Here is a 70,069-nt window from a genome sequence, read left to right as displayed (position 1 = left end):
AAAATTAATATTTTTTTTATTGAATTAATTCTAATAAATTTTATTGACTACATCGAATTATTTGTGGCTATATTCGAGACGTTTGGAGGCCAATTCACGAGGCAAAGACATTGCAGAATAAAGAATTACACGGTTTGAGGTAAGTAACATTTCTAAATTTGGTCCTGAGGGTATGAAACCCCGGATTATATGCGATGTGATTGGTTTTGAGGTGACACACATGCTAGGTGACGGATATGTGGGCGTGCACCGTAGGAATTGTGATTTGGTCAAATTCCATAGAACTGTGTAGTTGAATAATCTGTTGATACCAGTGCATTCTCTATGTGTTAGAGAAAATTGGGCTCAGACTCGTATTAAAAATCATGCTTAGACATATGATGTTATTGTTAGTACCCACTAGGGTCATTTCTATGGTTGAATAATATGTTCCAATTGTAATTTCACACTCAGTCATGTTTATTCATTTCATATCATATCTCAATCTCTGTTGCTATTTATTAATACATTATATTATCATTTTGGGTTGATTATCATGATTTCTGAGAGCCCGAGAGACTGGAGAGTTTGATGGCTGAGTGAGGTCGAGGGCCTAATTGTGATGATTTTTATGGGATCGGGCTGCACGTCGCAGCATATTTCATGATTGGCTTGATATAGCGCTTGGGCTGAAAGAGCCCCTCTGGAGTCTGTACACATCCCTAGTGAGCGTAGATACCTACTGAGTGCGAGTGCGAGTGCCGAGTGATGAGTGACTGTGAGGAATGAGCGACTGTGAGGAAAGAGTGACTGTGAGGAAAGAGTGACTGTGAGGTTGGAGTGAATGGGAGGACTGAGTAACTGTTACTCTGAGAGGATGCATTGATTTCATTATTTGCTGCATTGCAACTGTCACATATCACTATTTTGGAAATTTCAGAAAAACTTTATTTTCTATTTGAGTCAAATTTGATATGAAATTTCGGTGAAATTTTAAATGTTGAACTTGAGAGTATGCCTACCCGTTTATGATTGGAAAGTACTGTATTTGGACTTAGCTGAGAAGCTCGTCACTACTTTCAGTTCCTTATTTATTATTGTTATTTATTGAGTTGGTTGTACTCATACTACACCCTGCACTTCGTGTGCAGATCCAGGTGATCCCAGACATAGTAGGTGTTGATTCTTTCAGACAGTTGATTTTTCGGAGATTCAGAGGTAGCTGTTATGTTTCACAAACCTTGTCTCTCCTTCCCTATCCTTTTGTTTATTGTATTTGGTCTCAGATTATTATAGACCGGGTTTCCCAGACTTGTAATATATAGATGCTCATGTACTCAGTGACATCGGGTTTGGGGAGTATTTTTATATCTAGTATTTGTATAATTTACTCTTAAACTTAATTATTATATTTTTAGTTTTTCAAATAAATTGTGGTTTATTGAGGTTGTTGGCTTGCCTAGTATCAAGATAGGCGCCATCACGACATGTGTGATTTTGGGGTCGTGACGAATTATTTATTTATGCATGGATTTGGCTATTATAGCGCTTGGGCTGAATGAGCCCCTCCGGAGTCTACACCCTCCCCCCTCTCCCCTCCCCCCACACACAATGAGCGCAGTATATATATATATATATATATATATATATATATATATATTGAGCGATGGATATTCCTTGGGCATGGATCTTGCCCGAAGCATTTATATTGAGGGATGGATTTTCCCTAGACATGGATCTTGTCTGAATCCTTGATATTTGGGGATGGATCTTCCCCTGTGCTGGATTAGCCTTATAGAGTACTGAGTGACTGATTGTCAGTTGATGGATATACATATATACTTGGGATGGATCTTTCCTAGGCTGGATTGGCCATATACAGTACTGAGTGATTGAGTATTATGAGAGTGTGAGTACACGAGGTTTTCATTGTGGTACATCAAATACAGCATATACTTTGGCATATAGATATAGTGATATCATATTCCTCATATCATGCAGATTTTATCTATTTTTTCTGTACTGAGTTTAACTGTTGAACTGGCAAGCATGCCTACATTTTTGTACTGTTATTTCTGTACCAGACTGTACTCTGTTGAGCTCGTCACTACTTTCAGCCCAGAGGTTAGTCTTGTTACTTATTGAGTTAGTTGTACTCATACTACACTCTACACCTCGTGTGCAGATCCAGGTACCTCCGGACACGGCGGTTGCTAGTTATTCGGAGCTTTATCTATGGAGACTATCGAGGTAGCTGCTTGGCGTCCGCAGAACTTGACTCTCTTCTTTTCAGTTGTTGTATTGTTCTACATTTTTCAGACAGTATTTTTTTTATCAGTCAGACTGGTTATCATTTAAATGCTTATGTACTCAGTGACACAGGGTTTTGGGAGTGTTTATATATATGTTTGTGAGGTTTTCTTTCGCTGAATTTAATAATCATGTTTTCAAATTTAAAAGATATGATAGTTTATTGAGAGTGTCGGCTTGCCTAGTATTGAGATAGGCGCCATCACGACATGTGAGATTTTGGGTCGTGACAGAATTACAAAATTGATATAAGAATAACTTAAAGAAAATATATAAAAGTAATAATAATGATTAATTAGAAACCATTATTTCAGCACAGTATGAATTATAAAAGAAAATTTCAAGCCAAGGATATATTAAAACTGAAATAGTATTATAAAAATATTTATCAAGCTTCATCAACTATCCTAACAAACGAGATTACTCCATTATGGAGTATTTAAATCTCACAGCAAAAAAGGAATTCTAGAATATTATCAATACTCTTAGAAAATCCAAAAACTTACAAGAAGAATATGAAATAGTTAAAGAAAGAAGTTAAGACCAAAGTTTAGAGAAAAGTGGTTCTCTTGCTACGTATCTACTCTTCCCACAAATTTGCATTCCATTTATACAAAAGTATAACAAGCATTAAATGCTTAGATGTGTCCAACACCAGAAGCTTGGATACGTCTGAAGATAGGAGCTTGGATGTGTCCAAGATAGGAGCTTGGATACGTCTGTAGACATCGAAATTTTAACGGATCAAGTCCATATGAAATTTGGGCTAAATCTGAGTCTATTAGGGTTTCTTGAAGGCTACTCTACCAAAAACCTACCTTGGAGGCTACTCTATCCTAACCCTGGGTCACTCTTATAAAAAGGGTTACATATCCCCTTAAAAGGGATATCTCGAAATGTGAGATTACCTCTTTAATCCCATAAACTCATGGGATATTCACAAAGAGATCAAGATGCGGCCGGATAGACATAATTTCACGGAGATCAAATACATTCCAACCCTCGAATCACGGAGATAATTAGGAGAGAAGAATTAAGGGAGAAACAAAATTGTACCCACAATTATTTATCAATAAGATTATGTTTCTTCATATTTATATTGTTATTGCATTTAATTTTCTGCTCTAAGAAAATTCATTGCAAGCAAATTGGCACGTTCACTGGGACCAATTCTGCCCCTCGTCTCTTCCTCCTGCAAATCAAAAAATATATATTTCAAAATCAACTGCTACGATCGCCTTCCGAAAAAGCAATGATGTTCCAAGCAAGTCAAGTACTGTCTCGTGAGAATTACCATGTAAAACGGGTGGTTAGAAACCTCACTTTGTTGGAGTCAAAATTCAAGTGCAATTATCATTGGGCTCTAATGTGTGCTTGGCCACGTCAGTTTTCCAAATTATAAAATTGAGCAGTTCTATTGCATGGAACAAAATGGATGGAAGTAGCAAAGTCCATGTACAACAAGGAATTAAGTTCCTACAATTTAGTGCTACGTGGAACGAAATTATTTGTATCATGGAGTTATTACTCAAATACCATTTTTGGAGAAAGGCAGCTTCTTCATTGAACACAAAGATAACAAAAGTCCACGTGAACAAGAAGTGATGCAATGCAAAGAAGTCTATTACCATGGTACTTCAAGTCTTCTCTCTCATTTCTACAAGTCCATGCCAACGAGCCTTGAAGTAGGGGAATTTGTAGACATCGAAATTTTAACGGATCAAGCCCATATGATATTTGGGCTAAATCCGAGTCTATTAGGTTTGCTTAAAGGCTACTCTACCAAAAACCTACCTTGGAGGCTACTCTATCCTAACTATGGATGACTCTTATAAAAAGGGTTACATATCCCCTTAAAAGGAATATCTCAAAATGTGAGATCATCTCTTTAATCCCATAAACTCATGGGATATTCACAAAGAGATTAAGATGCGGCCGGATAGACATAATTTCTTGGAGATCAAATACATTCTAACCCTCGAATCACGGAGATAATCAGAAGAGAAGAATCAATGGAGAAACAGAATTGTACCCATAACTATTTATCAATAAAATTATGTTTCTTCATATTTATTGTAATGATCCGGCCAGTCGTTTCGAGAGCTGTAGACCCGTTCCCCCATTTACTGCTCCATTTATGCTTTATAGCTATTATATGACTTATCGGATTAGTTGGTTCGGGTCCGGAGTGAATTCAATGTGAAATGAGACACTTAGTCTCTTAAATGGAAAGCTTAAGTTGGAAAAGTCGACCGGATGTTGATCTATATGTAAACGACCCCAGATTCGAATTATGATGATTCAAGTAGCTCCGTATGGTGATTTTGGACTTAGGAGCGTGTCCGAAAAATTATTTGGAGGTTCGTAGTGGGATTAGGCTTGAAATGGTGAAAGTCGAATTTTTGGAAAGTTTGACTGGGGGTTGACTTTTTGATATCGGGGTCAGATACCGATTCCGTAAGTTGCAGTAGATTCGTGGGGGTCATTTATGACTTGTGTGAAAAATTTGAGGTCAATCGGACGTGATTTAATAGGTTTCGGCGTCGTTTGTAGAATTTGGAAATTTTGAAGTTTCTTAGGCTTGAATCCGTGTGTAATTCGTGCTTTTGATGTTGTTGGAGGTGATTTGAAGATTAGTTAAGTTTGTATGGTGTTGTAAGACTTGTTGATATGTTTGGTTGAGGTCCCGAGGGCCTCAGGTTGATTTCGGGTGGTTAACGGACTTGGAATGTGATTTGAGAAGTTGCTGAAGTCCGAGAGCTGCTGGTGTGACTGCACCTGCGGAGAGAGGACCACATATGCAATGTCGCAGGTGCGGTAGGTTGAGTGCAGGTTCGGAAAGGGTGGAGACCAGCAGGGATCGCAGGTGCGATGGTTTCTCCGCACCTGCGATAGCGCAGATGCGGACCATGGGTCGCAGGAGCGGAGGCAACCGAAGTTAGTCATTTTCGCAGGTGTGCCCAGATTTTTTACACCAACGGGCACGCAGGTGCGAGCCCAGGCTCCACATGTGCGGAAGTACTTGGGCAGAACCTATATCAGCGGGGTCCGAGATTTTTGTCTTCATTTCATCATTTTGAGCTCGGATTTTAGAGATTTTGAGAGGGCTTTTCAAGTGAAATTCTTGAGGTAAGTTCCTTATCTTTATTTTTCTTCAATAATTATGTTTGTCCACTGATTTCCCACCTAGATAGTGTATTTTTGAGGTGTAAATTGGGGATTTGAGGCTAGGGATTTGGAGAGTTGGTTTTGAGGATTTGAGTGACCAATTGGTGTCGGATTTTGATGAATTTGGTATGGTTGGACCCGTGAGTGAATGAGCTTTCGGATTTTGTGACTTTTATCAGATTTCGAGACGTGGGACCGGGGGCCGAGTTTGGGCCGATTTCGGATTTTGGCTATAATTTCGTATTTTTCTTGTGGAATTAATTCCTTTAGCCTATATTGATTGTATTGAACTGCTTGTGGCTAGATTCGGGATGTTTGGAGACGAATTTGAGAGGCAAGGGCATTTTGGAGTAGAATTTAGCCCGGATTGAGGTAAGTAACACTTTCAAACTTGGTTCTGAGGGTTCGAAACCTCAAATTATGTGTTATGTGATTGGTATTGAGGTGACACACATGCCAAGTGACGGGCGTGCCCCGTGAGAATTGTGACCCGGTTGACTCCATGGCACCGTATAGAGGTTTTATCTTGTTAATATCCGTGTTTTCATCATGTGATAAAGTAATTGAACTGTCACTCATGCTAGATATCATGTCTAGGCTTTATGCCGGTACTGTTGGGACCCATAATGGTCGTTTCTTGTTGTTGTCTTACTGATTTCATTGATATTTCATACTCAGTCATGTTCATTCATTTCATATCTCATCGCAGTCTCTGTTGGTATTTATTGATGCATCATATTATTGTTTTCGGGCTAGTATCATGACATTGTAAGCCCGTGAGAGAGAGACTGGAGAGATTGATGACTGAGTGAGGCCGAGTGCCTGATTATGAGTGACATTTATGGGATCGGGCTGCACGTCGCAGTAGTTATACTGATATTTGATAGCGCTTGGGCTGAAGGAGCCCCTCCGGAGTCTGCACACACCCCCAGTGAGCACAATTGATATTACATGGAGATGAATCTTCTCCACAGGGCTGGATTGGCCTTCCTCGGTATTGGGTAACTTATAGTCAGTGATATATATGTTCTATGATGGATCTTCCCTGGGCCGTTGGGCCATATACAGTACCGAGTAGTTGAGTATTTGAGAGTGTAAATCTGGAGATGGATCTTCGCCACATGGATGGATTGGCCTTCCTCGGTACTAGGTGACTTATAGTCAGTGATGTATATGTTCCGGGATAGATCTTGCCTGGGCCGTATGGTCCATATACAGTACCGAGTGGTTGAGCATTTGAGAGTGTGAGCACAAGAGGCTGACAACATAGTGCATCACATACATCATGTGCATTGGCATGTTGAGATAGTAGAGTCATATTCTTTACACTATTCAGATTTGATGTACTTTACTGTTTTGAGTTGCCCATTTAATTTGAAAGCATGCCTACGTTTCTACACTGTTATTTTCTGTATTAAACTGTGCCGGTTGAGTTCGTCACTACTTTCAGCCCAAAGTTTAGGTTTGTTACTTACTGAGTTGGTTGTACCCACGCTACACCCTGCACCTCGTGTGCAGATCCAGGTGCTTCTGGTTACGGCGGCTATTGATTGAGGAGATAGGATCTCAGAAACTATCGAGGTAGCTGCATAGCGTTCGCAGGCCTTGACTCTCCTTCATTATATTTATCTATACTTCTATTTTTTACTCTTTAGAAATTGTAGTAGACTGTATTCTGACATAGATGCTCATGTACTCGGTGACACCCCGATTTTGGAATAGATTATATTGTGTTGCGAGTTTATTTCAGTTTTAAAAAAGGAATTTTCTTAAATATTAAATTGCTTCTCCCTATATTTTAAAGCTTTTACTGTGTTGAGATAGTTGAGTAGCGACTTGCCTAGTTCCACAATAGATTCCATCAGGACGGTTATTTTTTGGGTCGTGACAAGTTGGTATCAAAGTCTAGGTTACATAGGTCTCACGAGTCATGAGCAGATTTAGTAGAGTCTTGCGGATCGGTACGGAGGCGTCTGTACTTATTTTCGAGGGGCTGCCAAACTCTTAGGAAAAATTTCACTTTCTTGTACTATGTCGTGCGAATTTTTTGATTCCAAAAACTAAATTTCTGTTATTCTATTCTCTCACAGATGGTGAGGACACGTACTACTGGGCAGGATGGACAACCACCAGTACCCCCAGTTGGGGCCGTAAGAGGCCGAGGTCGCGGTAGAGGCCGCGGTAGGGGCAGAGGTACAACTAGGGCAGCACCTGCAGACCCACCAGTTGCTCCAGCTCTGGCACCAACTGTGCCCTTTGTGATTCCAGGCCTTCAGGAAACTTTGGCCCACATATTGATAGTTTGCACTGGCCTTGCTCAGGTTGTTTCGACTCAGGCCGCACCTGCCACTTCTTAGGCCGGGGGAAGTACTCATACCCCTGTTGCCCGTACTCTTGATCGGGTAGTGCAGGGACTTCAGATACCGAGGGCATTACCAGCCCAGCTGGCTGCAGTTGCTCAGGCCCCGGTAGTCCCCGTTATGGCAGCCGATGAGCATAGGAGGCTTGAGAGATTTGGGAGGCTTCGACCTCCATTATTTAGTAGTGTCGAGTCAGAGGATGCTCAGGTTTTTCTGGATAGGTGTGAGCGAATGCTTCGGACGGCGGGTATTCTGGAGACCAGTGGGGTCTCGTTCACTACTTTTTAGTTTTCTAGGGCTGCTTTCAGATGGTGGGAGGCTTATGAGAGGCACAGGTCGGTCGGTTCAGCACCACTTACATGGCCGTAGTTCTCCGTTCTCTTCTTGGAGAAGTTCGTGCCGCAGTCTCGCAGAGAGGAGCTGCGTAGGAAGTTTGAGCAGCTTCGTCAGGATGGCATATCTGTGACGCGGTACGAGATGAGGTTTTCTAAGTTGGCTTGTCACGCAGTTTGGCTAGTTCCCAATGATAGGGAGAGGATTCGGAGGTTTGTTGATGGCCTCACATATCAGTTACAGTTGCTTATGACTTGGGAGAGGGTATCTGGTGCTACTTTTGATGAGGTTGTCGACATTGTTCAGCAGATAGAGATGGTCCGCAGTCAGGAGCGAGGTGAGAGGGAGGCCAAGAGGCCTCATGGATCAGGTGATTTCAGTGGTGTTCCTTCAGGGTTCAGTTTTACCGCGGCTGAGGTCGACTTTACAGGCACGCTCAGACGGGTCGTCCAGTTCACCATGGTGCATTATCCAACCATGGTTCATATAGTTATCATCAGGGCCAATTATCTCTCAATGAAATACCAGCTCAGAGTTCATCTTATGCACCTTCAGTTCAGGGCTCATCGGCACCGGGTTCATCTAGCGGATATTCTAGTGCTCGGGGCTCTCTCCAGTCCCCCACCGCCATTCACAGGGAAGGGTTGTTTCAAGTGTGGAGATATAGGTCACATCAAGAGGTATTGTCCCCGCCTTACGGGAGGTCCAGTTCAGCAGAGGAGTCAGCCTACGACTTCAGCTCCCGTTATTTCACCACCCACTCAGCCAGCTCAAGGTGGAGCTCAGTTAGTTAGGGGTCACCCTAGAGGGGGAGGCCAATCAAGCGGTGGTCAGGCTCGATCCTATGTTATTCTTGCCAAACCAGATGTTGTTGCTTCTGACGCAGTGATCACAGGTATTGTCTCAGTTTTCCACAGAGATGCCTCTGTACTATTTGACCCTGGTTCCACTTATTCATATGTATCATCGTACTTTGCTCGTCATTTGGATATGCCCCGTGAGTCCTTAGTTTTATCCGTTCATGTCTCTACACTGGTGGGCAATACTATTATTATGGATCATGTATATCGGTCGTGTGTAGTGACCATTGGGAGTCTGGATACTAGAGTTGATCTCTTGTTGCTTAGCATGGTTGATTTTGACGTGATCTTGGGTATGGATTGGTTGTCTCCATGTCATTCTGTTCTAGATTATCACACTAAGACTGTGACGTTGGCGATGCTGGAGTTTCCGAGAATTGAGTAGAGAGGTTCTCCAGACTATGTTCCCAGTAGAGTGATTTCATATTTGAAGGCCCAGCGGATGGTTGGGAAGGGTTGTTTATCTTATTTAGCCTTTGTGAGGGATGTTAGTGTCGATGCTACTACAATTGATAATGTTCTGGTGGTGCGGGAATTTTCGGATATGTTTCCTGCAAACTTGCCAGGCATGCCGCCCGATAAGGATATTGACTTCCATATTGACTTGGTGCCAGGCACTCAGCCCATTTCTATTCCACCATATAGCATTGGCACCAGCTGAGTTGAAGGAATTGAAGCAGCAACTTCAGAAACTCCTTGATAAGGGGTTTATTAGGCCTAGTGTGTCACATTCTTGTGCACCGGTGTTGTTTGTGAAGAGCTTCAGGGAGCGAGGGTGTTCTACAAGATTGATTTGAGGTCCGGATATCACCAGTTGAAGATTCGGGACTCGAATATTCTAAAGACAGCATTCAGGACCCGTTATGGTCATTATGAGTTTCTTGTGATATCTTTTGGGCTGACTAGCGCCCCAACATCGTTCATGCATCTGATGAATAGTGTGTTTCAGCCTTATCTCGACTTGTTTGTTATTGTATTCATTGATGATATCCTGGTGTACTCTCGTATAAAGGAAGAGCATGCCCAGAATCTGCGGATTGTGTTGCAGCGGCTGAGGGAGAAGAAACTTTATGCCAAGTTCTCCAAGTGTGAATTTTGGCTCAGTTAAGTGGCATTCTTGGGACACATGGTGTCCAGTGATGGTATTCGGGTGGATCCGAAGAAGATAGAGCTGGTTCAGAGTTGGCCCAGACTGTCCTCGACTACGGAGATTCAGAGCTTTCTCGGCTTGGCTGGTTATTATCGTCACTTTGTGGAGGGTTTCTCGTCTATTGCATCGCCCTTGACCAAACTGACCCAAAAGGGTGCTCCTTTCAGGTGGTCGGATGAGTGTGAGGAGAGCTTTCAGAAACTCAAGACTGCCTTGACCACAACTCTAGTTCTAGTTTTGCCATCAGCTTCAGGCTCTTATACAGTTATGATGCTTCTCGGATCGGCATTGGGTGTGTGTTGATGCAGGAGGGTAGAGTGATTGCTTATGCTTCGCGCCAGTTGAAGCCTCATGAGAAGAACTACCTTGTTCATGATTTGGAGTTGGCTGCCATTGTTCATGCGTTGAAGATTTAGAGGCACTATCTCTATGGTGTGTCTTGTGAGGTACTTATTGATCATCGTAGCTTCCAACACTTGTTCAAACAAAAGGATCTAAATTTGAGACAGCAGAGATGGTTGGAGCTGCTAAAAGACTATGATATCACCATTTTGTATCATCCAAGGAAGGCTAATATGGTGGTTGATGCCTTGAGTAGAAAGGCGGTGAGTATAGGTAGTTTTGCATTCATTCCCGTTGGGGAGAGACCTCTTGCAGTTGATGTTCAGGCTTTGGCCAACCAGTTCTTAAGACTGGATATTTCGGAGCCTAGTCGGGTTCTAGCTTGTGTGGTTTCTCGGTCCTCCTTATATGATCGCATCAGAGAGCACCAGTATGATGATCCCCATTTGCTTGTCCTTAAGGACATGGTTCAGCACGGCGATGCCAAAGATGTGACTATTGGGGATGATGAGGTATTGAGGATGTAGGGTCGGATTTGTGTGCCCAATGTGGATGGGCTACGTGAGTTGATTCTTGAGGAGGCCCACAGTTCGCGGTATTCCATTCATCTGGGTGCCGCGAAGATATATCAGGACTTGAGGCAGCACTGTTGGTGGAGGAGAATGAAGAAGGATGTAGTGGGATTTGTAGCTCGGTGCCTTAACTGTCAGTAAGTATGAGCATTAGAGACCGAGTGGATTGCTTCAGAGGTTAGAGATTCCAGAGTAGAAATGGGAGCGGATCACCATGGATTTTGTAATTGGACTTCCACGGACTTCGAGGAAGTTCGATGCTATTTGGGTGATTGTGGATTGGTTGACCAAGTCCGCGCACTTCATTCCAGTTGGTACTACCTATTATTTAGAGCGGCTGGCTGAGATTTACATCTGAGGGATTGTTCGCCTTCAAGGTGTACTAGTTTCCATCATTTCAGATAGAGGCACGCAGTTTACATCGCAGTTCTGGAGAGCCGTGCAGCGAGAGTTGGGCACCAAGGTTGAGTTGAGCACAACATTTCACCCTCAGACAGACGAACAGTCCAAGCACACTATTTAGATATTGGAGGACATGCTACGCGCTTGTGTCATTGATTTTGGGGGTTCTTGGGATCAGTTTCTGCCACTCGCGGAGTTTGCTTACAACAACAGTTATCAGTCGAGCATCCAGATGGCCCCATATAAGGCTTTGTATGGGAGGCGGTGTAGATCTCCGGTGGGTTGGTTTGATCCCGGTGAGGCTAGACTTTTGGGTACATACTTGGTTCAGGATGCATTGGACAAGGTTAAATTGATTCAAGAGCGGCTTCACACGGCGCAGTCCAGACAGAAGAGTTATGCCGACAGGAAAGTCTGTGATGTGTCTTACATGGTTAGGGAGAAGGTTCTGCTAAACGTTTTACCCATGAAGGGTGTTATGAGGTTCGGGAAGAAGGAAAAGCTGAGCCCTCAGTTCATTAGGACTTTTGATGTACTTCAGAGGATTGGGGAGGTGACTTACAAGCTTGCCTTGCCACCTAGCTTGTCGAGTGTGCATCCAGTATACATGCAATTGTTTGAGAATAGGAATGGAACCGTCCTTGGTGAATCATGTGCCATGTGTGGTGAGAAATTGTATAGTCCATGTCGTTGCATTAGAGTCTAGAACTTGCCCGGCATGTGAGTTGAAGCGAAATTTTAGGTTTTGCTCTGTTTGAAAAATGATTTTAGGCTTTCTTTGATCCCTTTGAACTTAATGCCTACCACAAATAAAATTTATCCCTAGTCAACCATTTTGAGCCTATAGACTTTTAGTTGGCAACCACGTTATAAGCCTATACCCATTTGTTCTTAATTATCATTATTTTGATCCTTGTACCTAGTGAGCGCTAGAAGGAGTAAGGACTAAGTGTGAGGTGGCTTTCGAGTGGAACCAATGAAAGAAAAAAAGGTGCACTTGTTTTGTAAATTAATACACCACTAACGGAAACTTAAAAAAAATAGTAATCTTGTTCTTGCTTGTGGGTATGAATTAAAGTAGTGCTTAAAGAAAGAGGAAATGCTTTGGGGATGATATTGTTTGTGAAAATGCAGTTGAGTTGAAAAAAAAATGCTCTTAAAGTTAATTATATGATGTGTTAAAGTGTTTTGGAGGGTTAGTCACTATTCCTAAATTTATCCTACCCGTCCTTAAGAAAATATTACAACCATAAAAAGTCCTAAGTGATTTTAGACCGAGCAAGCCTATATTAGTAGAGGTCTACATAATAGGCAAGCCTATGGTACTTTGTGCATGCATGTGACTTCTTTGTGAGAGTAACGGATTTCTTTGATATATGAGAATCCTTAAAATATATTTGAGCATTTGATTCGAATGTGTGGATTCAACTTACTCTCTTATTCTTGTTATGAAGGTACATGATTTCGCAAGGGATAGGTGATATTATTAGATTTCTCTATGATGTAAGTGATCAAGCCATGAATACATTGTGATATTGAGTCGGTTTGTAAAGTTAGGATTATTACAAATATGTTGTCTTTTTGTTGAATAAAGATTTGAAGTATGGCATAAAGTAAGGGGAAGTTTGAAGGCATATGCTAAAGTTTAATTCTTGCTATCCATTGTAGTCATAGGTATGGTGTGCTTCAGGTGTGCTAAAAGAGAATAAAAGTGCGCTATGAATTGGTGGTTGACTCGAGGACGAGCAACATTTAAGTGTGGGGTGGTGATGTTAGGCCAAAATATTATACTTAACACATTACTCACCCTATATTTTGTTGGTTTAGTGAGTTATTGTGCGACAATTGTGCTAAATTATATTGTTTTATGTGTAGGAACATCGGAATAAATCATTGAATGAAAGTTGCACAAAAAGAGGACAAAAATGCAAGAAAAGTGTCAAAAGCATCAAGTACCCAAACCATGCTACAGACCAGGCTTCGCGAGGTCTATAGCCAGGTTGACAGTGCTATAGACCAGGCTTCGCAAGGTCTATAATCAGGTCGACGACGCTATAGACTGGGCTTCGCGAGGTTTATAGCCAGGTCGACCGCGCTACAGACCAGGCTTCGCGAGGTCTATAGCACGATAATTAAAAGTCGTGGGTTAAAAGACCCAAACCTGGATTTGGGCCGAGGGGTTGACATAAATACTCCCCAAACGAGTTATTCTAGGGTGGGACATAATTTTGGAGAAGAAAAAGGCTGCCAATCACTGTGGAGCAAGAATCAAACAAGTTTTCCCTTACTTTCTCTCTTTACTTTGTAGTTTAATGTCTTTGAACATTATGTTAATTGTTGTTGTATTTATGAGTAGCTAAACTCTCTTATCTAACGTTTAATGGAACCTATTGAAGGATGATTTTCTACTACATTTAATATAGATTTGCCTTTGATTTGTCTATACTTGTTCAACTATATTTTCATTATTGTTAATTGAAGAGCTCTCAATTAATTGTGCCTATTTAATGTGTATATTGCTCGAGAGAGAGTACACATTTAAGTAGTTGTTGAACAACACCACTCCTAACGTATTTGAGAGATCAATACGGAGGGTTTAAAGGCGGGATTAGAGATAACAAAGCCTTGGTGCGATCGTAGTGAGCGGTAAATTAGTGCCAGCTAGCGTAGTTCGAGAGAATACGTCTAGTAAATTGTGGTAGTTGCTCGAGAGAGAGTTACAACAATCAAAGTACACGATTGGTAGAGAATATTTAGGCAAATTCATAGAAACCATATTGGGAAAAATTCCGACAATAGGGGAAATCATAACCTTAGACTCTTCCAAATCTTGTCTACAATATTTGCTTTGTTAATTATAAGGTCTTGTTTGGACATAAAATTTGATGGAAGAATTTTCCAAAAAAAATTTACTTTTTTCGAAATCAGCGCTTGTTCATAAAATTTTCAATTTTCACTTGAAGATGCATTTTGGAAATTTTTGAAAATTTGAAAAACTGCAAAAAATTATTTTTCAAAATTTTCACTCAAATCACTCACAAAACTTCAAAAATAACCCAAACTGAAATTTATGTCCAAACACAACTCTAAGTAGGCGTTTGGACATAAGAATTGTAAAATTCGAAAAAATAGTGAAAATAAATTTCAAGTGAAAATGGTATTTGAAATTTAGAATTGTGTTTGGACATAAATTTCAGTTTGGGTTGTTTTTGAATTTTTGTGAGTGATTTGAGTGAAAATTTTGAAAAACAGTTTTTTGCAATTTTTCAAATTTTCGAAAATTTCCAAAATGCATCTTCAAGTGAAAATTGGAAATTTTATGAACAAACGCTGATTTCGAAAAAAAAGTGAATTTTTTTTGGAAAAATCTTCCACCAAATTTTATGTCCAAACGGGCATAAGTTCCATGTCTTTGAAATATGGTTTTAGTTGGCTAGCATGGAAGACAAGATAGATTTTCAGATGACGCGGCATGTCCAGTCGGTAAGAGATTATACCCACCTTGGCAACAATCTCGAATGGGCCCTCATATCGGCGAATCAGACTATGATGTACATCTCACAGTGATTTGAACTGTCATGGATTCAATTTCACCATGACCTTGTCTCCAATCCTATAATTGACTGGACGACGCTTCCAGTCCGCAAATTTCTTCATTTTGCGGGCAGCCTTGTCAAGATATGACCTGGCTAGATCGGCTTGTTCCTCCTAAAATTTGGTCATGTGATAAGCGTCAGGATTCTTCAATCCGACGTTGACGGGCAATGATTGAGGAGTGTTGGGTTGTTGCCCAGTTGCAAGCTCAAAGAGACTCTTCCCGGTTGCTTCGCTGCGTTGCAAATTGTAAGAGAATTGGGCTATATCCAGTAGCTTAGCCCAGTCTCTTTGATTAGCGCTGACATAATGGCTCAGATAGCCCTCGAGGAGGGCATTAATCCTTTCCGTCTGTCCATCGGTTTGAGGATGGAAACTTGTTGAGAAGTGCAGTTCAATTCCCAACAAGCTAAATAAATCCTTCCAGAATGCGCAGGTAAATCGAGGGTCTCGATCACTAATGATATGCTTAGGCACACCCCAATATTTTACGATGTCCCTCAAGAATATACGTGCTGCCTCTTTAGCTTTGCAACCGGCAGTGGTGGCCGAAAAGGTTGCATACTTGGTGAATCTGTTGACAACCACCATAATGGTGCCGAATCCTTCTGAATTTGGTAGACACGTAATGAAGTCCATAGTGATGTTATCCCATGGCTTCTCCGCAACTGGCAGCAGCTCAAGTAAACCCCCAGGGAGCTTAGACTCCACCTTGTCTTGTTGACAAACTAGACAAATGTGCATGTATACCTCGATGTCATCCTGCATCCGAGGCCAATAGTAAGAAGACTCAATCAGGGCTAAAGTGCGTTTTTGCCCTGGATGACCTGGCCAGGCAGTGTCATGACCTTCTTTCAGCAGAGTACGCCTGAGATTTGCCCATTTGGGCACATATAATCTTTTGCCAGTGGTGTATAGGAGACCATCTTCTTCCCAAAATCTCTGAGTTTTGCCTTGACTGGCCAAGGCAAGAAGTTGTTTTGCCACTGGGTCATGTTGCATGCCCTCTTTGATGGTCTTGATGATGCCACTGCTTGCTGAGCTAAAAATGGTTGCCAGTACTGTCATGCGACTTAAAGCATCGGCAACTACGTTAGCTTTCCCGGGTTTGTATTCCAGGGTGTAGTCGAATTCAACCAGAAAATCTTGCCAACGGGCATGCTTAGCAGATAGCTTCTTCTGGGTCTGCAAGTAGCTTGTTACAACATTGTCAGTCTTGACAACAAAATGAGCCCCCAATAAGTAGTGACGCCAAGTCCTTAGGCAGTGGACTACAACCGTCATTTCCTTCTCCTGAACAGTGTAACGCCTCTCGACGTCATTCAGCTTTCGACTCTCAAACACTATAGGATGGCCCTCTTGTATAAGTACGCCTCCTATAGCAAAGTCAGACGCATCAATCTGGACTTTAAAAACTTTGGAGAAATCAGGCAGGGCTAATACGGGTTCCTTGGTGATTGCTGCCTTGAGTTTCTCAAATGTCTCCTGGCATATTTCGCTCCATTCCCACTCTCTGTCCTTCTTCAGCAAGTCGGTGAGTGGGGATGCAATAGCCGAGTAACCGAAGATGAATCTCCGATAATAGTTGGCTAGGCCTAGGAAGGACCGAAGTTCCGGTAACTTCGTTGGAGCTTCCCAGTCCTGGATAGCTTCCACCTTGTCCCTATCCATCCGGATTTCCCCATGGCTGATTGTATGCCCGAGGAACTGTACTATGTGCTGTGCAAAGCTGCATTTTTCACGTTTTACGCACAGATCATTTTCCCTTAGTACCTTGAATACCTTGCGAAGGTGTTCTGCATGGTCTTCCATATTGTTGCTGTAAACCACAATATCATCTAAATAGATGATAACGAATTGATCCAAGAAAGGATGGAATAATTTGTTCATCAAGGTGCAGAATGTTGCGGGAGCGTTGGTCAACCCAAATGGCATTACCAACCATTCAAAAGCCTTATAGCGTGTAACACAAGTTTTTTTGGGCTCATCTCCGTCTGCAATCCGCACTTGATAGTAGCCTTTCCTCAAGTCCATCTTGGTGAATACCTTGGCCTGCCCCAAGCGGTCAAATAAATCAGCAATGAGAGGGATGAGGTATTTGTTCTTCACAGTGACCTTGTTAAGGGTCCGATAATCAATACATAAGCGCATGGTACCCTCCTTCTTCTTCTGAAATAAGACAGGTGCTCCGTAAGGTACCTTGGATGGTCGTATGTGGCTAGCCTCTAGCAACTCTTTGAGTTGCTTCCTCAATTCCTCTAATTCTGGGGGCGCCATGCGATAAGGCGACATGGCAGGTCGCTTCGCCCCTGGAACAAGCTCGATCTGATGATCAACTTCCCTTCGTGGTGGCAACTGTTTGGGAAGTTCTTCCGGCATCACGTCCTTATTATCTTCAAGGACTTGCTCAATGCAGGGAGGCAATGCTACTGCCTCAAGGGAATTCTTAATGATTCCCGTTAAGGTTGCAAGAAATGTTGGTTCCCCTTTCTTGAAACCTTTCACAAGTTGCATTGCGGACAGATGCATTCCATTTTGTGGCAATTCAGGGAAAAAGTCCACAATTATCTTCAGTTGTACGGCGCCGGGGTCGTTGCCATTTCAAGTTGGGGAGAGTGCACCGCCCCGCCGTCACACCTATTAATTTTTCACAATTCCAGCGACGGCATGGCTTGTCCGAGCCCAAATCTCGGACAACCATCAGTGGAAAAATACTTGGGGCCTCACATAAATCATGAGATGCCATCAAAAGGCACCTTTGGCAGAAAGTCAACATACCAAGGAACAAGCAGCCGAAAGTGGGAGAGCATCTTTGATATTTTGGGCCATGGTTGACAGCAAAGTCCTTCTAGGCTGCCTTTCTAACTTTGCCATGCTGGAATGCACCAGGCTGCTTATCAGCCTTGCCAGCCCTGCCAACCACCCCCTTTGTATAGCCATTTTAATTTCTATAAATAGGCTTTAGACTCATTCTTTGTAAGCATCATATATTTGATAATACAACAGAAAAGGGCACTTGCCTCCCCAAATCTTGGTCTCTTTCTTTCATAGCTTTGTTGCTTGTTTTCGTGTGATTGACATCGCTTTAGCATGATTGTGTTGTTTATTGTCTAAGGGCTGAAGCTAAGTAGCAGTCAAGCTAACTTCGCTGCCCTCACCGAACCCTCAGAAAAATAATTCCGTGACAATAGGTACAAATTTCAAATACCATTTTCACTTGAAAAAAAAATTCACCATTTTTTCGAATTTTACAATTCTTATGTCCACATGCCTACTAAATTATTACATTTTTACTTAATTTGATCTTAGTTAGTAAACTCTCAAATTATTATATAATATTTCTGAAGGTTGATTATTTGAATTCGTGCAAAATAATTAGTTGTAATTAGCACGTTATTTTCCTGTGGGATTCGACTCCGGACTTGTAAACCGTATTATATTTGCAACGACCGCTAGACCTCTTAGAAGGCATAGTTGGGCGTGATCAAGCTTCTACCGGTTACAGTACTAACATTTATGCATAGTCTTTACTCATACTTTACTACACTATAAAAGTAGACACCAAAATGTCAAATTACTTCATCATTTTTTTATTTTCTCTTCTTTGTCATAAACTTCCTTTTTCCTAGAAGAACATGCTCTTTTTATTTTTTATTTGCTCAACTACTCCAATTACAACGCTCAGGTAAAGAAATCTCAGTGAACTTAAGTTTATGGTGGGCTACATTATTTTACTTTCCAATTAAATTTTTTTCTTATTAACCAGTTATTACTATTATCTTCACCAGATATGTGATCAAAGGAAGTCTCATTGTGTCGGTCTTTAGAGAACACTCAGTACATATATCTATAGACTATAATTTATACGCCTGCAATCTTAAATCCGATGCACTTATTCTTGATTATCATATTTTATTTTGATTGTTTTGTTTATTTTTTCTTTTCTCCTTTAGATATAAATTTACGCTTTACTTTCCAGACTAATTATGAAAATGACTGGTTCCATTACTAGAGCTATATATTTTTTTTCTTTTATCTGCGATAAACATTCACAGACTGTGGGCTACTTTTGTCTAACACTTGCTTGGGATAATCGTTTCTTTCTGATAATCGATATAGCTTAGGGTTGTTTAGAGAGTTAAATTATAAATATTTTCGTAATTCAATGAGATGAAATTTCACATTTTAATATGTGACAGAATTGACATTTTATTCTAAAGTATAGAATTGCCCGCCTTAATGCCTTTACTAAGCATGTCATACCTCAATTATTCTTTCTTTTGTAGTCATTAAAAATTAAACTTAGAAGTTAAAAATTTCATGAAGTACTAAAACATCAAACTACCGATATCTGACGTGCGATTATCTTATTATGTTTTATAATACGGTTACATTTATACAATTCAATTGTATTATTATGCCAAATTATCTGAAAGGACTTATAAGAATCAGATAATGCATACCTCTATGTGCAATTATACCACTAATTATCATATTCTCTCTCTCTCTCTCTCTCTCTCTCTCTCTCTCTCTCTCTCTCTCTCTCTCTCTCTCTCTCTCTATATATATATATATATATATATATATATATATATATATACCACTAATTTTCTGATGTCAATAATTATTAAAGATTTATATGACAAATAATTATGTATTCGTTGCATGTATATATTATGAAATTGTATTACTAGCTATCCTAAAAAACACATTTGTTGATCAAATTTATGTATAACTCTATAAAATACTACTCTCTCCGTTATTTTTATTGTCCATGTTTAACGAAACACACCTCTTAAGAAGTAATTAATAAAATTATAATTTTACTATACCACCCCTATTTGAAAAATTAACTTAACTATTATAAATTTAAAATATTGAAAAATGAATTGGAAATATTTTGTAGTACTTAGTAACAAGGGAAAAATACGTATAGAAGGATAAATTATCTCTTGATTTTCCAAACTAGACAAGTAAAAATGAATATTTTCTTAGTATAATAGACAAGTAAAAAATGGACGAAGGGGTACTTTCATTCGATAGCTTCTTGATATGTATGAGTTTGACAAAAGGAGGCTTCAATTTCTAAAAGACAAAGTACAAACTTTAAGGTGTGAAGCATTTACAAAACATAGCTGACGATGCTCATATTCACATTAAAATTATGTATTGATGAAATATCAAAAAACAAGAAAATTGTCAAGCTAAATATGTTATATATTAGAAGAACTGCATAAGAAAAAGTTATATCATTTTAGTTGACTGTCTACAACTATAAAGTATAACAGTAACACAAGTCATTCAAATAGGGGGGGCAATATATTCATCAATTTTAGCTTGCGCTTTTTCCTTTCAAATTTTCAGTTACTCATTATGCACAAGTTTTAATATTATTTGTATCGTTTTAGAAATTCTATACCAACTGATATGGAGCACATGTGCAACGCACATGTCCAGAGACTAGTTACACTATAAGCTTTAGAACTGCAAATCATATTACAACGTTTACTCTCACGTGAAGTATTAACCGAGACATACCTCCCACTATAGAACAATACTATTGATAATGGGATCCGGGAGGCCCTCAAAAAAATCAATAGAACAAGAAAGAAAGAAATAAGATTATTTGAAAATATTAATTGCGAATGTAGAAGATATGTTTAGATAGTTATATGCTTTTAAATTTTTTTCTGTATATGTTTAAAAAATGTGAATGGAAGTTGAAGATTGAATGTACATTAATATATACACATATCTGTCTTACTATTATTATAAATCTAAATAAGTAAATAGATGGAAATGTTAAGTGTGACCAATTTGAACATTTAAATTAATCGATACATATAATTCAATACAATATTAGAGTATGAAAAGGCTCTGAGTTCGTGCCTCAACGCCAACTGTTTTTTTCTTATTACACTGTAGGAAAAGGAAAGAGAGTTGTGAGAATTGAAAACATAAATATTATAAGACTCTCGCTTATACGATTATACTATAAATTTTAATACTGCAAATCATATATACTAAAAAAGTATCTCAACTTATTCATGATCAAGTTATATTTTATTCTCAATTTCATTAAAGAAATACCAACTTTGCAAGCCGAAAGACTTTATTTACAAGTCCACGAACAAACGTCAAAAAAGATTTCGTGAAAAAAAAAATAGAAAAGGTTTTCATATTCTCAATATCTTTCCACTCATTTTCGTAATTTAAAAATAAAAGAATTTGGATACCCCTTTTAATACAAACTCCAAAGACACATTCAATTGAGCGGGAAAACCAAAAATTCAAAGACCGCAAGCTCTGAACAGATTAGAACACAGTTGACGAAAAGTCAAAGCTTCAGAAGGCCACTACAATGGCTTCCAAATTCTCCATGGAAGACACCATACAAAGAATAGTAAACGACCTCGAAATTACTCAAACCTCCATTTCAGAACAAGCTCTAATTGACCTACAAACCCTATTAGATCACACTCTCAAAACCAAAGACCCATTAGATATTGAAGACTTTTACGATGAATTATCTTCAAGAAAAATCTCACCCACTTCATTAATCAACTCAATTTCTTCAACAATGGACTCAGCACCTCTAAATATTTCACTTTTAGCCTCAAAAGTTTACTTATCTCTACTTCTCACCCCTAATTCCCCCGTTTTCACACTCTTCACTCCCATGGCTTTTCTCTCGCTGCTTCGTTCAATTCGTAAGGGTTTTAAGACACCCTTTTCGATTTCCTCAAATGGGTCGGGCTCGAGTAGTCAGGGGAAGAAGAAGAAAGGGAGGGCCCGAGCCGTCCCGGGTCGAAAAGGAGGAGGGAGAAATAGTGAGGATAGTGCGAATGAGAGTGAATTTGATGTTAGGGTTTTGTTCATTGTGCTTGAGAGGTTGATATTGGTGTTAGGTTTGGTGCATTTGAGTCGGTTTCCTGATTGTTTGAGGAGTTTGGTACAAACTATGGCTGAAATTGCAGTTACAGCAGTTGACATATGTGGGGTTTATTATGGGAGATTTTGTGAGATATGTAATCAGATTTTGAGTGAAGTGCTAAAAAGTGAACATGGGGATCAAAAGAATTCAGCTGTTGAGATATTAAAGTCATTGACACCGCTGATTTTATTGGTGAAATCACCAGCAAAGACTTTAGCTTTGGAATTTGTGGTTAATAGAATGATCATGGGGTTGGCGAAAGAATCGGATGGTATAAAAGAAGCAGTTCTGAATTTGCCAAGGTACATTGTGCAAAAGGCACCCGAAAAGGCTGAGGCAAGGGCTGCAGCTGTTGAAGCCATTGTGGAAATGGTTAAAGTTATGAACTTTGAGGATCAAGACAGGTTTGCTAGTTATGTAGTGAAGATGAGCCAAGGGAAACCGCAGCTGAGGTTATTAGCTGTGGACCTTATTCCAGCTTTAATGATGTCGTTAAAGGATCCATTTGGGTGGGAGTTGGATGTTGAGGTTGAGAATTCTTGGGGGTTGAGTTGTTTGGAGGTGTTGATTCAGCGTTGCTCTGATGTAACTGCTGGAACAAGGGCTCGGGCTTTGACGAATTTGGCTCAACTGGTTGGATTTTTTTCGGGGAATGATAAGGGAAGAGCAGTATTGAAGAAGTTTCTGGGGTTCGACTCAGTTGGAAAGGAAGTGCCGGAAAGTCTAATGAATGGTATTTTGAAGAAACGGTGTATGGACGAGAAGGCTGCAGTCAGAAAGGCTGCTCTTCTTGTAATATCTAAGTTGACATCCTTTTCAGACAGTGCTCCAGATGAAGATTTTCTTAAGACATTGGGCATGTCATGTTCTGATCCACTTGTTAGCATAAGGAAAGCGGCAATTTCAGCTCTTTCAGAGGTTAAGTGATTATGTGCAATTTATATTGTTACTACACTGACTTATTCCAATTAAGCAATCTAGCTAAATAGGTGATGGACAATGTTTCTATAATGGAGAGATTTGACTCAGAATCTAGTGTTAGAGAAGTTGTAACTGTTCTACTTTGGCAAGACACGTTGGTTGATAGCAAGTTATACATGTTGAAAATTTTCAGTCATTTTAATAACGATTAGTTTGGAATTCAGGCTCAGTTAATTGATTGGTGTTGATGTTGATAACAGTTAAAATACCTCCACTTAGTTTCTTGTGTTCCCTGGATCATCGGTCAGATATGTTAAGTTAATCATGTACAAACTGGGGGTCATATTAGTATGCAGCCTGTGATTAATTCTGCTTACACTTCCCTAGACATACTTAATTCTAATTTCTAACTTTCACTTCTTTAACTGGGAGTGGAGATGCCATTGATCCAGAAAAGGAAAAAATACATTACACTACCATTATCTCTACATGGTCATGGTGCAAACTGCTGAGTGATATGAACTTCTCCGCTTATTTGAGGAAAGAAATACCAGTGTCAAATTAATATATTTGTTCTGCATTTATCAGATTATTCACTACGCTCTCCATTTATTTTTGTGATAAAGCATCTATTATGTAGTTTGATCTCATTTGACGTCTTGCTTTACAGGCATTTAGGATATTCACAGAAAGAAATGTAGTTAAGGAGTGGCTACATTCCATTCCTCGTCTAATAACTGATAATGAATCTAGCATACAAGAAGAGTGCGAGACTCTGTTCCTAGAATTGGTTCTTGATCGGATTTCTAGAGTTGGATCCAGCAATTCCGTGAAGCATGCATCTGACAGTAATTCAAATGGCAAGGCAGCAACTATAGAGATGGAAAAGGAGTTGTTGTATCCTCAGGGCGTTCTAGGTATATTGAGAGAGATATGTGATGGAGAGGTGACACCCTGGGTGAAAAAGATCTGCACAAGTTTAGGAAAGAAGAAAAAACTCAAACCTAAGATTGTAATTACACTTCAAAATATCATAAGGTCGTCTGAATCTCTATGGTTGAGCAATTCCATGCCAATAGATAAGTGGACAGCTCCTCCAGGTGCTTGGTTTCTACTCTCAGAGGTGTCAGCATACCTTTCCCGAGCTACAGATTGGGAATTCCTCCATCATCATTGGCAGATCCTTGACAAGTATAAAGCCACTGGTGATCATGATAGCGATGAAGGGCTAAATACCACATCAAACACTTTTTCATGGGCTGTAGATCGTGTATATCTTTTGCAAACAATTGCTAATGTTTCGTTGGATCTGCCTCCTGAGCCTGCGGCAGATCTAGCTCATAATCTTCTTCAACGTTTAGAGGAGTTTAACATGCATCCGACAGAGGTATCTGCTATCAGTAATATCTTCCTTTATACTTTCATGTGCCCTGCCCTTCTTGCCGTTGATAAGGTATTAAATGTAATTTGCATGTGAGTTCCTTCAGCCGGCTTCAAACAGGGTTGACAAACGTCTTAATAATCTAGGTGCTTCATTTAACTTAACTGATTTCCTGCACTTTGATTTCAATTAGCTTTTTTCTTGAAAGGAAGCATTGATATGAAAGTGCTTGAATATGTTTCTGTTTCTGCTTTCCTGAACTTTCAACTTCAAAATGCCTTACCTCTAGCAATCGATATGTTGCTCAGTATTTTGGAAATTCCACTTGCTACTATGGTATACTAGCGAGGGAAATGCCTAGAAATTTTTTTATTTACAGAGGACAATAGGTGCATATGAATTTGTTTTATTACTTGGTGTAGCAACTTTGCAAAATAAGACATGTTCTTTATTACACACTGAAACTTCAGAGGAGAAGAGCCGAGCTTTTATTATTAGTAAGCCTACTTCAACTGTGAAACAGTAGGACAACAAAAGCAGTTCACAAATGAGAGAGAACTTGGATGACTGTGTGCATTATATCAACTGCCAACAATAATTTATGTAGTTCGACAGCACAATTAGCAGTTTTGGTGGATAGAAACAATCAACTTGCAAATGCAAACATGTGAACTGTTGTTGGCTTGACTGTGGCAGGTTAGTGCTCACCTGAACGCACTCAAAACTTTGTGCAAGCGGAAGGCTCTTAACCCTCAAGAGGCTGATTGCCTCGTTATGAAATGGGTAAATCAGCTATTATCCAAAGCTTCTAGAATTCTTGATGCGTACTTGTCAAAGAGTGTGGAAGAACAGGGAAATGATATCTTTCTCACACCATTTGGGGGTACGACTGGAAAGGGAAAAAGAGCAGTGGCATCACACTCTAAATCATTACAACAAACAATGACTGCAGTTCATACTATTGGATCTTTAGTTATTATTTGTCCTTCAGCTAATGTATCAACCGTTGTTCCCATTTTACACACTATTATTACTTCCAGTACCAGTAACACTAGACCTAAGAAACCAGCAGAGCCTTCCATTTCCATAAAGCAGACTGCTCCTTCCTTATATGTTCAAGCTTGGCTAACCATGGCCAAGATCTGCCTCACTGATGGAAAGCTTGCAAAGCGCTATATTCCTCTGTTTGTCCAGGTATGGCTTGTTCTGACAGTGCTCTACATTCAAGGTCTCTAAATGGCTCAAAAAAACTACTATTGCAGATTATTGACCATTTGGACGTGAGTGGAAATGAAAATATGTATAACTGTGATTGATTTTCTAGGTATTTATTGAAGGTGAATATACGATTACATTAACATGTGATCACTGTTACTAAGTTCTTTTAGCTACAAAGAGGGACAGATGTGTTCGATGAAACTGAGATCTTTGGTTCATATGGATTAAGATTCTGCCCAAAAAAAAGTTGCTTTACAATATAATTTCTGCTACTGACATTTTTCCCTATTATTGTGTTTTCCAGGAGCTTGAAAAGGGTGATTGTGCTGCCCTCCGCAACAACATAGTTGTAGTGATGGCAGATTTCTGGGTACGGTACACTGCTCTAGTTGACTGGTGAGTCCATTTGTATTCATGAGCATGTCTATATCAGTTTAGTGAATATAGCTTCCCCTGACATAATTTTTGTGTATATTTCTTAATCAAAAAGTTACCTTCCAAAGATCACCAAAAGTCTACGTGATTCATCTGAAGTTGTTAGAAGGCAGACATTTATACTTCTATCCAGACTTTGCCAGGTAAGTCCTTGTCTTCTCAAGCCATTCTTCGTTCTAAGATTTAGGCAAGCTCTTGATGTTCTTTTGCTAACTGTCGTCTGTCGTCTCTTGTACTCAGAGAGACTATGTCAAGGTGAAAGGAGTACTTTTCTTTCGGTTCCTGTTATCTCTTGTTGATGAATCAGAGAAGATAAGACAATTGGCTGATTATCTATTTGGAAATATATTAAAAGGTTGAATCTCTGTAATGTTTTGCAGTTAAAAATATATCTGCTTGCTAAACTAATTATTCCCTTTTTCTTGCAATTTCGCTGCAGGTAAAGAACCACTTTTGGCCTATAATAGTTTTGTAGAAGCCATGTTTGTGCTGAATGACTGCAACCCTCATACCGGATGTAGTAATCCTCAGAATTCACGAAATGAAACACGGATTTTTTCTATACGGTAAGCATGTTGTCTTTCATTATAATCTGGTCATTGACAAGAAACTCCTAACTTTTACTTTTGTGCCAGAGGAAATGATGAGAAGTCGAGGTCTTCAAGAATGCATATTTATGTGACATTGCTAAAACAAATGGCTCCAGCACACGTACTAGCCACATTTGCCAAAATATGTGCGGAGATCCTTGCTGCTGCATCTGATGGTTTGCTTAATATTGACGATGCAACCGGACAGTCTGTTCTGCAGGTATCAATTCCCAACCAATGACCTCAGCCCCCATAAAATGGAAAAATAAAAAGGACTTCCGGCCTTTAGATATATATAGTGCGTATCGCCTAACACCATAGTCCACAGTCTTTCCTTAATTTTGGAGTTGGACTACAATAGAATATTCTGTCTTTTGTTCACCAATAGTGAGCTTAAATCTCATGCCGTTTATGAGAGGATTATGAGGATTCCTTCACCAAATGGAGAAATAAACTTGTTTTGATACTCATTTCCAAATTTTGTTGTGATCAGGACGCTTTCCAAGTTCTTTCTAGTAAGGAGATGCGAATTTCCTCTAGCCGTGGGTCAACCTCAGAATCAGCGGACGTGGAAGAAGAAGGGGCAGATGGAGGAGCATCCTCAGCAGCAAACGGAAGAGCAATAACACAAGCAGTCAAGAAAAGCTTAATCCAGAATACGATCCCCATCTTTGTAGAGTTAAAACGTCTACTCGAGAGCAAAAATAGTCCTCTCACTGGTTCTCTCATGGAATGCCTTAGGAACCTTCTCAAGGATTACAAGAATGAGATTGATGACATGTTGGTTGCTGATAAACAACTCCAGAAAGAGCTCGTTTACGACATGCAAAGATATGAAACAATGAAGGCAAAATCAGCTGCTGCCGAAGCAGTTGCAACCATGCAAAGATCAGAACTTTATCGCTCGCCAAGTAATCCTATGGCAAATTCAAGCTTCAGAAACAAGAAATCTGATGAGGGAAATACAAAAATAGCTTCAGCCGTGGCAGATGCAGTGGCGGCTGTCGCAGCTCGGTCGGTGCTCAGGGAAGTGAATAAGGGAACATCAACTCCTCCACTTAGTGCAATGAAGACACCTAGGCTCAAGTCTAACTCAGGTGGAACATTTAGTAGAAGAGACATGCCTGCTGAAGTGATTGAGTCTTTAAGGAGAAGGCCAACTTTTGATTCTGATGAGGAAAATTGATTTCTCATTCCATTATGCATTAATGGAAATTAGTAGGATAGAATTAAGCTGACAGTTTTTTTGTCATTCTTGAAAACTTGAAGCTCAAGTCCTTTTGCAATGTATCTGTAGCTGCCTTTTCTCTTTCTTACTAAAGAGGAATAGAGCATTGTAAATATTTTTGTAGCTCAGTATGTAATGCTGAAACAATCCTTGTGAACACAGAGAAAAAAAATCATCTCCACGGCTAAAATGGGCATATGGTATTCTCTTTCTTGATGTAATATATTCAAGCACTCTTCAACTTCATAGCAAAGTTAAGAGTATTTGAAATAAGGTTAAAAATAAGAAATAAAATCTTAAGAATGGTGCGCGCCCAACCACTTAAACTAAAAATAGTTGGCAGATGTATAATATATATATATGATCTATGTATAATGTGTATAATTGTATATGATCAATGTATAATTTATGTATACCGGCTAGAAAAAGTAAACGGTGAATCCATAAATATTTGAAGCTTACATGCTATAATTCCATTGGTAATTGACAAGTGTTTTTACAAAATTTATCGGGTGAAATTCAAAGATAGCCAGATTTACAACTGGTAATTGAAAAATAATCACAGTTTCAAAAGTAATCTGAACAAAAATACTGTTAAAAGTCCGAAAATATTCCAGCATAATATGTCGGAGTTCGAATTTTTTACATATGAGCTTCCAGCATAATATGCTGGAATTTTATCATGTGTTGGAGTTCCATCATGATATGTTGTAAGTTTATATGCATGAGCTCAATAATCCCGCATATTATGATGGAATTTTCCGTGTCTTGGAGTTCCAACATAATATGCTATAATTTTATACGCAGGAGCTCCATAATCTCGCATATTATGCTGGAACTTTCCGTGTTTTAGCAAAACAATGGCTATTTTTCAACGACTTTGCAAACGCTGACTGTTTTTATTATTATTACCAGTCCGAAAAACGTGCTATTTTGACAAAATTTTCAACTAAACACTTACTTTAAAATAAACACCAGTTAGTTAAAATTGCTTAATTATAATTGTAACTTTCCATGTGTAAGTTATTCTATCCCAAAAAAGAAGTTAAAATAATATTTTATTAGATACTATATCATTTGTTGTACTTATAACTTTCACGAATACTTTATACGATAGACTTTTTTGCAAAACTGTGCATCTTCAAATACAGTCCACATACAAATATCTATCTACGTGATTTTATTTAAAAAGATAAACAAAAATAAATACTCATCATCAAATATAAGACTGACTCGTTGAGTGATGTGGCGCGTGTGAATTGGTTCAACTATAAAGACCGCAAATCTGCTCCCAACTCTTCACATAGTTATCATTTTTACCTCTTTGCGACTCTCGAAAGAAGACGAAACACCAGTTTTCTTCTCTCCGTCTGCTCGCCCGTCGGTCGGTCGTTTTTCAGACATCATTTCTGATAGAAGGTGACTTTTATTAATTTCTCAGTCGATATTCATTTGCAATTCAATTTCATACAATTCAAGCCCTAATTTTCAATATCTCATCGATTTTTTTTTTGCTTCGTTACATTTTTATATTTGAATTTGAGCAATTGTTTAGGTATTTTCGTAATTAGGAAAATTGAATTGCGATCGCGACTTTCTGTGTGTATTGTGATCCATAATAGAATAAGCAATTTTCAGTGGATTTAATTCATTTATTGACAATTCAAGCTCTAATTTTCTGTATATCTTCGATTTTTTATGCTTCATTACATGCTTGTGTGTATTTTGAGTAATTGGTTGGTATTTTGGTAATTAGGAGAATTGAATTGCAATCGTTGCTTGTCTGTGTTTTCTGATAGAATGTGTATTTTCAGCGGATTTAGTTCATCTGTAGTAAAGTTATAAACAATTCAAGCCCTAATATTTAATATCTAGTTGATTTTTTGCTTCATTACACATTCACCTGTGATAACTTTGAGTAACTATTAGTTATTTTAGTAATCAGGTGTATTGAATTGCAATCTCTGCTTCTGCGAGTATCACAATTTCTGTTTGAATGTGTATTTTTCAGTGAATATGCATATTTGCAAGACAATTCTAAACTATTCAAGCCTATATGTGTCAATATTCCATCAATATTTTGCTTTAGTACATGTTTTTTGGTGTGAATTTAGGTGTTTTAGTAATTAGATAAATTGAATTGCGCTCATTGCTTTTCTACGAGTATTGTGATTTATAGTAAAATGTTTATTTTTCGTGGACGTTCGTTCATTTGCAGTGCAATTTTAGACAACTCAAGCTCTAATTTAAGTTTTTTTTTTCTTTCAATTTTAATGATGTGATGTTGGACAGTGCCAAATTGCTTAATTTTGATTTGTTAGGTGTCTTGTTAATTAGGTAAATTGAATTGCGATTGCTTCTCTGTGAATATTGTGATGTGATTGTATACTGTCTATTTTTCAGTGGTTATTTGTTCATTTGTAATACAATTCCATGTGTTTCAAGTTATAATTGTAACATCTCGTAATATTTTCAGATTTTATGTTATTGATCAACACAATTGTGCTTCATTACTTGCTTGTCTGTTAATCTTGGAGCAATTTGTTATGTTTTTTGGTAGTCAGGTGAATTTTTCATCACTTCTCTGTGTGTCTCATGATCTCTAGTGGATTGCGTCTATTTTGTCTTGATTGATAGATATTAACCTATACTGTAAAATGCTCATTGCATGTTTATGTGAGATAATTCTGAGTTTGTTTGGTATTTTGGTAATCAGGTGAATCGAAATTGTGATTGCTTGTTTCTCTGGGTGTGTTGTGATCCGTAGAAGATTGTGTTTCTGTTTCAGAGCCGAAATTCAGTTTAAGGTTTCTTGTCGAGTTGAGTTGAAGTTGATTTGAAATAGAATGGATAGTAACAAGGACGAGGCTTTAAAATGCATTGGTATTGCCAAGGATGCAATTGCATCTGGCAATAAGCAAAGAGCGCTCAAGTTTATTAGAATTGCACGGCGCCTTAACAGTAATTTATCTGTAGAAGATCTTTTGGCTGCTTGTGAAAATCTGGAGTCGTCAAATGCTGGGTCCTCAAGTGAGGTTAGAAATGTTGAAAATGTGAATAATGTCACGAGTCGTGTCAAGTCTGATGATGTATCCGACGGGGAGAGGAACTATACAGAAGAACACGTGCAGTTGATTAGGCAAATTAAGACTAAAAAGGACTACTACGCTATTCTTGGTCTAGAGAAGGGTAGTTCAGTTGAGGAGATCAGGAAAGCATACAGAAAACTGTCATTGAAAGTTCATCCTGACAAAAATAAGGCTCCGGGCTCTGAAGAGGCGTTTAAGAAAGTCTCTAAGGCGTTTAAGTGTTTGAGTGATGATGATTCGAGGAGGCAGTATGACCAGACTGGTTTGGCTGAGGAATTTGAGTATAATCAGCAGCATAATGTTAGACGCAGGAGGAGAACTGGGCACAGCTATTATGATGATGATTTTGATCCTGACGAGATTTTCAGGGCATTTTTTGGTCGTTCTGATATGTTTAGGACATCTCATGTTTACAGGACAAGAACAAATGCTGCTCCACAGAGAGAGGATTTAGGTTCCACTGGGCCTAACTTGCTTCTCCTCCTTCAATTATTACCATTTTTGCTTATCATCTTACTTGCTTATCTTCCTTTCTCGGAGCCTGAGTATTCTTTGCAGAAGAACTACCAATATCAGTTTAGGAAGATTATAGAAGAACATGGAGTAGAATATTTTGTTAAATCGCCTGAATTTGATCAGAAATATCCTCTTGATAGTCCTGCTCGAGAAAACATTGAAGACCATGTTATCAGGGATTATAAAAATATGCTTGGTCGTTACTGTCATATAGAACTCCAAAGGCGACAATGGAACAGGAAGTACCCGACTCCTCACTGTGACAGGCTTCAAACGTTTGGAGTAGCATGAGGTTAGCTAAGTTTCATTTCATTTCTTATGTATTACTTTTTTTGATGCAAAAACCTTTGCTGCTGTACCGAGTTTTAGTGACTTCACAAAATATGTGTTAATTCTGGGAAGCTTTATGTCATCATTAGGACCTAGAGAAATTTATGTGTATGTATCTAAAAGGAAGACATGTTGGAGGGATACTCTGGGCAGCTACAATTATAGTCGTTCGTCTTTATCTTTCTATCCTGAATGCTTGAAAGATATGAAACTTAGGTTTTGATATATTACTTAGTTTTTCTAAGGCTTGCCGTCTTGCTAAAGATGCATCTTTTGCAATTCTAGCGCAAATGCTCAACAACCTTGTTTCCCATGCATCTCTGAATGATATCCGCTAGTATACATGAATATAAATAAAGGCCCTTCCCAATTTAAACTATTTCAGATTCTTTTAGTGTGAAAATTAGCCAAAAATGGTGTGATTCCCTTATTTGAGATATTGTTGCAATCTAAGTTGCTCGGACTCTTTACTTTTGGTGCCGCACCCGTGTCGACACGACGTGGGTGTGGGATCCATACGGGATCTGGTCAACCGATTTTGGGTACTTTGACCAAAATCAACGGAGAAATCTCGGGACAGATACATTGATTTTTGAAATCAAAACAAACATTAGGGTGAAATTGAAAAAAATGGAATACTTTGTATAAAAAGTTTCTACTGTCATTTTCCTTTTATCTCCTCGGATTCTCCTCCTAATAAAAATTTCTCCTTCTCAGAATACCTTATATGTTTTCCACATAATATTTCATAATTTAGACATATTTTTATAACTCTATTTTTAGATATTTGAATTACTTTTAGCCGAATCCCCGCACCCATATCCGTACTTGGATCCGTATCCCGAACCTTAAAATTTAGATCATGAAGAATCCGACTTCTAGATTTGCACCCGTATCGGACACCCCTACCCGAGCTGAACAACTTAGGTTGCAATTACTGTAATGCACATAGCTTGTTAAATTTTTTCCACTCTGAAGGTTTTCCCCAATACTTAGTAGCAACCTAGCCAGCAGTTATCTGGATGGATAGAATTGTAGTTCAACTATTTTCCTGTGTAAATTGAAAGTCAAAGCATGATAGTAATTCATGTAAACATGTCTGGTATACACAAGATCTAATGCTCGAATTTTATCGTAGACTGTTGTAATGTTGATGCTTTTTGCTCTATTGATCTTCAAGGTCTGTTGATTAGATGGATGGAGCTTTCAGGTGCTAGTTGAGCATTTTTGTATACCCTGAAGAAAGGGGCTTGGCTTGGCAGATAAGGCAAGTATTGAAGCTTCATTTCCGCAAGTTATGACCAGCCATCGTTCTCATCTTGCTATGGATGACTATTCGCTTGACAAGACAGAAAGACTTGAGGCTGCTTGACACCTTATTTAAACTTTTCATTTACCAGTATTGTTATTTTTGCGGTGGTCGGGTACTTCATCTATTAATAGCTTCCACAACCTGCTAACACAGCTGGTAGTCATAGGAAACTGAAGGAATGCAATATATAATGAAATAAGCCTGGAAAGTTTTCCGGGGCTTGGATTACCTTGCTTCTGGAGAGAAACCTTGTTATTTTGTATACTTGCTAGTCATGCATATCCAGGCTGTTAAACTGTATGATGAGTGAAATATACACGCAAAGCTTTCCTGGAGTTCTTGATTTATTTATTTGTTGTAGAAGCTAGCCAACGCCCCTCCTTGTTTGTGTTCAAAAATATGAACTTTATTACCCAATAAGAGTGTAGGAATCATTTGCATTGCCATTTATGAGGAAGATTATGACCTGGTATTAGCTCTGTAACGCACCTAATTGATAGTGTTGAAACTCATGCTGTAGTGGATGTGTTTCTAATTATTCCTAAATTCTTCAGAGAGACAAAGGTTTTGGTCACCAGACCATGGAGCATGTTGAAGGCAACTTTAACTGCTTGCCGTCTGCAGAAATTTCAAAGTTTAGCTTCTAGCTCGAGGTATGTGCTGAAAGATCATTGAATCTGTACAGTATCTTAGGTACTATGAGCCTTGGAAAAGTGCGATTATGCATATACGTGCCTGTGTATATTCGGTATAACCACCTAGCTGCAACCTTGAAATCTAGGTGGGATATTTTATTGAATTTAAATGCGCAACTCGTAAAAAGGTTGAGCTTGTCTCCTAATCCTAAATGAGAGGTTTCCAGATGTTTAGTGTTCCTAGCAGTGGTGAGGATGAAGATTTGTGTACACTTTTAAGTGCTATGAAACACTGGACGCAAGGTTTTAGATGAACTGAATCTTGTATCTCACCAAGTGAAGGGTGAAGCCTCTAAAAGGTGGGGGAAAGTGTCTGAGTTCCAGACGTCAGGTAAGAAACAGAGAATATTCTCCAGTATATCTCATAGTAGTCTTTTGCTTAGATCAAGGGTAGAATATCGAAGTTCTTTTTTTCCCCTTTTCTCTTTCGTGTTTACTTAAGTGGGAATTTGAAACTTCGAATATTTTTCTTGGAAGTTGATGAACTACTTGCGACGATTGGAATTAAGGGAGCTGTCATCTAATCGTTAGCGAGCATACGAGAAGTATAGGTTTTAGATTTTGTTTTGTCTGTTCCAAGGGTGTGACCTAATCATGGAGTAACATTTTGGACTTTTTGTGTGGCCTAGTGATAATAATGAAAGATCACCATTCAAATTCAAATGGGCATGGATACTACTGTAAAAAATTCTAGTAGGTTCCAACGGCGGATCCACAATGTTAGTTTTATATATATATATATATATATATATATATATATATATATATATATATATATATATATATATATAAAATATGAACTGTGAATTAAGTTATTATAATATGAACTTTCGATTACTGTAAAAACTCAAATTTTAAAATTTACATCTGCTACTGGTTGTTTCTTGTCAGTATGCTTCCGAAGTTACTACGAACCTTTGAAAATAGTAATAATGAAAGAAGAAGAAATATTGGGTTAATTATATTTTGATTTCTTTAATCTCAGTAACTTTCTCGGTTGATGCATCGGATCTGAAATCTGATATTTATAATGGGAGAATAGCTTTGGTTTTCACATGGCTTGTCGCCTAGATCTGATGAACAGATCGAACTTTAGAATCTTGAGACTTGTCAGTCATAGCATGGAAATAGTTGAAAATTTCACACTTGTCTCCTTAGCAACTCTAGTGTGACTCTTCACCTATTTTGACTATGCTACAGTTCCCACAACTACTTCTCCTCCAAACATTTGCGTGCACCTCGGTTACTTTATAGGATATATGTAGTTTTTACCGGTATAGATATCGGATAACTTTGTCCACAAAGGCCTGGTTATATGGGGAAAAAATATCTAATATTATTCAGCGGTAGTTTTAAGTCGATAATTTTTGTGGTAAATACCATTATAAGAATATGAGGGTCTTATGTAACTTTGAAGTTTATTTGCTTTTCACTCACCTGCAAAACATTTTTTTTTTCATAAGGACAAAAAAAGAAGAAAAAAAACTTTTGCAACAAGTGTGCAAGTAAGACAATATTATACAGAGTGGAGTCTCTATGTTATACCACAGATCTGGTATCCATAACTAGTATTTTATTAAATATTTAAAATATAGCCAATAAAGGCAATCTAGTGCACAAAGTATCTCGCAAGGTCTAAGGAAGGGTCACGTGTGATGTAGACAGCCTACCCTAATGCAAACATTATTGATTGCTTCCATCGCTTGAACCACGGAGACAACTTTATTGTTGATCCAGGCTAACTTCATTTAAAATATAACATATCAATGTTTAAAGTGATTCATTTGACTTTAGCACATGGAGTGGGACAATAATACAAGCATTTTGAAATGTAAAAAAGAAAAATCTAAATACTGTATCTTTCACCTGACTTTAAAAAAGTCGCGTCTGATTCATCTTTTTTGTTTTTTACAAATTAGTCTGGAAGTCTTGAAAAGGACTAGTTGTTGTTATTCCGCTTTCTTTGGTTGAAAAGGACATTTATTTATTGTTAATTTTAAATAATCTGTAAAAATTCTATAAAATCACCATCCCAACAAAGTAGGTAAATTAATCAATTTTTTTTTTTGTCATAGAAGTGAATAAACTCAGCATTCAAATGAATTCAATATTAATACAACCTGTCACAACTAGTTTAGAATTGAAACGTACGTAGTAGCAATTGTTGTTATAGCTAAAGGTGGATGCAAATGAATTCGATATTTTCAACACATAATGAGAAAAAATAACTAAAAATTTCAATTAAAACTAAAATTTGAAATGATAATTTCGAATATACAATGTAATCAGTGTTAAAGAACCTTAAATGTTGAACACGGATGTGATGTATTGCTTTTGTGTTCATCCTGATCCAGTGGCTTTGGCTTTGGCTCGGACGCTGAAATCCATAAAAGTACAAATAATAGATTTCAAACCCAGTAAAACACATAAGCTATGATAGAATCTCGAACTCGAAACCATGAAGTTCAAATCTTGTATCCGCCTCTGACTTGAACTCTTCAAATTTAAATTCTAAATCCACTTCTGGTCGATTACACCAGTAAAGCAAGCCTTAATTCTCATTATTTCAGTCATCTTCACTATCATCACCACCAAAAATGGAGAATTTATTGTAGAGAAGAAATAAAACAAGAAGAAGAACAAGAGCAACACCAACAGGTGAACCGCTAACTCTATGTATAGAGTTAGGTTCACCAGTTGAAAAAATACTTGAAACAAAAGAGCCACTATCAGAAGACAAGAATTGTATAATAAGAAGTAAAATTATTGGCAAAAGAAGTAAACCAACTGGACTAAGAAGTTCAGATATGAATTCAGTAATGGCTTCACCATTTTCACCAATCATTGATGGAACTATCATTATTGCCACCACAACCACCGCTAATAGGACACCGTGCGGCGGTCCGCGGCGTTGTTCTTCGATCATGTTCATGTTCATGTTCATGTTGTAATATGGATTAGATTTTGACAGAAATATGAGTGAATGTGAAGAGAGTTTGTAGATTTCTGGGGAGTGGAATGAGTTTAGCTTTTGTTTTTTTGGCTTGGCTTTGTATTCTGTCTTTTGGTAAGAGGAAATGAGTAAATGTGGGGCTTTTTGGTCTTATAATACTGAGTTACGCGTTTAGTGTGTGTGTGAATTTTTGTGTGTGGTGGTGCCCATTTTGAATTTAACTAATTATATATCAGGATTACGTGGTGTTTATACCAAATTATACTATTTTATAATTGTTAAGTCATAAATTAAGGTAAAAAATTATATTAATTATCTATGCTTTAGCAGAAGCGGACACATGATTTAAGTACAACGGGGTACCTAGTAGAAAAAGAAAAAAGGAAAAAAGCAATGTTGTTGTTGTTGGGTCTCAGCTTTCGTGTTTGAGGGGCACAATAAAAATTATATAAGGGGTCGTTGATGCATATATATATATATATACCGAGGCTAACGGGTTCCGGTAACCCCTCTACCAATTAACATAAGTTTGCCTCTATGCTTTAGTGATAACTATGTTTGTGAATACATCTATTCTGTATTCACTAGTTTGGTATAAACTGCCGGTATTAATAGGTATTTATCTCATGATAGCCACAGGCGGATGGAGGGGTTAGTTACAATTTCATCCTAACCCAATACATAGCTTGTTATAAGATTCTATATATGAATTAAAAATTTCACTAAATAAATACGAACAATTGATTTCGAATCCAGTAAATTAAATTAATCGCGGTAAAATTCCAAAACTCAAATGAATATCTTTTATGGACGTTATTTGTAGTAACTTTTTTTTATGTGATATGACATTGTAGAAATTCTTTTTCATTTTTCGTTTCTCATCTTGAGATTTCTATGAAGTTTGAGATGAGATTTCTTGACTTTTCTTGTTGGCCTTCTTTCTTTCTTTTTTTTGGGTAGGAGGGATATAAGTAGAGGGGACCTTTAATTTGGTCTTATAATATCAAGTTATACGGCTGTGTGTGAGAGAGACATACAGAGATGTGTCTGTGCATTTGTTGGGGGGGAGGGGGGAGGGGGGGGTGCATTTCCATGATTTCGATGAAGTTGAATATGATATGTTTTGACATCTCACTATGTATATACACACAAATCTAGTAGTACAAAATTTCTCAAATTACATATTTAGTTAGGATCGCGGATTCACGAAGTATTCCGCGTGTACGCAGGATTCGGGGAAGGGTCGCACCATAAGAGGGTGTGATGTAAACAACCTACTCTAATACAAGCATCGGTGGCTGATTCCACGACTCAAACTTCTGACTTATACGTTACACAGAAACAATTTTACTGTTACTCCAAAGCTCCTCTTCCGGACAATAACTAGACTATTTTCGTTGCAACTTCAATCTCATACGTCGTTGTACTGTTGTTTTATTGATATTGAAAGATCAAATATTAAAATTGTATTAGCTTTAAAATATGTCACACACTATAATATATAAGCATAAAATTATGAAATTATACATACGCATGCCGGCATGCGTAGTGCAAAATATTTAATGTTAAAGTTTATAGATTATGATATTTACTTTTGAGGCTTTAAAAATTTTCTCAAATCTAGTAGTAAAATTTTTCTCAAAGTATATAGCTAGACCGCATGGTGTACAAAATATTTCGTGTTTACGCAGGGTTCGGGAAAAGGTCGCACCCTAAGAGGGTGTGATGTAAACAGCTTACCATGATGCAAGCATCAATGATTGATTTCACGGCTCAAACTCGTGACTTGTACGTTACACATAAACAACTTTACCGTTACTACAACGCTCCTCTTCCGGATAATAACTACAATATTTTCGTTGCAACTTCAATCTCATACGTCGTTGACTGTTGTTTTATTGATATTGAAAGATCAAATATTAAATAAAATATGTCACAAACTATATATAAAAGCATAAGATTATGAAATTATACATACGCTTGCCGGCACGCGTAGTGCATAATATTTAATGTTAAAGTTTATAGATTATGGTCAGGGGCGAAGCTACAGTGTAGCAAGGGTGGTCAACTGACCACCCTTCGTCGAAAAATGTCGGAAAATTAACACTGTGTATATAGGTAAAAGTTTGGATTTACATGCATTTAATACATATTGAACACCCTTGTAACAATGAAGAGTTATAGCTCAATGGCAAAGGGTGGTCAAGAGGGCCTCATGGGCGCGGGTTTGAGCTTCACTCTCCACAATTTTTATTTTTCTTGTTCAAGTTTGAACACCCTTAATATATTTTCTAGGTTCGCCAATAATTATGTATTTACTTTTGAGGCATTAAAAAGATGAACCGCTTTTTAACGCGTTTGTTTGAATATAATATTCATATAAAAGAACCTTCACGTCAATATGCATGACTTATACCTTTCAGCCTTTGGACTATATATAGAAATATTTCCCTTAACAACTCCTTTTCTTTTCCTAAAAAAAAACTCTATTTTCTTTCTTAGAGAGGACATGTTCACATTCAAGAAATCAATATTATGTATTATTCTGTTATATAGTAGGTTAGTTATCATTTTTACACCATCAACATTTGTCAATCTATCATATTAACATATTAGTTATTATTTTTATCAAATTAAAATTACTTTTTATTTTAGAGATTTACTTGTTATTACCTTATAAGAAATCTGATGGTGTAAACTTAAAATCATACAAAATGTGATAATTAGTATCTTCGTTTTTTTGTGTGTGGATGTGTGTGTCAGTGCGTGAGAGGGGGAGGGGAAATTAAGGGATCTTTAGAGAAATAGCCAACCGCATTCACTGTTTTCCGAAGCGGGTAGATTATACACATATTATACATGGTTATACACATACTATATATGAATTATACATATATTATACATCCATCTGCTATTTTTAGTTTAAGCGGTTAAATGAATGACAATTTAGGTTAATTCTTCAATTAAGAATTTTCTTCTATTCTAATGAATGTGGGACAATGTGATCCCATCAGCCATGTAATAAGCCTGGATTTGTTTATTTCTAAGTAGTTCGTATATAAATATATAAATGTGCATTGATTAATATTCAGTAATCAACACATCTGATCTCCTAGGATTACATGATTAGATCCAAATTCTAAAATCAACATCTAGTGACCCACTCAGGAAAGCCTAAACCGTCGTTCAACTGAAAAAGAGTTAAAGTTATATACACACTTTTTTTTTTTTTACACTATTAATTCAATAAGTAATTATAGCAGCTTATTGCTCTATTTTTCAAGTTACCATAGAAGACTTGATATTGCAGAGTTATCTTATTGTTGCAGGTCAACCTTAACTTCAACACAACATAAATAGAAATCTGGCACAATTCATGAATACTGTTTCACAATCTTCATAAATAGAATAGAAACATTCAAAAAATAGCCATTTCAACCACAAAATCACACACATAATTACCACATGCCAGTCTTCAGAAGGTACAGGTGAAACAAAGACAGACATTTGAGGAGAATTCTCCACCCTCTGAAATACAACAACAACCCAGTATAATCCCACTAGTGGGGTCTAGGGAGGGTAGTTTGTACGCAGACCTTACCCCTACCCTGGGGTAGAGGCTGTTTCCGATAGATCCTCGGCTCCCTCCCTCCAAGAACTCCCCACCCTGCTCTTGGGGTGACTCGAACTCACCCTCTGAAATGTTTTACTAAATTGAAACTGGTTCAGGCATTTCATTTTAAGTACATACAATCTGTAAACTTTTGAGCAAACACTATTGCTAGGTTCAACATCAAAAGTCAACATGCCATGCAGAGACCATCTAACAAAGGAAACTGCTAAATTACATAATACAAATTGCAAAAGAGTAGCTACCGAAGATGCTAAAGCAAAATAATGATAAACAAGATATAGAGATGGAGCAAATTTCTGATTTGTTCGTAATTAGCCAGGACCGACTTTGGGAATGTCATAGTGCTCGCTCATGTTTGCCAAGTACTGATTGAAATCTTCAATTCGGTCACGATGTGATTTATTAGCAGTCTTGGCCATCTTATGCATGTCAATCCTCTCCCTTTGTTCTATGTAGCGCCTCTCTGCAGGGGTTAGATTATCATCCCAGCGACCAGCATTTTCATCACCGACAGATTTAGTGGCATCAGTAGTCTCTTCCTTGGTGGGATCGCCTATTGAGCCACTACCACCATCTACATCCAGTCAGAAACATTTAGTGAGGTGGTAGACAAGAGAAACCATATATCATCTCCCACAAGCATACAATATGAAATGTTTTTGCTCTTCTATCTTAGGCTGAAAGTGGAATATGCCTCGGTTAGTCATCCGATATTGTTTGGAAACAATGTGAATGACATATAGCCAAGAAATGAAGTTAAAACTGCTGGAATGTGTCAAAATTTGTAGTTCCTCAATGTCCTAAGAAGGCTTAATGTGGTCAATAGTTGTTAAATCACAACTTCTAGCCCTACCTATCATATCAGTATACTCTACCACGCATAAGCATATTTCCATTAGATGAGAGAAAATTGGGATTTTAGGACCATCGGTTTGAATCACAACAATAAACTGTTCGACCCATTATGGACTAGCTATCATCTATCAGTTTCACTGTACTCCAACCAAGTTGAATGCAGAGAGAGGATGGGAGGAATCAGTAAATAGGAACAGTAATACTAAAAGCGCAAGAATTTATGCACTTGGAGATATCATCACTCACCTGTTGAAAGCTCCTTTCCTGTAACCTGGGAGATTTGATCATAATCCTTCTTTTCTTTCTTTTTCTTTTTCTTTATTCCAGCGGCTTTTACATCCAATGCCTTCCCCTTTAGTTTCAACTTCCCGCCAACCACATTATCATATGCAGACATTTCTGTCAGGAGAGCCAAAAAAACATAAAGCTTTGGCCACAATAACAAAAACTGCAAGGAAGCAAACTATTGGGAATTCATAAGCTTAATATGTAGGAATTCACATGTCATATTTTGAAACTGAAAATCTGTGTCTGTGGTTCAGCAGTAAGTTAAGGTGCACAAATAGTACAAACTAACCATATATTATTCATGCATATGCCTGCTTTTATCGTTTTACTATAATCAGCATCCTGACAAGCTACAAATATTTCCCTCACTATACACCCACTTTTCCTGAATTTCAACATAAACAATGTATATGCATTTGACATGATTCACCTATTTCCCCAGCTGCCAGTCTGCCACACCCCATCAGTAAAGGAGAACTAATACTAGGTTTTTGAAACCCAACCCTTACAGGTATGTGGAACACAAATAAGAATAGCACCCTTATTAGAAAACATTGCATTGTGAATTTCTTGATATTCAAACGAAGATTAATAGAACAATCGTCCCCATGTTTGAATGCAAAATCACAAGGGCTCAAGTGTCTGGTCAATGCTCAAACATGACCACGATAGTTCCAAACTTTCAAGTTTCTCATTTCACTAGCTGACATGCCCAGACAAGAAGTTAAACCAAATATATCAACCTCATGATCACATTTGTACGGCCAAGAGGATGGTGCATTATTGAACTTTAATGTTGTTTGTGTCTAGATTCAGTGTACTTGAATCATGAAAACCTTTCAGAATGTGCTATAAGATATCTTATGATATTGTGCATTTGCTTTTCAATCTATATCAGCGTAGAGGGTGATTACCAACCATATGTCAACAGCCTAAGACTTGTATATACGGAGAACCTCTTGTACGTTGTTACTTAATCAAGAAAATTCAAGTTTTTCTAATGTTATCAAAGCCTCGTGATCTTGGTGGAGACTCAAATAGCCTCTGCGGTCGTGGTAGAAACAAGTGTCGATAAACATTAGCCGATAAAATGCTACGGATAAAACAGAATAGGATTAAGGCATAGTTGATTGATAAGTCATCCATTACAGCTTCTTCAGTTTCCAAAAATCCTTTTAACTAGGCAATTTCAGGGATGCTGAAATTACTTCCCAATTTGCAGGCAAAAACGAAGCGACTCACAAACAGATAAAAGTATAACCACATATGCCTCAATATATCAACATAAAGATTTCATGAGTTTAAAATTCACATACTTTCAATTACATACCAGTCGAAGAACCCTAATTCCTAAATCTCGCTTCACCATATATTTTAGCTCCGAAAGAATTAGACTTTTCACGATTCATAACAGGAATAAAAACTGAACTAAATATAAATCAACAAAATATATTCAGATAGAATTAAAAAATTTACAATTAAAAAACAACGATAAAGCAATTAATTAATTTGAAGGTTTTATATTATAAACCAAATATGAGAAAGAGATACAGATGAAACCATGGTGGAGGTGATGACGCCGCCGACGGAGGTCGGAGGTCGGAGGCCGGAAGACTCACCGGAGGAGAGTTAATACGGCAGCGTCAGAACTGCACCGGATCTTCCAAAAGCAGCAAGAGAGAGAGAAAGTGAAATAAAAATCGGGACTTTAGCCTTGGATGAAAAGGATGATATTTACGTTCGAGACCCAGTAGTTTATTTAATTACATGAAGACTCCTAACTTTTCTAGGATTCTTGGAATCATCAGATTTTTGTCCTAGTGTGAGCCTTAAAAGTCCCCGAAGTTAGACAATTAACATAAATTCCTTTTAAAGTAGATTCATCTTTCTTGATGACTCTTCTTATAGAGTAGAATATGTTGCTTAGGAGCTTGCTCAAGTTGCTAATATCCTTCATTACCTTGAGTTATCTAACCATTAGGATCGAGAACTTTGAAAAATATTTTATATTTTTATCAATCACCCGTACGTCGTATATCGATCGACGTATTATAATTTTTTAATATTTTTCGAACTATTATTCAATTTCTAAGCCTTAAATCAATCTTTAATTGAAGAATTTTAGAGTCGATGGAAAAAATTAAAACACCATAAAGAGTTTGAAGTGTCTATACTAAAACAATTTGGCGGTTAAAGCATCATTGTTCAAAGTGTACTGTTATAGTATTAATCCCAATGTTTATGTGGTCCTTGTTGCTATTATCTCAAAACTTGTGAGCCAAAGTAGAAATTTGAAAAGTTCTTAATTGTCTTTGTTTTATAAATTATGGGTAGTAAAAGTTCTTATAAAGTGGATTTGTTTATTTTCTTGGAAATGATATTGACATTTTCTAAGCAATTCACACACAGTTTAGTTATTTTAATATGATAAAAAATAGTTTTGTGAGAGTGTAACTTTACTGTCATAGTGGGTCTTTAATGTGCCAAAAATTTTTTTTTATAAATTTGTTTATTATAGTGTATAAAACGATTATCCATACGTGAATTAACCCCCAAAAACCCCAAAAAATAAACATGATTATGCAAAATTCTTTTATAAATGCTATTGAGCTATGTCAATTGCCAAGGGCCAAGAAAAGTATCAAACATTGACTCATATATTGATCAAAAGCACAAGAGCAATCTTGGTTGCTTTACTAGTGTACCAAAAACATTCTTTTTGTATTCTACTATCCTCTTTCAATAGAGGATCTTATTTTGGAAATAGTTCAATAAGTAAAAAAAGAAAAAGAAAAAAAAAGACAGTCTGATGCAAGAAGAAAAAAAGAAAAGAAGACTCTAAACAAGTGCCTACTCTTAGAGAGCCTCTCTTGTTATTATTAATTCATTGCTTGTATTAGCTAATTTCTTTTTCATTTTTTCTCCACTTAACCATTTTCATGGCTCAATAAATAGAGAAAACCCTATATTATATGGTCAATAAACTGCTGGAATCTCGCTTTTCGTCGCCGAAAATCCGTTGCCGGAAGTCATCAACCATCATTGGAAGTCCTTGCCGGAGGGAAACTGTTGGCTCCCACCCTAAAAGTTGCTTTGCTTTTGTAATGTCAGGTTTCCTCTTGTGGGGATCATCTTCTGTATTTGGCCTAAATTCTATCTTTGCATTTGGATCTATTGTTTCTTGCACCACCTGCAAATATATTAACCCAATACAAGCTCTAATAAGTACCATTTATTTATCTAGAAATAAAGTGATCAATGTCAAGTCCAATAAAAGATTTCAAACTTTTTCAAGTTTGCTTGTAGTATCGCTCGTACGTCTGACTTGTTTTATGGCTAGCTTCTTTATGGCAAACGCTATTAGAGCTAAGCTAGCGCTATATCTTGCTAATGTCAGTTGCCTTAGATCGAATTCCGCGCTCTTTTATTTGGTTATAGAAAGATTCAATAACCCCTTTATGTTTAGGACTAGTGTATATGTAAAATGGTCCTAGTAAACTACCCAACTCTACTCATAGATATACTTATTTCACCCAATAACAACATCAAGATGCATATTTTGGCTAAGGCACTATGCTTATCTAAAATGAAACTTAATCTGACAATATAAATAACGGTAAAAATGAATGAATGAAGTCGTGTTTACACCACATCAATAAATGCATAATATGTATTTGCACGTAAACTTATTCTATTTAATTATGGTTAATAAATATATATATATTCACATCATTAAATCACTTAACCATGGATAAGTTGATGGATGTGGTTTGGGTATAAACATAGGTAAATATCTACCTATAAAACATATATTCACATTTTTTCTAGTTCTAGGAAATCTAAGTCAATGATATACATGAACATGTAGATTTGGCTTGAAAATTGAGTTTTAAGATTCAATCTCTTGCAATTAATAAAATTAAAGATTAATTAAAGTCATTTTTCTGTAATACCTTAGCTAATTCAAGCATGGTAAATTCACCAGGGTTTCCAAGATTGAAAGGACCCACATGATCTCCTTCCATCAATCTCATCAAACCTTCTACCTGTTTATTACATCAATCAAATAGAAATTATCTGATAAGTAAATAGATGTTTTTTAAAGAAAAATCACAACTAGTTTTTGATAATTATATTGGTCGAACTTTCCAAAATATTATTGCATCGTTGTTATATTCTCCAAAAGTGCACTATCTTAGAAGGATCTGCTACGGCATTTTCGAAGAGTTCGAGCAACATAGTTGATATTGACTCACTAACAAACTGATTCCTAGAATTAGAAGCACTGCATTTTGTTGTTTTTTTTTACTTGAGTTGAATAAGTGAAGAGGAAATAAAAATTTACCAAATCAGAAACAAACTGAAAACTCCTGGTTTGCTTCCCATCTCCATAAACTGTCATTGGCTCCTTTCTCAAGGCCTACATTTTTTTATATATTCAAATGAAAGGAGTAAATATTGAATCAAATCAAATGCTAAGAATACACTATTGGGATTTTCTTTAATTTGATAATCAAACACAAACCTGTGCAACGAAATTGCTCACAACACGACCATCATCTATGCACATACGTGGTCCATATGTGTTGAAAATCCTAGCAATCCTAACCTGCCAAAATCCAAAATTTCCTTAAATTGAACACTCTTCAGCATCAAAATTAACATAGAGATTAATATTTTTTATTTGACATAGGAAAATGTTCAAAATTTGCCGTGCACTATTTGAAATTGCTCAATTTTGTCATTTATTGCACTTTTGGTCCATTCATATTCTTGTTGTTAGCAAATCGTCTCGTATTTATCCTCTATTATTAACTGAGTTTCAGCTTGAAATTGATGGACTTTATGTATCCAAATCCCGAGGAAAAGTTCAAACTTACTCCAATTTACTCTTCAACTTTTGATTATGGTTTAAAATTATGTTAACGTGGAGCTCCGTTAGGGGGTCAAGGCAAAAACTTTTTTTTTTAATAATGGCAGGGATAATATGGACCAAAAATTTAACGGAGGGCAAAATTATGCAATTTCGAACAATATAGGGACAAATTGGACCATTTTTTCTTTAAAACACACACACACACACTATATATATATATATATATATATATATATATATATATATATATATATATACACACACATTCAAGTACAAGCGTAGAAATAAACCTCAATGTTGAGTCCTCTATGGTAGTCCATTGTCAAAGTTTCAGCAGTACGTTTTCCTTCGTCATAACAACTGCGAACACCTGCTCAATGCTCCAAACCAAGTTTCAAACAGTTAAATTAAGCTAATGATTGAAAAACTATTAAGTAGTTACATGCCATTTGGATAGGTAAAGCAAAATATTAGTTTGTAACGTCACGCAAACGACGATCTGTTATCACAAGTTAAAATATATGAATAATTTAAAAACTCTTTAGATTGACAATATATATAATTTAAATCGAAGTGACTCACCAATTGGATTAACATTGCCCCAGTAAGTTTCAGCCTGAGGATGCTGCAATGGATCACCATATACTTCACTTGTGCTTGTAAGCAAAAATCGAGCTCCTATTCTTTTTGCTAATCCCAACATGTTCAATGTTCCCATCACATTTGTTTTGTGATATCTATCCAATTTAAAGTCAAGGCAAACAAAAACCTCCAAAATACAAACATATATGCTTTACATATTTACAATTATATGCAGTGAAATACATATTTATATAATTCACAGAGTTTATAAGATTTACATGTTTACATATCTAGAGTCAAGCTTGTAAATCAAAACAATATATACTATATTTTTCTCATGGAAATAATGATCTGCTATAATTAGTTACAGTTTGAATAAAAGAAAATGATCCTGTATTTTATTTATTGATCTCCTATGAAAATTGTTGTATAATTAAAAGAAGATATGTAATGGACTATAAAACCGACTTTATTGCAAATATAGACAGAAAAATTGCAACATATAACAAATTCTCAAATAAAAAAGAGTGAGTATATTACTTGAGTACCTCTAATGCTTAAAGAATTTAACTTATATGTACCGACAATGTAAAGGAATTTTACACTATTAGTATTATATTTTAGTCAAGGGTTGACCGCCAAAAACTTGACTTCTTACCATGTTGCTAATTTCATTTTTTGTGAGCGGTTACATATATTTACTATTTAGATGACAAAAATATCTTTTACTCTATTAGTATATAAAACTTAAACTCGTGCTAGAAACATAATAAACAACAGATCAGTTCAAAATGTGAAAGGATATGATGGTCTTGACTGGATTATACTTGTAAGAAACAGGAGAAGCTGGACATGCCAAATGATAAATCTGATCAACTTCTAACAATATTGGCTCAACGACGTCGTGTCGAATGAGTTCAAATCTTGGATTCTTGAAATGGTGTAACAAATTCTCTTTTCGACCTGTGAAAAAATTATCAACCACAATTACACTATCTCCTCGTGCTATTAATCTGTCCACTAAATGGCTCCCAACAAATCCAGCTCCACCTGTTACTAATATTCTCAAACTCTTGCTCTTCAATCCCAATGGAACCTTTCCACCTGCAACAAGTTTTGTTAAGTCACATATATGTTAGAAAATTGTGTTGCTCGGACTTTTCAAAATTAACGTCGAGTGCGTGTCAGATCTTCTAAAAAATAGTAGTACATTTTTGGAAGATTTTAGACGATCCAACACGAGTTTGATAGTATTTTTAGAGGGTTCGAGCAACATAGGCCGAAAGGAATAAATTCGCTTTATGTATATTCAATCAACTACGACATATCTTTATATGTATTCTATATTATTTGCTTTCATTTTATTCTAATATTAATCAATAATTTGTCTTTTTTAAGACCTTTAAAAAACTATAAATTCTCTGAATCTCGTATTTGTTCCTACCTTCAACGAGTCAGATGCAACAAGAGTTCAACTGAACCCATTATTTCTCAAATCGGATATATCAATCAAAAATTATCCAAATTTAAACAAATTAAATTTTGTACTCGTCTATACTACAATCTGTTCAGTAATAAAAACTTTAAAGATTGAATCTATCAAATTTAAATTCTGAATCGGCTATATCTATAACAACAATACACATTTCTATCTAAAATAAAAAGACTCATTTCAAACACAAAAGTTCAAAATTTAATTACTACATGAGGGAGAAAAAGTGCAAGGATTTTCTTTTCAAAGAATAGCATTCATGAATTGCCATTTAAGAATCTATGCAGTTACCTGGATTCAAATAAACTCATTATTTCCGACTCAAGTTATATATACACATGACAAAAAATTAAAACATACATTATACGAATAATAAAATCACACCAATTCTGCCCTCACTAAGTTTAGAACCTGAATTCGCCGTAACCATACCTGCATTAATGTTGTGGTCAGCTTCATCAACCAATTCATACGCTATTCTTCTTGGAATCGGATTGGACACAAATGTATTTGTATCTTGAATATCAATCTTAAACTCGGACCTCAACGGAGAAGAAGACACAGAAACCAGAGAAAAAATAACAACAGACATGCCAATTCCAATAAAAAGACATACAAGTCTTTGCTTTTCAAGCACATATTGAATTGGATATTTCAATGAAAATCTCTTCATGTTGTTTTTCTTTACGTAATTTTTCTGAAACACCACATTATCAGTTCCCATGTTGGCTTTTTGTAAATAAAATTTTCTCTTTTTTTTTTTTTTTCTCTCCCTCTTTTTAAGATCTAAGGAGAATGAAAAAAGAAATGTTGTTTGTTTACTTTGTGTGAGAAAAACAATTAAGAAAGAGAAATCGAAGATGGCGGTGAATGAAGAAAGTGGAAGCATTTGCATGAATTTTCGCCGTAATAAGATGGATGCCTGAGGAGACTAGTGGCTTTCTTCACTTTGCTTTTTAGCAAATTAAGCTATTCCACGTGTAATTATATTATCTTACCTCCAATTTTCTAAATCCCCTACACAAAGTGAGTTATTAATTATATTATCCTTCTTTTCTTATATATATATATATATATATATATATATATATATATATATATATATATATATGTGAGAATTCATATATCTGAATTGTTTGGGATTGCAACATAGTTAATGTTCTTGTTATTATAGATAGCTTCTAGTATGTTTTGTTTTTCTCTTTATTTTGTATAATAATAACCTACACTACCAAAAAAATAAAAATTAGTGGCGGAAAAATTCGTAGCTAAACAGTAAAATTCGTTGTTAATCCTACTTAGCAACAAATTATCAAAAATTTATGTTAGCGACAAAATTCGTAATCAATTCTAATTTTTTTGTGCTGCTTAAATGCGCGTAAGTGGAATAGCATAGTCAGCGAACATTCATATACCTAACCTCAATATATTTGAAATTGAGGCGTACAATTTTTCTTGTTGTGTTTTCTTTTTGCAAATATTTTCACTATACACGTGGAAGTCATACGTTTTGTATTCATCAAAATCAAATGTCATTTTGTCATTTGGAGTAAAACGAAATTCTTAACTGGCTTTGGTGCAAAATAAGTAACTAATTTTGTCATTTCATGTCATGTGGAAAGGGCCACAGTAAAAACTGAAAAAGATGGAGTAAATTTGGTCCTAAATCAATCGAGTATGTAATAAGTGTTCTTTTATGAAATTACCTGTAATGACACATTGTAAACTAATTTAGATTTATGCAAAAACAAATAAAAAAAAATTCATCCATCAACTTTACCCGACTATTAAAGATCAATTTGAGACCTAGAGACATTGTGTAACGATCCAATCGGTCGTTTTGCCTTCTAGAACCCTGTTTCCTTAAATAAAGCTCCCCGTATGTGCTTCTATTCTATGACTTGTGGGGATGATTAGTTCGGGATTTGAAAGGGTTCGGGTTAAAATCAGAACACTCAGTTCCTTAGTTCGGCTTTAAAATGCTAAGTTTGACTTGGGTCAATGTTTTGAGTAAACGACCTCGGAATCGGGATTTGATGGTTCCAATAGGTTCGTATGATGATTATGGACTTGGACGTATATTCGAATCGGATTTTGGACGACCCGGGAGCGTCTTGGTGCCTAATAGTGGAAGTTGGCTATTTGAAGGTTTAAGTTCTTCAAAATTTAGTTTGGAGTTGGTTTTGGAGTAATCGATGTCCGTTTGGAATTCTGAGCCTGGGAATAGTTCCGTATGGTGATTTAAGACTTGCACGCAAAATTTGGTGTCATTTCGAGTAGTTTAGGTATGATTGGGCGCGTTAGAGCTAAATGGAAGTACTTGAAATTCATAAGTTGATTCAATTTGGTTTTGAGGTGCGATTTCTAGTTTCACTGTTATTTTACGCGTTTCGAGAGTTTGAGCATGTCCGTATTATATTTATGGACTTGTTGGTGCATTTAGACGGGGTCCCGAGAGACTCGGGTGAGTTTTGAACCACCCGGAGCTAAGTTGGAAAAACCAGATTTTTCAGTTTTAGTTTCCTTCTTTGCGAACGCGGAAGGACTCTCGCGTTCGCGATGAAGGATTTTTGGAGCTGGGCAGTTAGTCTTCGCGTTCGCGAAGGCCTTCTCACGTTCGCATAGAAGGAACGGGGCCTGGGAGGGGTCAGCACATTTACCCTACGCGTTTGCGAAGGGTAGGCCAAATAAGCCTTCACGTTCGCAAGTCCCCTTATGCATTCGCGAAGGGCATTCTAAGGACCTGGGAAATTTTGCCTTCGCGAACGCGAGGCCCTTACCGCGTTCGTGAAGAAGGATTCTACTGTGCTGGGCAGAATGTTTTAAAAACAGGGCTCAACCATTTTTTAGTCCATTTTCTTCATTCTTGAGGGATTTTGGAGCTTCTTGATGGGGTATTCACCTAGCAACTTTGAGGTAAGTAAATTCTACCTATGTAAGTTAAATACATAGATTATGGGTAGATTTTAACATGTAAATTAATGAAAATTATGGGTTTAAATGAAAACCCTAGATTTTGATAAAAATGAGATTTTAACCACTAAAATGGTTATGGAATTGGATGAAAATTATATACTTGAGTTCTTAAGGTTATGGGTAATGATTTCCTCCGAAAGTTTTCAAAATCCGGGCACGTGGGCCCGGGGTGAATTTTAGGATTTTTTCCAAATTGGGTTGGGTAATTAATCTAATAAGTAAATTACGAATTTTTGAGCATGTATTGATTAAATTATATAACATTTGGTTAGTTTCGGATTTTTCGACACCAATTTGAGGCTTTAGCGTGAAATTGTGACCGAGAAGTGAGCTTTGAAACGAGATAAGTCTCTTGTCTAACCTTATAAGAGGGAATTTACCCCATATGTGATTTAAATTAATGATTGTTTCTAATTGTGAGGGGCTACGTACGTATATGTCCGGGTAGTTTTAGGACCCTAAGAATGAACTATTGAGATGTTTGCACCCTACTTGTTAATTAAAGTACCTAACTTATATTAGAACTTGTTAGAGGATTTTGTGGAAGATTGCTAACGAATTATGTATTATTTTGTGTATTAATCCTTAATAACGTTCAAAGCCAAACGCTTATAAAGTATCCTTCTCTTTTTGTGGAGCGGGTCGAACGCCTCAGTAGTAGATAGATGCATCTATGGTTCGTGTCGTTCGACCCTCAGCAGTGTACATATTATTCTAGATTAGGGCGTACGACCTCGGTATAAATCGTTCTTAATAATAATACTCGGTGCTTCGATATTTTGTTGTGGCTTGGAATGTTACGACTTGTAAAGATAAATGATGTATTGAAAATTATTAAATTGTGAAAGAATTATTTGCTCCTGCTTGTTAAGGAAATTTGTTATTATTTACATAATCTGCATCTATTTAAGATTTCTATCTTAATATTATTGGCCCATAGTAAGTGTCGAAGTCGACCCCTCGTCACTACTTCTTCGAGATTAGATTTGATACTTACTGGGTACACGTTGTTTACGTACTCATGCTACACTTGTTGCACTTTTTGTGCATGATCTGAGACAGGTGCATTAGGCGGTCCTACTGGCACGTATCCCAGATAACCCGAGGCCTAGTGGTGAGCTGCTACTGAGCCGTTCTGCAGCCCCTAGAGTCTCTCTTTTGTATTTGTATTCAGTCTATTTTATGTTCAGACAGTAACTAGAATTTTATATAATTTACTAGATGCTCATACACTTGTAACACCAGGTCTTGGCACACACATTAGTATACTTGTGGTATTGAACTATTATTTTGGTTATGATTGCACTCAGCAGCCTTCGCTTTATTTATTTAAAATTGTTATCTCCTAAATATTTTAATTAATGAAAATTTTGTTTTACTCGAAACTTAAAAGAAGGGTAATTTGTGTATTTTACTTTATGGCTTGCCTAGTGGTGACGTTGGGCGCCATCACGACCTACGAGTAAAATGGATCGTGACAACATAGTATCAAAGCACTAGATTCACATAGGTCTCACAAGTTATGAGCATTCTTAATAAAGTCATGCGGATCGGTACAGAAACGTCTTTACTTCTCTTCGAGAGGCTATAGGGTGTTAGGAAACTATCTTTCTTCATCTTCTATCGTGCAATTGATATGATACTAAGTATCTTTCTCTTATTCTCTCACAGATGGTGAGAATGTACTATACGGATGTTCCAAACTAGGTGAGAGTTGTTCCCATGTTGCTATAGGCCAGGGGAGGGCTCCAGCCCATGGTAGGGGACGAGACGTCCTAGGGTCGCTGCAGCTATGCCACTAGTGGATCCAGTAGAGGATCCTATCATCTAGGAGTAGGGCAAGGTGCCCGCAGTAGAGCCGATCCCGGTGGATTTCACGTCCGCACCGGGATTCCAGGAGGTCATGGGCCATATACTGTGATTCATGGATACTATGACTCATGCCGGTTTATTTTCGGCAGACCCAACCATATCTTAGGCAGAAGGGGGAGCACAGACCCCTACCACGCAGGCTCATAGGCATGCAGTTGCTGTATATCAGATCCAGGGTGCACTACCCGTAGGTGGAGCTTATCCAGTTGCAGAAGCTACACTGGAGCACATACCAGCCGCGACCGGTGATCCGTGCAAGCTATTAGATAAATAGACCAGGCTTCATATTCCTGCTTTCATAGGTAAGCGACATGAGGACCCTAGGATTTTATTGATCGGTGCAGGGACAGACTGCATAACATGAGGATATTAGAGTCCCACGGGGTAGACTTCACTACTTTTGAGCTAGAGGGCAGGGCCCGTAGGTGGTGGCAGTCACATCTTCTCGGCAGACCAGCAGGTTCTCCTCCCATGACTTGGGAACAGTTCATGCGCCTTTTCTTGGACAAATACATTCCACCCTCTCAGAGGAAAGAGTTGCGGTTTTAGTTCGAGAAGCTCCAGCAAGGTCAGGTATCAGTGACCGACTATGAGGCGAGGTTCTCTGAGTTTTCTCGCCATGCACTTATGATACTACCTACCTATGTAGAGAGAGTGCAGAGGTTTATCGCCGAATTACACTCTGGTATTCAGGCCACCATGGCTCGAGATGTAGAGATGGGGATTTCTTGGTCAATTGTGGAGATAGCTCGGAGGATCAAGGGTGACCGTCAGCAGAGTCGAGAGCAGACAACGAGGGACAAGCAATTTCGATATTCAGGAGAGTTCTGTGCTGCTCCGACTGGAGGCAGAGGTCAGTTCGTGAGGGGTCAGTCTAGCATGCCCACTTATCCAGCACCGCCACCTCCTCGGGGTGCTCAAGTGTGACCTTATTTCAGTGTTATGCCAGAGAGTTCTTACCGCCCACCATCTATCCAGGTTTCCTCCAGTGGGTATTCAGGCCATCAGGGTCAGACTTCAGGGCAGCAGTCCACCGTACTGAAGGGTTGTTTCAAGTGCGGGGATTTCAGTCATGTACGGGAATTTTGCCCCAGACTTCGGGGAAAGGCCGTGCAGCAGGGTCAACAGCCTATGATTACAGCACCGGTTATCCCACCAACCGCCCGGCTGCCCAGAGTCAGAGGGAAGATGGGTAGGGGTCGTCCTAGAGGTGGAGGCTAGTCGAGCGGAGGCCAGTCATGTAGCGCTCCAGCTAGGTTCTATGCTTTTCCGTCCAGACCAGATGTAGTGGCCTTAGATGCCGTGATCATATGTATTATTTCTGTCTGCGGTAGAGATGCCTCAATATTATTTGATTCAGGGTCTACGTATTCCTATGTTTCATCTTTATTTGCTCATTTCCTGGGTGTTTCTCGTGAGTCTATGGGTACTCCTATTTATGTGTCCACTCCTATGGGCGATTCTATTGCTTTGGATCAGATCTACCGGTCGTGCATTGTTACATTTTGTGGTTACAAAACTAGAGCAGATCTTCTGATGCTTGATATGACTAACTTTGAGATCATCCTGGGCATGGACTGGCTATCTCCATATCATGCCATCCTAGATTTCCATGCCAATATGGTTACCTTAGCAATGCTAAAGTTGCCTAGGTTAGAGTGGAAGGGTTCGTCTGCCAATGCATCTAGTGAGGTTATTCCCTTTATGAAGGCTCGACACATGGTTGAGAAGGGTTGTCTGGCTTATCTGGCATGTGTTTGGGACACTACTACATAGACTCCGGCGATTGATTCAGTGCCCGTAGTTCGGGAGTTTTTCGATGTGTTTCCTTCTGATCTTATAAGCATGTCACCGGATCGTGATATTGATTTCTGTATTGATTTGGCTACAGGTACCCAGCCTATATCTATCCCACCGTATTGTATGGCTCCGAAAGAGTTGAGGGAGTTAAAAGAGCATCTGGAGGATTTACTAGCAAAAGGGTTCATCAGGCCGAGTGTGTCGCCTTGGGGTGCACCGGTATTATTTGTAAAGATTAAGGATGGGACTATGCAGATGTGTATTGATTATCGTCAATTGAACAAATTTACCATTAAGAACAAGTACCCGTTGCCGCGTATTGATGATTTGTTTGACCAGTTGTAGGGTGCTAGAGTGTTCTCTAAGATCGACTTGAGATCGGGGGTACCATTAGTTGAAGATTCAGGATTTGGATGTTCCGAAGAGTGCTTTCCGGACTAGATATGGCCATTATGAGTTTCTGGTGATGTCTTTCGGTTTTACTAATGCCCTGACGACATTTATGGATCTGATAAACTGTGTATTCATGTCGTACATCGACTCGTTTGTCATTGTCTTCATTGATGACATTTTAATCTACTCGCGTAGCATGGAAGAGCACGAGAAGCATTTGAGGGTGGTGCTTCAGACCTTACGGGAACAAAAGCTATATTCTAAGTTCTCCAAGTGTGAGTTTTGGCTAGCCTTTATAGCATTCTTGGGGCATATTGTATCGAGTGAGGGTATTAAGGTTGATCCCAAAAAGATCGAGGCAGTTCAGAATTCCCATCGTCCCACTTCGGCGATTGAGATCAGGAGTTTCATAGGGTTAGCATGTTATTATCGTCAGTTTGTGGAGGTTTTTTCATCTATTGCAACACCTTTGACCAGATTGACCCAGAAGGGTGCTCCGTTCTGATGGTCATATGATTGTGAGGTGAGCTTTTAGAAGCTCAAGACCACATTGACTTCAGCACTGGTGTTAGTGTTGCCTTCCGGTTCAGGGATGTATACAGTGTATTGCGACGCTTCACTAGTTGGTCTGGGTTGTGTATTGACGTAGGAGGGGCGAGTTATTGCATATGCTTCACGTCAGCTGAAGCCTCATGAGAAAACTTATCCTGTACATGATTTAGAGTTGGCCGTGATTGTTCATGATGTTAAGATCTGGAGGAATTATCTTCATGGGGTGTCATGTGAGGTTTACACAGATCATCGTAGCTTGCGGCATTTGTTCAAGCAAAAGGATCTAAATTTGAGGCAGTGCATGTGGCTTGAGTTATTAAAGGATTACGATATTACCATCCTTTATCATCCGGGCAAGGCGAATGTAGTCACGGATGCCTTGAGCAGAAAAACGAAGAGTATGGATAATTTGGCATTCATTTCAGCAGAGGAGAATACACTAGCTTTGGACATTCAGTCCTTGGCTAACAGACTTGTGAGGTTGGATATTTCAGAGCCCAACCAAGTTCTTACGTATGTCATTGCTCAGTCTTTACTATTTGAGCAGATCAAGGCTCGCTAATTTGATGATCCGCACTTGTTGGTTCTCCGAGAGACGGTATTACGGGGTGGTGCCAAGGAGGTTACTACAGACGATAATGGTGTTCTGCGACTCCAGGATCGCCTATGTGTCCCCAATGTTGATAGCTTGAGGAAGAAGATACTAGTGGAGGCACACAACTCTCGGTATTCTATTCACCCAGGTACTATGAAAATGTATCGTGACCTGAGACAACATTATTGGTGGTGGCGGATGAAGAAGGACATAATTGAGTATGCCGTGAGGTATCTAAATTGCCAACAGGTTAAGTACGAGCACCAGAGGCGAGGTGGCCTGCTCCAGCAGATGACTATACCTGAATGGAATTGTGAGCGCATTACTATGGACTTCGTAGTTATGTTGCCGTGGACCTTGCGAAAGTTTGATGCAGTTTGGGTCATTTTAGGCAGGTTGACCAAGTCGGCATACTTCATTCCGGTTGTGACTAACTATACTTCAGAGAGGTTGGCCCATAATTTTATTCACGAAATGGTTCGGTTGCATGGTGTACCCGTTTCCATCATATCAGATAGAGGCCCTCAGTTTACTTCACATCTCTGAAGAGCAGTACAGAGTGAATTGGGAACTCGTGTAGAGCTCAACACAACCTTTCATCCGCAGACCAACAGGCAGTCGGAGTAGACAATTCAGATTTTGGAGGATATGCTCAGGGCACGTGTGATTGACTTTGGAGGTCAGTGAGATCGTTTCTTGTCTTTGGCCGAGTTTGCTTATAACAACAGTTACCAATCCAACATCGAGATAACTCTATTTGAGGCTTTATATGGTTGGCGATGTCGTTCGCCCATCGGATGGTTTGAGCCCAGCGAGGCTAAGTTATATGGTACTAATTTGGTGAAGGATGCCTTGGAAAAGGTAAAGTTGATTCAAGAGCGACTTCGTACAACACAGTCTAGACAGAAGAGTTACGCGAATCAGAAATCGCGTGATTTATCATTTATGATGGGCGAGAAAGTTCTCTTGAAGGTTTCGCCGATAAAAGGAATCATGAGGTTTGGGAAGAATGGCAAGTTGAGCCCAAGTTTTATAAGACCATTTGAGGTGTTGAGACGAGTTGGGGAGGTTTCTTACGAGCTTACTTTGCCCCCGGTCTATCGGGAGTTCATCTAGTTTTTCATGTATCTATGCTCCGGAGGTATCATGCCGACCTGTCATATGTGTTAGAATTCAACACGGTTCAGCTAGATGAGAGACTGGGTTATGAAGAGGAACCAATTTTCATTGTTGATAGGCAGGTCCGCCAGTTGAGGTCCAAGAAGATTTCTGCGGTAAAAGTTCAGTGGAGGGTCCAACCAGTCAAGGAAGCGACTTGGGAGGCCGAGGAGGACATGCAGAGCAGATATCCACACTTATTCAACACTCTAGGTATGATTCTTAATCCGTTCGAGGACGAACGTTGTTTAAGAGGTGGAGAATGTAACGACCCAACCGATCGTTTTGCCTTCTAGAACCCCGTTCCTCTAAATATGTCTCCCTGTATATTCTTCTACTATTTTATGACTTGCAGGGATGGTTAGTTCGGGATTTGGAAGGGTTCGGGTTGAAATCAGAACACTTGGTTCCTTAGTTCGGCTTTAAAAGGTTAAGTTTGACTTCGGTCAACGTTTTGAGTAAACGACCTCGGAATTGAGATTTGACGGTTCCAATAGGTTTTATATGATTATTATGAACTTAGGCATATGTTCGAATCGGGTTTTGGACGACCCGGGAGTGTTTTGGCGCCTAATAGAGGAAGTTGGCTATTTGAAGGTTTTAAGTTCTTCAAAAATTAGTTTGGAGTAGGTTTTGGAGTAATCGAGGTCCGTTTGAAATTCTGAGCCTGAAATAGTTCTGTATGGTGATTTAAGACTTTCACGTAAAATTTGGTGTCATTCCTAATAGTTTAGGTATGATTGGGCGCGTTGGAGCTAAATGGAAGAACTTGAAGTTCATAAGTTGATTCAATTTGGTTTTGAGGTGTGATTTCTAATTTCACTGTTATTTTACGCGTTTTGAGAGTTCGAGCAGGTCCGTATTATATTTATGGACTTATTGGTGCATTTGGACCGGGTCCCGAGTGACTCGGGGTGAGTTTTGAAGCACCCAGAGCTAAGTTGGAAAAACTAGATTTTTCAGTTCTAGTTTTCCTTCTTCGCGAATGTGAAAGGACTCTAGCGTTCGCGATGAAGGATTTGGGGAGCTGGGTAGTTGTTCTTCGCGTTCGCGGGAAGGGGGTCGCATTCGGGAAACTTGGGGATCCTAGGCCTACGCATTCGCGAAGGCCTTCTCGCGTTCACATAGAAGGAACGAGGCCTAGAAGAGGTCAACACATTTACCCTACGCGTTCGCGAAGGAGCACACGCGTTTGCGAAGGGTAGGCCAAATAAGCCTTCGCGTTCGCGAAGGGAATTCTAAGGCCCTGGGAAATTTTGCTTTGCGAATGCGAGGCCCTTACCGTGTTCGCGAAGAGGGATTCTACTGTGCTGGGCGGAATATTTTAAAAACGGTGCTCAATCATTTTTAAGCCCATTTTCTTCATTCTTGGGCAATTTTGGAGATGCATGAGGGGGGTATTCGCCTAAAAACTTATAGGTAAGTAAATTCTACCTATTGTGAGTTAAATAAATAGATTATGGGTAGATTTTAACATGTAAATTAGTGAAAATTGCGGTTTTAGATGAAAAAGCTCGGTTTTGATAAAAATGAGATTTTTAACCACGAAAATGGTTATGGAATGGGATGAAAATTATACATTTGAGTTCTTAAGGTTATGGGTAACGATTTTCTCAAAACACTTCCTGAATCCGGGCACGTGGGCTCGAGGTAAATTTTAGGAATTATTTTAATTTGGGTTGGGTAATTAATCTAATAAGTAAATTACCATTTTTTGAGCATGTATTGATTAAATTATATAATATTTGGTTAGTTTCAGATTTTTCGGTACCAAATTGAGGGTTCAACGCGAAATTGTGACCGAGAAGTGAGCCGCGAGACGAGGTAAGTCCCTTGTATAACCTTGTAAGAGGGGATTTACCACATATGTGATTTAAATTAATGATTGTTTCTAATTGTGAGGGGCTACGTACGTACGAGGTGACGAGAGTTCGTACGTAGCTACTAATTATGCTTATGTCCGAGTAGTTTTAGGACCCAAAGCATGAACTATTGAGATGCTTGCACCCTACTTGTTAATTAAAGTGCCTAACTTATACTCCTATTAGAACTTGCTAGAGGATTTTGTGGAAGATCGCTAACGAAATTTGTATTATTTTGTGTATTAATCCTTAATAACGTTCAAAGCCAAACACTTATAAAGTATCCTTCTCTTTTTGTGGAGCGGGTCGAACGCCTCGGCAGTAGATAAATACATCTATGGTTCGTGCCGCTCGACCCTCGACAGTGTACATATTATTCTGGATCGGGCCGTACGATCTCAGCGTAAATCGAGCTTAATAGTAATACTCGGTGCTTCGATATTTTATTGTGGCTTGGAAGGTTATGGCTTGTAAAGATAAATGATGTATTAAAAATTATTAAATTGTTGAAGAATTATTTGCTCCTGCTTGTTAAGAAAATTTGTTATTATTTACATAACCTGCGTCTATTTAAGATTTCTATCTTAATATTATTGGCCCATATTAAGTGTCGAAGTCGACCCCTCGTTACTACTTCTTTGATATTATACTTGATACTTACTGGGTACACGTTGTTTACGTACTCATACTACACGTACTGTACTTTTTGTGCAGGATTTGAGACAGGTGCATCAGACGGTCCTACTGGCGTGTATCCCAGATATCCCGAGGCCTAGTGGTGAGCTGCTTCCTAAACCGTTCTGCCGCCCCTAGAGTCTTTCTTTTGTATTTGTATTCTGTCTATTTTATGTTCAGACAGTAACTGAAATTTTGTATAATCTACTAGATGCTCATACACTTGTGATATCAGGTCTTGGCACACATTAGTAGACTTGTGGTATTGAACTATTATTTTGATTATGATTGCACTCATCAACCTTCGCTTTGTTTATTTAAAACTGTTATCTCCTAACTCTTTTAATTAAGAAAAATTTTGTTTTACTCAAAACTTAAAAGAAGAGTAATTTGTCTAATTCACTTTAGGGCTTGCCTAACGGTGACGTTGAGCGCCATCACGACCTACAGAAAAAATAGGTCGTGACACATTGAATAATAGTTCGGAAAACATCAAACACATAATATGTGATATACGATATACAGTTGGTTGATTGATGGACGAAACATCAAATATATTCTAAATTTTCCAATTTCACTTGTCAAATGAATGCAAAATAATGAAGGAGATCCACAGCTTGAACAAGCTAAGCTCCTAGGCAATAAATTCTACTCCATTTAGAAGAGTCGGTAAGAAAGAGGGATCAATTTAAAGAAATTCATGTTGATTGCCCTAAGTAACTTCGAAAACTCACACTACAGCAAAAGTCCAGTACTTCTAGGATCAACTCATATAACACTTATATATATATATATATATATATTTTTTTTTTTCTATACTTTTTGGCTAGTGAATGCAATTAATTTCGTCGATCCGGCCAAATTTTGTATTTTGCCTTTTTTCTTAAAACATAGAAACAATCTCAGAAGTCATAATTGTGCAGTTCACGGGTGTAAAACAACAAAACTAGAAAATGAGTGGTCTTCATATAATGAAATATAGTAGTGGGTCTCGAACGTAAATATCATCTTCTTCATCCCTAAGATAAATTCACATTTTTTTGTTTTGCTTTCTCTCTCTTTCTGCCTTCGAAACTCCAGTACACTTCTCACGCTGCCGTATTCACTCCCTCCGGTGAGTCCTCCCCCTCCGCCGTCGCCGGCGGCGGCATCATATCCGCCGTCGCCGGCGGCGGCATCATATCCGCCGTGATTTACATCTGTATCTATTTCTCATATTTTTCTTATAAGATAAAACCTTCAAAATATTTAATTTTTAATGTTTTTTTAGCTTGTGAGTTTTTTTTTAAAAATTCTATCTGAATATATTTGCTTATTTATATTTAGTTTTGCTCTTATTTCTGTTATGAATCGTGCCAACTCTAATTCTATCGGAGCTAAAATATCTGGTGAACTGAGATTTAGGAATTAGGGTTTTAGGACTTGTATGTAACTAAAATACGTGAATTTAAGTTCTTGAAATCAGTTACGTTGCTATTTGAATCTTGTGGTTGTACTTTATCCATTTGTGAGTCGCTTTTTTTTTTTTGGCTTGTAAATTACTAAATTGTGAAGTAATTGGAGCTGAAATTGTCTAGTTAAAGGATTTCTGGAAGTGAAGAAGTTCTAATGTATATCAGTTAAATGTGCATTAAATCCTATTCCGGTTTTATTCATAGCATTTTATCGGGTAATGTAATGGATTTTTGGTTGTCGGCTGTATGAATCTTCTATTTTAGTTCCATTTTATCTGGTTCCGTTTCATTAGCATACTAAAAAATTTCCTTTAAGGCAAATTAAGGAATCTCTAAAGTTAGAAGTTCTGTAAAGATCGCACTTATCCTTACATGAAGAAATAATGAATGCCTTATTAAAAGGAAACGAAGGAAGAAGAAAGAATCACAAAAGAATGAAGCATCACCCCTATTATGTTTATCTGTTATTGTAGCTACATTGTATTTCTAAAGAACATAAGTACACATTATTGTAACTGCAAATACTTTATGTATAATCTTTATTTGAAATGTTTTAGTTAGAGTTTGCAAATTGTAGTAACTGGAATCTATGTGTTCCACCGCATGCCACCACAGCATATTTGTGATTTGAACTTTAAATAGCTGTATTTGTTTTTTGAATTCAACTGAATACTGTAAAGTGGAGATGATAGGAAAGTTAGAATGTGAAAGTTAGAATGTGCTGATGAATAGAGCTCTTGCTGGGGTAGTTCAGGGTGGATTTTGCTTGCTGGTAAGCGAGCTTCTACTATTTCTATGCTTGAAAATGAGAACCTTTCAGATGACAGATCACCTCTAGTTGTAAAAGAAAAAACAATTCTCTCTAGCAAAAATAAGATCCCCAAAAGGAAAAAAGACAAAGAATAACAATGATGTCTCTGATAGTTTTCTGTCCAATGAAACAACGTTTTGTGATTAAGCTACTTTATGTGTAAAACTCAATGCCTTGATTTTATACATACATTGCTTAATTGGCTGTCTGATGTAACTGTTTCGAGCATGATTTTTTCCTTTTATGTCTAATTCCAGACTTGAAAATTACTGACATCTGAAGAAGTATCAAAGAGCAGCTGAAAAATGTCTCGAAAAGGACTGATGGAGCAGGACCTGAGCAAGTTGGATGTGACAAAGCTGCATCCACTTTCACCAGAGGTTATTTCTCGTCAGGCTACAATAAATATTGGTAAACTGATGACTATTTGAACACTTGAACCCTGTTTTCACTGACATGTTTCTGTATGTAGACTCCAATTTGTTTTTTAGGGTTCTTTGAGAAACTCTTTTACACATTACTGGCATCAGCCTGAATTTAGCTTCCTCATCCAGGTACCATTGGCCATGTGGCTCATGGGAAATCAACAGTGGTAAAAGCTATATCTGGCGTGCAGGTATGCCTTTGTTTTGGAATCTGGACCTTCACTTAAGTATGTCTTCTTTTTTGTCAGTTTCTTTCTTGTTATAAAAGAAATAATACGTTGATCATTTCTTATAAAACTATAATACTAATACATTGATCGTTGTAACTGTAAATATATGTCCTTATATTACGTTTGAATTTATGGATAAACCATTTTGAGCATGTTTAAAATGTCTAGGCCCAGTTTACTACTATTTGTGTAGTTTAGTGTCAAAGAATTCTGCGTAGCCTATATTATGGCATGAATTGAACCTCATGATTATGGTAAAGTTTTCTGGAATAATTAGCTTTTGAGATCATTGATGATTTGCATGTGTTTTTGGCTCGTACTCAATTGATTGCCTTGATAAGTTGACCATCACGACAGTTTTGTCTGATTATGAGTACCTATTTTGATCTCAATGCATTTGTCATAAAGAACTCATGCTATGAAAATTTTAAAAGCTAAGCACATGACTGATTGGGGCAACCTCAGAGTCTATTGTCCTGTAGAAGGAAACTAATTTATCTGCCTTGCCATATTTATGCAGACTGTTCGTTTTAAAAATGAGCTAGAAAGAAACATCACAATTAAGCTTGGATATGCTAATGCTAAGATATATAAATGTGAAGAAGATCGCTGCCCTAGACCCATGTGCTACAAGTAAGTACTTGAAATTGAGATGGAACTGATTCTTGTGCTCATTTGGTTGCTTTTATGTGTAACGATATCCTTTTTCAGGGCATATGGAAGTGGAAAAGAAGACAGTCCAATGTGTGATGTCCCTGGTTTTGAGAACTGTAGGATGAAATTGCTGAGACATGTATCGTTCGTTGATTGTCCAGTAAGTCTCGCCTACCATTTACGGTATATATTACTGCCATTTTTTACTTGAGTATTGGGTCACTAGAGAGGGTGATAATTTTGTGTCTGATCTCATGCGGATATGATTATTCCAATGAAAATCTTAAGCTGTCATAATTTAGGTAATACACCAGAGTGAAGATATCAAAATATCTTTAAATGGACCAGTGCTGTTTTATTTTCTGAAGTTCTCCATGCTCTGTCACATCTTTAGCATTCATGCTATTTGCAGTTCCGAGTAGCTTTGTCTTGGATTTAACGAAAGACTAGGAAATTTTATTTCCCTTAGTTACTGGCTCCTAATTGCCTCCAGGGCTTTAATCTAGTGGTAAGAGCTTAGCGTGTGATGTGTGGGTTAGGGGAACATCACGGGTTCGAGCCCCGCCACAGACAAAAGCCTGATATTTAAGTGGAGAAGGGTAGAGGGGCTGGCCCATTCTCGACCGAGTTTCGAACCGTGCGCCACTGGTCCTTGAGGACTTCTCAGTTATTAAAAAATTGCCGATAAAAAAGGAGAGTTTCTGGCTCCTATTTAGTCTGTCTTCAGAACTAGAATGCCTTTTCTAGGCATGAGCGGGTTTGGTTATGTTTAGTTGGTGAATCTCATATCTGCATCTGTTACCTCCCTGAGAATCTGTAAATGTTTTCTTATGATCTCAGGTTTTTTGGATATATAAGCCTGTGAACATGCAGTAGATTTTTTGCCTCATTCGTTTATGTTGAGAGATTCTTTCTTAGGCAGATTACTTTCATGTTATTGTATTCGTAGATACTTTCAGTACTAAGTGAAACTACTTTGTCTTCGTAACTTCCATTGGCTGCATTGCAGCTCACTTTTGGAAATATCGAACCCTTACATTTTTACAAAATAGGCTCCAAAACCCAATATGTCTGTTGTCTGATCTGTAGGATTCTTTTTGATCCTATACCTTTATTAAAACTTAAAAAGATAGTACATATGTTATCTACTTATGTTCTTTTGAGTTTTGCCAGTCTCTGCACTATTCTTTTGCAATGTGTCAATCTGTAAACACTTCCCCTACGCCTAGTCTTTTCCCAATTACCTGGGTTCATTACTTCATTGTCTGATTTATGGCTGTCAATTAAGACATTTAATTTCCTGATATAGAATGCTTTTGTATTATGAAATTTTCTGCAGGGTCATGATATTCTCATGGCTACGATGCTTAATGGAGCTGCAATTATGGATGGAGCTTTACTTCTAATTGCTGCTAATGAGAGCTGTCCCCAACCTCAGACTTCTGAACATTTAGCTGCTGTTGAAATTATGCGCCTCCAACACATAATAATTCTCCAAAATAAGGTTGATCTAGTTCAGGAAAATGTTGCCATTAACCAGCATGAGGCAATTCAGAAATTTATTCAGGTTAGTGTAATTGGTTTACCTCTTTACTGTTTCTGTCCTTGATCTTAAGGCTGTATTATTTTACTTTATTTCATTACCTTGTTCAGGGAACTGTTGCTGATGGTGCCCCAGTTGTACCAATCTCTGCACAATTGAAGTACAACATTGATGTTGTTGCTGAATATATTGTGAAGAAAATTCCCATTCCTGAAAGGAATTTCATTTCACCACCAAATATGATAGTCATCCGTTCATTTGATGTTAATAAACCTGGTTTTGAAGTTGATGATATCAGAGGTGGTGTTGCTGGTGGCAGTATACTGAAGGTTTGTTCTTATATTCCATAAAGCAAACAAATACTACAGTCATACCTTCTCTTCTTTCGCGGTTCATGTTAACTGACCAAGGGCACAAATTACTAACCCAGTAGACGTACTTTTGTTTCTACCGATGCTTATGCTAACCTTCATAAAGAGATGAAAATCCGATTGGAAGATGGTCTGTCAAATGAGCAAGTAAATTTTTTCTGCAGGGTGTGCTGAAGGTAAATCAACTTATTGAGGTTCGTCCTGGTATTGTTGTCAAGGATGAGAGTGGCAGCATTAAGTGTACCCCAATATATTCAAGAATAGTGTCATTGTTTGCTGAGCAAAACGAACTACAATTTGCTGTGCCCGGAGGCCTCATTGGAGTTGGGACAACTATGGATCCGACGCTGACTCGTGCTGATCGATTGGTGGGACAGGTTCTTGGGGAGGTTGGGTCGCTTCCTGAAGTGTTTGTTGAGCTGGAGGTAAATCACTTAGATAACACTTTTTAGAACAGAAAGAGCATGACTGTTATTCTTCTTCCAAATGACATCACTTTGTAATGCAGGTAAATTTCTTTTTGCTCCGCCGTCTTCTGGGAGTGAGGACAAAGGACTCAGAAAGGCAGGGTAAAGTGTCGAAGCTGGCTAAGGGAGAAATCCTCATGCTAAACATAGGGTCTATGTCAACAGGGGCTCGTGTTGTCGCTGTCAAGAATGTCTTTGCAAAGCTGCAATTGACATCACCTGTGTGTACCAGCAAAGGTGAGAAAATTGCTCTTAGCCGAAGAATCGAGAAGCACTGGCGTCTTATTGGTTGGGGTCAAATCCAAGCTGGTATTACTCTTGATGTTCCACCTTGCCCCGTCTGAGTACAAACCCAAATTACTACTGAGTGACAGGAAAAAACTAGTGATACAACTCGATTTTGGGATTTAGATGTGGGAAGGCAGACAGTTGCTAGGAACTATTTTTGTCCGGTGTAGGAGAAAAGATTATTTAAAATTTCGGATACTCTATAATCTGCTACGTTTCATTTTCCTATTTGTGACTTCTTTTCTCTTTTTCTTTTTTCTTATTTCCCCCCTTGTTCTAGTGGTTGTACCTTGTAATTCATTAGTTATTAAGGTGGATATTCTTATGAGTTCGTCCAAAACGTTAAGCTTGCGGCACATGTTTGAACATTATTACAATTATCTTTGGGAATTTCTATTGCTATTCTTCATCCAAAAGGTTAAACTACGAGAGATGGCGTACTTTATTTATATATTTATCTTATATTTGTAGCATATCTTCCTCATGTGCGATATAATTCTTTTTTTTTTGGACGAAACATGTTGGTATTTATATATTTATCTTATATTTGTAGCATATCTTCCTCGTGCGATATAATTTTTTTTTGCTGGACGAAACATGTAGAAATATTTTGTTAACGGGTGATAGTAGGACTTGCACTTAAATTTTTTATCTGCTCTACTATAATATGAGTATTAAATTGTATGATCACCTCATTTTAAAAATTTATAGTGTCAATAATAGGACATTTATTTATTTATTTATTGTTTGCTTTCAACAACTTTTATACATCATATGCGGGGTACACGTTAGTGGCATTTTGAATAAAGAACCTTTTGGCACAAGTACGTCGTGATTACAAGAAAGGCCAAAAGTGGTAACCTTTCTCGTGCCTACATGCCACCAATGATTATTATAGAGATTTACTTATACGAATTTATAATTGATTTGATCGTGTAAATATTTTATACACTAATAAGGCATAAAATTGAACTCTTGTAAGAAATCGACAAGAAAGGAACAATATCACTCAAATAAACAAAATCGTTTGCAGCTAAGATTTAACTATAATTTCACGTTCTTTTCAAATTACCAAAACACTCTTCTTTTTTTTGGCTTTTCTTACACGTCTTCCTCTTGGAAGTTTCTTCTTACTATTATATTATTACCATATTAGGAATTAAAGTATAATGCTTCTATAGAATATTGCAACGTGGGTGGTTCTGCTTCAAGGATGACCAAGTGGACACAATCATAAAATTGCCCTACACCAATATTTCCACTTTTTGACTATTCATTTCTTATATAAAGCAACTTTTGGCTTGTGTTTCTCTAAAACTCGAAATATTTCACCAATTCTTTTATTAGTATTGACAAGTCTTGGAGTTTACTTTGAATCAAAATGGCTGGAAATATGACAGGAATACTCTCCAAAACCAGGCTTTCCTTTTGTCTCATTTCCAGGTGAGTTAGATCTTCTGGTACCTATTTATACTCTCTCGCTCAATATCTTAAGATGTATTTTTTAATCATATTGATATATAAAGAAGTGCAACTTTTGTATAGTTTTAGACATTTACATGTTAATTTTAAGATATTGAGTTCATCTAATCCAATTTAGCTTCAAACATTAGTCAAATTGACTCTCATAAATTGGGAGTATCAGATATAGAGTGTGAAGCGATTATGAGATTTCCTGTTAAATCTACATAAAGAGTTGAAACATGACACTAAATAAGGTCAAATGAATTTTCCTACTCTATATGGTAATTTTTTACACAATCAAGTCCCTGGGAAGCTAATTACATGTAAATTTCTAAGATTGTTAACACGTAAAGATGGTAAATATGACAAGTAAAAATGTACCCAAATCCAGTGGCGCATGCAGGATTCAACCTTAAGACTTTTAATATTTAACTCATTTCATTTTTATAGCCATGAATTTGTCTTTACTATTTGTTACTTCTTACACATAAATTTATGTGTGTCAAAAATACTGGGTTCAGTTGAATCTGGTACTGTTATCTTGCATCAGCCTCAACTGACAACATATAAATATATTCTAAACTGTCAGTATATATAAGTTAAATTCTATATTTATATTGGGCAAAATTTAGGATTTTAAATCTGCTTTATCTAATGCTACTTTAACAGCCTCTTGCAGAAATGTAGGCTAAGGCGTACGATCCGGCCTTTCCCTGGATCCCGCGTATATCGAGAACTTAGTGCACCGTGCTGTCCTTATATATCTAATGCTACTTTGGTATAACAGGTGAACTTAATAAAAACATATTATTCATATTTTTATTTTTTTTTGTAGGAGAGGGTATGGTGCAGCAGTATCACAAGCAGAAACAGAGTCTACAAAAAGGACTTTAAAGAGTAAAGGAAAACAAGAGGAAGAGAAGGCAACTTCAGAGTCATTATCATGGGTACCAGACTCCATTACTGGATATTACAAGCCTTCGGGTCAGACTAATGGGCCTTCGGGTCAGATTAGTGGGCCTACAGGCCCAAGACAAGAGGAGTAAACAATGAATGATACAACAATCCAAAAGAAAATTATTGCTTATCAATAATAATGAAAGAAGAAAGTGGTTGGCAATGACCCTTTTGTCTAACAGTATTGATTATGTGTTTATATCAAATCTAAATATTTATATATATATGTTTAGTATGTAAAAGATTGGAGGGGAGCCTTGGAGCGACGGTCAAGTTATCTCCGTATGACCTATAGGTCACGGGTTTGAGCCGTGGAATCAGACACCGATGCTTGCATCCTACATCACACCCCTTAAGGTGCGGCCCTTTCCTAAACCCTGCGTGAACGCATGATACTTTGTGCACTAGGCTGCCCTCTTTAGGATGTAAAGATTGATGATTGTCACTAGTCACTTTCAGATGCTTTTATTTTTGTTATGTTTTGTTTTTGGTATTTTAATTCTAATTGATGAATCGGATTTGATTTTGAGATAATTGTTTTAAGTTTGTTATTGAGAGAATTTGTCTTGAATATTTTCTTTTTTGCAACAAAACGCATCTGTATTTTCTTTAGTTTTTCTTTTTAATTCAGTTACGTGATAAATATGTTATAGGTGACTATCTTTTGTATCTAGAATATTAGAAATATACTTTTCAGTTTGATGGAAAAATCTCAAAAATAAAAACTTATTACGGAGTGGTTCCTAATAGTCCTATTAAAACCTTTCAAAGAGTTAATACAAGTTGACTAACATGAATTACTCAAGTTCATCGTTTACACAACATTGGTATTAACTAAGCACAACTACAAATATAATTATATAAGTTTAAAGAATATCCAGCCACATTCTAGATCTAATATTCCCAATAGTGCAAATTATTACTAGTTGCACAATTAGTTATGTAATACACTTGAAAAGGTGGGGTGTGCGACTTTTGCTAATTTAAGGGTCATTTGGTATAATGGATAAACAAAAATAATCCTGAGGTAAAAATTTAGTATCGCCTTATTCCTTATTTGATTACTAATCCTGGGATAGATTAAGCCAGGATTAAAAATAATACAAGAATAATTTATACCGGC

General features: G+C 37.6%; 8 protein-coding genes across 9 annotated transcripts; 5 read left to right on the top strand and 3 right to left on the bottom strand.

The window, feature by feature from the left end:
- Window positions 1-8,294: 8,294 nt before the first annotated feature.
- On the top strand, window positions 8,295-9,395 carry LOC138903432 (uncharacterized). Its single transcript, XM_070191403.1, has 2 exons — window positions 8,295-9,045; window positions 9,340-9,395. The coding sequence occupies exons 1-2, from the start codon at window positions 8,295-8,297 to the stop codon at window positions 9,393-9,395; spliced, it is 807 nt and encodes a 268-aa protein (XP_070047504.1).
- An 11,944-nt stretch (window positions 9,396-21,339) lies between these two features.
- Window positions 21,340-27,967, top strand: LOC104114121 (condensin-2 complex subunit CAP-D3). The gene is made up of 9 exons (XM_009624494.4): window positions 21,340-22,922; window positions 23,596-24,312; window positions 25,003-25,500; window positions 25,829-25,920; window positions 26,015-26,102; window positions 26,200-26,314; window positions 26,399-26,525; window positions 26,595-26,769; window positions 27,043-27,967. The coding sequence occupies exons 1-9, from the start codon at window positions 21,432-21,434 to the stop codon at window positions 27,733-27,735; spliced, it is 3,996 nt and encodes a 1,331-aa protein (XP_009622789.1). The 5' UTR covers window positions 21,340-21,431; the 3' UTR covers window positions 27,736-27,967.
- A 1,076-nt stretch (window positions 27,968-29,043) lies between these two features.
- On the top strand, window positions 29,044-33,359 carry LOC104114120 (chaperone protein dnaJ 49). The gene is made up of 3 exons (XM_009624491.4): window positions 29,044-29,196; window positions 30,494-31,674; window positions 32,893-33,359. Exon 2 carries the CDS (start codon window positions 30,624-30,626, stop codon window positions 31,671-31,673), a length of 1,050 nt encoding a protein of 349 aa, XP_009622786.1. The 5' UTR covers window positions 29,044-29,196; window positions 30,494-30,623; the 3' UTR covers window position 31,674; window positions 32,893-33,359.
- A 2,926-nt stretch (window positions 33,360-36,285) lies between these two features.
- LOC104114119 (uncharacterized) lies at window positions 36,286-36,663 on the bottom strand. Its single transcript, XM_009624490.2, has one exon. The coding sequence runs from the start codon at window positions 36,661-36,663 to the stop codon at window positions 36,286-36,288; it is 378 nt and encodes a 125-aa protein (XP_009622785.1).
- A 3,713-nt stretch (window positions 36,664-40,376) lies between these two features.
- Window positions 40,377-43,228, bottom strand: LOC104114118 (uncharacterized). The gene is made up of 3 exons (XM_009624489.4): window positions 43,069-43,228; window positions 41,408-41,560; window positions 40,377-40,880 (listed from the first exon to the last, which is right to left on the bottom strand). Exons 2-3 carry the CDS (start codon window positions 41,556-41,558, stop codon window positions 40,618-40,620), a joined length of 414 nt encoding a protein of 137 aa, XP_009622784.1. The 5' UTR covers window positions 41,559-41,560; window positions 43,069-43,228; the 3' UTR covers window positions 40,377-40,617.
- Window positions 43,229-44,088: 860 nt separating this feature from the next.
- On the bottom strand, window positions 44,089-49,232 carry LOC104114117 (UDP-glucuronic acid decarboxylase 4-like). The gene is made up of 8 exons (XM_070191970.1): window positions 48,832-49,232; window positions 47,708-48,011; window positions 46,908-47,050; window positions 46,616-46,695; window positions 45,975-46,058; window positions 45,795-45,869; window positions 45,403-45,495; window positions 44,089-44,639 (listed from the first exon to the last, which is right to left on the bottom strand). Exons 1-8 carry the CDS (start codon window positions 49,121-49,123, stop codon window positions 44,418-44,420), a joined length of 1,293 nt encoding a protein of 430 aa, XP_070048071.1. The 5' UTR covers window positions 49,124-49,232; the 3' UTR covers window positions 44,089-44,417.
- A 12,026-nt stretch (window positions 49,233-61,258) lies between these two features.
- On the top strand, window positions 61,259-66,941 carry LOC104114116 (eukaryotic translation initiation factor 2 subunit gamma-like). The gene is made up of 9 exons (XM_009624487.4): window positions 61,259-61,396; window positions 62,805-62,958; window positions 63,102-63,163; window positions 63,723-63,835; window positions 63,914-64,016; window positions 65,196-65,423; window positions 65,510-65,728; window positions 65,935-66,195; window positions 66,279-66,941. Exons 2-9 carry the CDS (start codon window positions 62,853-62,855, stop codon window positions 66,579-66,581), a joined length of 1,395 nt encoding a protein of 464 aa, XP_009622782.1. The 5' UTR covers window positions 61,259-61,396; window positions 62,805-62,852; the 3' UTR covers window positions 66,582-66,941.
- A 789-nt stretch (window positions 66,942-67,730) lies between these two features.
- Window positions 67,731-69,519, top strand: LOC104114115 (uncharacterized). Of its 2 annotated transcripts, XM_009624484.4 has the most exons (3): window positions 67,819-67,968; window positions 68,659-68,736; window positions 68,825-69,519. In XM_009624484.4, the coding sequence occupies exons 1-3, from the start codon at window positions 67,907-67,909 to the stop codon at window positions 69,033-69,035; spliced, it is 351 nt and encodes a 116-aa protein (XP_009622779.1). In that variant the 5' UTR covers window positions 67,819-67,906; the 3' UTR covers window positions 69,036-69,519. The 2 variants fall into 2 exon arrangements, 1 of the variants encoding a protein (XP_009622779.1); XR_011412965.1 differs by lacking the exon at window positions 68,659-68,736 and having other exon boundaries at window positions 67,731-67,968.
- The last annotated feature ends 550 nt before the right edge of the window (window positions 69,520-70,069 follow it).

The sequence above is a fragment of the Nicotiana tomentosiformis genome, chromosome 12, assembly GCF_000390325.3.
Source record: "Nicotiana tomentosiformis chromosome 12, ASM39032v3, whole genome shotgun sequence".
NCBI classification, from domain to species: domain Eukaryota; kingdom Viridiplantae; phylum Streptophyta; class Magnoliopsida; order Solanales; family Solanaceae; genus Nicotiana; species Nicotiana tomentosiformis.
This window is presented reverse-complemented; position numbering and strand designations above follow the sequence as displayed.

Excerpts from the sequence above, each read along its gene's own strand:
- LOC104114117 (XM_070191970.1), bottom strand. The coding sequence starts at position 49,123 with ATGGGAACTGATAATGTGGTGTTTCAGAAAAATTACGTAAAGAAAAAC. Across the intron at positions 47,051-47,707 it reads CCAGTCAAGACCATCATATC|AAATGTGATGGGAACATTGA; the intron begins CTTTCACATTTT and ends ATATCACAAAAC. Across the intron at positions 45,870-45,974 it reads TGAGCAATTTCGTTGCACAG|GCCTTGAGAAAGGAGCCAAT; the intron begins GTTTGTGTTTGA and ends AAAAAAATGTAG.
- LOC104114116 (XM_009624487.4), top strand. The coding sequence starts at position 62,853 with ATGTCTCGAAAAGGACTGATGGAGCAGGACCTGAGCAAGTTGGATGTG. Across the intron at positions 62,959-63,101 it reads TCAGGCTACAATAAATATTG|GTACCATTGGCCATGTGGCT; the intron begins GTAAACTGATGA and ends TTCCTCATCCAG. Across the intron at positions 63,164-63,722 it reads AAGCTATATCTGGCGTGCAG|ACTGTTCGTTTTAAAAATGA; the intron begins GTATGCCTTTGT and ends ATATTTATGCAG.
- LOC104114118 (XM_009624489.4), bottom strand. The coding sequence starts at position 41,558 with ATGTCTGCATATGATAATGTGGTTGGCGGGAAGTTGAAACTAAAGGGG. Across the intron at positions 40,881-41,407 it reads AGGAAAGGAGCTTTCAACAG|ATGGTGGTAGTGGCTCAATA; the intron begins GTGAGTGATGAT and ends GACTGGATGTAG.
- LOC104114120 (XM_009624491.4), top strand. The coding sequence starts at position 30,624 with ATGGATAGTAACAAGGACGAGGCTTTAAAATGCATTGGTATTGCCAAG.
- LOC104114115 (XM_009624484.4), top strand. The coding sequence starts at position 67,907 with ATGGCTGGAAATATGACAGGAATACTCTCCAAAACCAGGCTTTCCTTT. Across the intron at positions 67,969-68,658 it reads TCCTTTTGTCTCATTTCCAG|CCTCTTGCAGAAATGTAGGC; the intron begins GTGAGTTAGATC and ends CTACTTTAACAG. Across the intron at positions 68,737-68,824 it reads TATCGAGAACTTAGTGCACC|GAGAGGGTATGGTGCAGCAG; the intron begins GTGCTGTCCTTA and ends TTTTTTTTGTAG.
- LOC104114121 (XM_009624494.4), top strand. The coding sequence starts at position 21,432 with ATGGCTTCCAAATTCTCCATGGAAGACACCATACAAAGAATAGTAAAC. Across the intron at positions 26,103-26,199 it reads TTCTATCCAGACTTTGCCAG|AGAGACTATGTCAAGGTGAA; the intron begins GTAAGTCCTTGT and ends TCTTGTACTCAG. Across the intron at positions 26,315-26,398 it reads ATTTGGAAATATATTAAAAG|GTAAAGAACCACTTTTGGCC; the intron begins GTTGAATCTCTG and ends ATTTCGCTGCAG.
- LOC104114119 (XM_009624490.2), bottom strand. The coding sequence starts at position 36,663 with ATGAACATGAACATGAACATGATCGAAGAACAACGCCGCGGACCGCCG.
- LOC138903432 (XM_070191403.1), top strand. The coding sequence starts at position 8,295 with ATGAGGTTTTCTAAGTTGGCTTGTCACGCAGTTTGGCTAGTTCCCAAT. Across the intron at positions 9,046-9,339 it reads TTCTGACGCAGTGATCACAG|ATTATCACACTAAGACTGTG; the intron begins GTATTGTCTCAG and ends ATTCTGTTCTAG.